The sequence below is a fragment of the Triticum aestivum genome, chromosome 7B (assembly GCF_018294505.1).
Source record: "Triticum aestivum cultivar Chinese Spring chromosome 7B, IWGSC CS RefSeq v2.1, whole genome shotgun sequence".
Taxonomy (NCBI): Eukaryota; Viridiplantae; Streptophyta; class Magnoliopsida; order Poales; family Poaceae; genus Triticum; species Triticum aestivum.
The window spans coordinates 591,520,739-591,592,827 of NC_057813.1; the positions used below are offsets into that span (position 1 = coordinate 591,520,739).

At 43.6% G+C, this 72,089-nt stretch overlaps 2 long non-coding RNA genes across 2 annotated transcripts; one reads left to right on the plus strand and one right to left on the minus strand.

The window, feature by feature from the left end:
- Nucleotides 1–27,176: 27,176 nt before the first annotated feature.
- LOC123155724 (uncharacterized) lies at nucleotides 27,177–28,873 on the plus strand. Its single transcript, XR_006477584.1, has 3 exons — nucleotides 27,177–27,385; nucleotides 27,533–27,582; nucleotides 28,742–28,873. It is a non-coding gene; the product is annotated as an uncharacterized lncRNA (long non-coding RNA).
- A 25,909-nt stretch (nucleotides 28,874–54,782) lies between these two features.
- On the minus strand, nucleotides 54,783–58,370 carry LOC123157351 (uncharacterized). The gene is made up of 5 exons (XR_006478959.1): nucleotides 58,029–58,370; nucleotides 57,869–57,948; nucleotides 57,694–57,747; nucleotides 55,436–55,528; nucleotides 54,783–55,145 (listed from the first exon to the last, which is right to left on the minus strand). It is a non-coding gene; the product is annotated as an uncharacterized lncRNA (long non-coding RNA).
- Between the last annotated feature and the right edge of the window lie 13,719 nt (nucleotides 58,371–72,089).

Below are 72,089 nucleotides of genomic sequence, written 5' to 3' on the forward strand. Positions count from 1 at the left end.
GGTTTTTGGTGGCTACAGAGGCTTGCAGCGGCGGAACTCTCGATCTATCTTGATATTTAATGTTTTTAGGGAACATAGGCATATATAGGTGAAAGAAATCGGTCGGGGGGTGCTCGAGGGGTCCACGAGACAGGGGGCCGTGCCTTGTAGGGGGGCACGCCCCCTATCTCCTGGGCTCCTCGAGGGTCTTCTGACTTGATCTCCAAGCCTCCAGGATGATAATCTTCCAAAAAATCACGATGCCGAAGGTTTCATTCCGTTTGGACTCTGTTTGATATTCCTTTTCTTCGAAATACTGAAACAGACAATAAAACAACAATATGGGCTGGGCCTCCGGTTAGTAGGTTAGTCCCAAAAATGATATAATTGTGTAAAATAAAGCCCATAAACATCAAAAAGGGGTAATATAATAGCATGGAACAATCAAAAATTATAGATACGTTGGAGACGTATCAAGCATCCCCAAGCTTAATTCCTGCTCGTCCTCGAGTAGGTAAATGATAAAAACAGAATTTTTGATGTGGAATGCTACCTAGCATAATTCTCAATGTAATTTTCTTTATTGTGGCATGAATGTTCAGATCCAAATGATTCAAAATAAAATTTCATATTGACATAAGAAATAGTTATACTTCAAGCATACTAATCAAAGTAATCATGTCTTCTCAAAATAACATGGCTAAAGAAAGTTATCCCTACAAAATCATATAGTCTGGCTGTTGCTCTATCTTCATCACACAAAGTATTTAATCATGCACAACCCCGATGACAAGCCAAGCAATTGTTTCATACTTTAATAATCTCAAACTTTTTCAACTGTCACGCAATACATGAGCGTGAGCGATGGACATAACACTATATGTGGAATAGAATGGTGGTTGTGGAGAAGACAGAAAGGAGAAGATAGTCTCACATCAACTAGGCGTATCAACGGGCTATGGAGATGCCCATTAATAGATATCAATGTGAGTGAGTAGGGATTGCCATGCAACGGATGCACTAGAGCTATAAATATATGAAAGCTCAACAAAATAAACTAAGTGGGTGTGCATCCAACTTGCTTGCTCACGAAGACCTAGGGCATTTTGAGGAAGCCCGTCATTGGAATATACAAGCCAAGTTCTATAATGACAAATTCCCATTTAGTATTTGAAAGTGACAACATAGGAGACTCTCTATCATGAAGATCATGGTGCTACTTTGAAGCACAAGTGTGGAAAAAGAGATAGTAGCATTGTCCCTTCTCTCTTTTTCTCTCATTTTATTTTTTCCTTTTCTTTTTCTTTCTTTCTTTCTTTTTCTTTTTTTCTTTGGCCTTTCTTTTTTTTTCTTTTTGGCCTTTCTCTTTTTTATTTTTCTCATTTTTTTCTTTTTGTAAAGCCTGAAGTCTCATCCCGACTTGTGGGGGAATCATAGCCTTCATCATCCTGGGGCAATGCTCTAATAATGAAGATCATCACACTTTTATGGATTTACAACTCAAGAATTACAACTCAAAGCTAGAACAAGCTATGACTCTATATGAATGCCTCCGGCGGTGTACCGGGATGTGCAATGAATCAAGAGCGACATGTATGAAAATTATGAAGGTGGCCTTGCCACAAATACGATGTCAACTACATGATCATGCAAAGAGAAATATGAAAAAAGTAATGCGTGTCATATGAACGGAACGGTGGAAAGTTGCATGGCAATATATCTCGGAATGGCTATGGAAATGCCATAATAGGTAGGTATGGTGGCTGTTTTGAGGAAGGTAAATGGTGGGTGTATGGTACCGGCGAAAGTTGCGCGGCACAAGAGAGGCTAGAAATAATGGAAGGGTGAGGTGCGTATAATCCATGGACTCAACATTAGTCAAAAGAACTCATGTACTTGTTGCAAAAATCTAGAAGTCATCAAAAACCAAAGCACTATGCGCATGCTCCTAGGGGGATAGATTGGTAGGAAAAGACCATCGCTCGTCCCGGACCGCCACTCATAAGGAAGACAATCAATAAATAAAATTGTGCTCCAACTTCATCACAAAGCGGTTCACCATACGTGCATGCTACGGGAATCACAACCTTCAACACAAGTACTTTTCATAATCACCTCAACTAGCATGACTCTAATATCACTACCTCCATATCTCAAAACAATTATCAAGCATCAAATTGATCATAGCATCCAATTCACTCTTTATGATAGTTTTTATTATACCCAACTTGGATGCTCATCATTCTAGGACCAACTTTGTAATCATAGAAAATACCATGCTGTTCTAAAAGACTCTCAAAATAATATAAGTGAAGCATGAGAGACTAGCAATTTCTACAAAATATAACCACCGCCGTGCTCTAAAAGATATAAGTGACGCACTAGAGCAAATGACAAACTACTTCGAAAGATATAAGTGAATATCAATGAGTAGTCGAATAATTGTGCAACTATGTGAAGACTCTGTAACATTAAGGAATTTAAGGTCTTGGTATTCTAATCAAACAGCAAGCAAAGCAAAACAAAATGACATTGCAAGGATAGCACAATTCATGTGAAGAAGAAAAAACTTAGGCTCAACCGATACTAACTGATAGTGGTTGAAGAAGAAAGGTGGGATGCCTACCGGGGCATCCCCAAACTTAGACGCTTGAGACTTCTTGAAATATTATCTTGGGGTGCCTTGGGCATCCCCAAGCTTGAGCTTTTGTGTCTCCTTAATTCCTCTCATACCATGGTTTCTCTTTTTATCAAAAGCTTCATCCACACCAAACTCAACAAGAACTCGTGAGATAGGTTAGTATAAACCAATGCAAATCCTTATCATTTTCTACTGTAAAAAATCACTAAAATTATTATTCGACATTGCATACTAAATGCCTCAGCATATTTAATACTCCTATCCTCAAATAGAATCATTAAACAAACAAACATATGCAAACAATGCAACCACAACAGCAATCTGTCAAAACAGTATAGTCTGTAAACAATGCAAGATTCATCATACTTCCCTAACTCCAAAAATTATGAAAGAAAATTCTCACTGTATTAAATTTATCATAGCTCATTATGCAAAAAGTTTCAACATTATATCATGCTCTGACTTTTCTAGGGAATTTTTGCAACAGCGGTAAACTTTCTGTTTTCAAACAGCAACGTGTATACTAGCAAAATAAGCATGGCAAAGGCTATCCTTGACTTTTTTATTGAAACTAAAGATGCAAAACATTAATCTAAATAACATCAAGCAAATACTAACAAAATAAAATGACGCTCCAAGCAAAACACATATCATGTGGTGAATAAAAATATAGCTGCAAGTAAAGTTACCGATGAACGAAGACGAAAGAGGGGATGCCTTCCGGGGCATCCCCAAGCTTAGGCTCTTGGTTGTTTTTGAATATTACCTTGGGGTGACTTGGGAATCCCCAAGCTTAGGCTCTTACCACTCCTTATTCCATAGTCCATCGAATCTTTACCCAACACTTGAAAACTTCACAACACAAAACTCAACAGAAAACTCGTAAGCTTCGTTAGTATAAGAAAATAAAACCACCACTTAGGTACTGTAATGAACTCATTCTAAATTCATATTGGTGTAATATCTAATGTACTCCAACTTATTTATGGTTCATACCCTCCGATACTACTCATAGATTCATCAAAATAAGCAAACAACACATAGAAAACAGAATCTGTCAAAAACAGAACAGTCTGTACTAATCTGTATCAAACGTATACTTCTGGAACTCCAAAAATCCTACAAAATTAGGAAGTCCTAAAAAATTCGTGTAAAAATCTATATCGAAAAGAATAAGATCATAAGCACGTCTCTGTGAATTAACAAAACTAATTTACTGGGTGCAAAAGTTTCTGATTTTCAGCAGGATCAACACAACTATCACCGTAAGCTATCCTAAAGGTCTTACTTGGCACTTTATTGAAAAAAAGCTATAAAACATGATTACTACAGTAGCATAATCATGTGGACACATAAAAACAGTAAGGGTAAATATTGGGTTGTCTCCCAACAAGCGCTTTTCTTTAATGCCTTTCTAGCTAGGAATGATGATGACAATGATGCTCATATAAAAGATAAGAATTAAAACATAACGGGAGCATCATGAAGAATATGACTAGAACATTTAAGTCTAACCCACTTCCTATGCATAGAGATTTTGTGAGCAAACAACTTATGGGAACAATGATCAACTAGCATAGGAAGGTAAAACAAGCATAAGTTCAAAAATTGAAGCACATAGAGAGGAAACTTGACATTATTGCAACTCCTACAAGCATATGTTCCTCCCTCATAATAAATTTCAGTAGCATCATGAATGAATTCAACAATATAACCAGCACCTAAAGCATTCTTTTCATGATCTACAAGCATAGAATTTTTACTACTCTCCACATAAGCAAAATCCTTCTCATTCGGAATAGTGGGAGTATCAGGAAAGACTTGAACACTAAAAATTGTTTCCACATTAAAAGAGTAATGTTCAGAAAAAGGGTAGTCATAATCATGACAAGATTTGTAAATATAATCATCACTACTTTTTATAGCATAAGTTTCATCACAATAATCATCATAAGTAGCAACTTCGTTCTCACCATAATCGATTGAAACCTCTCCCAAGATAGTGAAATCACTAAATAAAGTTGACACTCTTCCAAATCCACTATCGTATTCATCACAATAAAATTCAACATCCTCCAAAATAGTGGGATCGCTAATTCCTAAAGTTGACACTCTTTCGAACCCACTTTCATCAATATAATCATCATAGGTAGGAGGCATGCTATCATCATAACAAATTTGCTCATCAAAACTTGGGGGACTAAACATATCATATTCATCAAACATAGCTTCCCCAAGCTTGTGGCCTTGCATATCATTAGCATCATGGATATTCAAGGAATTCATACTAACAACATTGCAGTCATGCTCATCATACAAAGATCTAGTACCAAACATTTTAATGCATTCTTCTTCTAGCAATTGAGCACAATTTTCCTTTCCATCACTCTCACGAAAGATATTAAAAAGACGAAGCGTATGAGACAAACTCAAATCCATTTTTTTGTGGTTTTCTTTTATAAACTAGACTAGTGATAAAACAAGAAACAAAAAGATTCAATTGCAAGATCTAAAGATATGCCTTCAAGCACTCACCTCCCCGGCAACGGCGCCAGAAAAGAGCTTAATTGACCGGGTGTGAGTGAGTGCCCTTTACCTAGCCTCCCCGGCAACGGCGCCAGAAAAGAGCTTGATGTCTACTACACAACCTTCTTCTTGTAGACGTTGTTGGGCCTGCAAGTGCACAGGTTTGTAGGACAGTAGCAAATTTCCCTCAAGTGGATGACCTAAGGTTTATCAATCCGTGGGCGGCGTAGGATGAAGATGGTCTCTCTCAAGCAACCCTGCAACCAAATAACAGAAAGTCTCTTGTGTCCCCAACACACCCAATACAATGGTAAGTTGTATAGGTGTACTAGTTCGGCGAAGAGATGGTGATACAAGTGCAATATAGATAGTAGATAAAGGTATTTGTAATCTGAAATTATAAAAACAGCAAGGTAACTAATGATAAAAGTGAGCGTAAACGGTATTGCAATGCTAGGAAACAAGGCCTAGGGTTCATACTTTCACTAGTGCAAGTTCTCTCAACAATAATAACATAGATAGATCATATAACAAGCCCTCAACATGCAACAAAGAGTCACTCCAAATCCACTAATAGCGGAGAACAAACGTAGAGATTATGGTAGGGTACGAAACCACCTCAAAGTTATTCTTTCGGATCAATCTATTAAAGAGTTCGTACTAGAATAACACCTTAAGACACAAATCAACCAAAACCCTAATGTCACCTAGATACTCCATTGTCACCTCAAGTATCCGTGGGCATGATTATATGATATCCATCACAATCTCAAATTCATCCAACCAACACAAAGTACTTCAAAGAGTGCCCCAAAGTTTCTACCGGAGAGTCAAGAACGTGTGCCAACCCCTATCCATAGGTTCATGGGCGGAACCCGCATGTTGGTCACCAAAACATACAGCAAGTGGCACCTGATATCCCATTGTCACCACAGATAAGCATGACAAGACATACATCAAGTGTTCTCATAAAGGACTCAATCTGATAAGATAACTTCAAAGGGGAAACTCAATTCATCACAAGAGAGTAGAGGGGGAGAAACATCATAAGATCCAACTACAATAGCAAAGCTCGGGATACATCAAGATCGTGCCATAGAGGGAACACGAGAGAGAACACGAGAGAGAGAGATCAAACACATAGCTACTGGTACATACCCTCAGCCCCCAGGGTGAACTACTCCCTCCTCGTCATCACTACTAGGGAAAAGGCTAGCAGCAGTGTGGGTTTTCAGGCTAGCAGCAGCGCGGGTGGCTGCGCTACTAATAAGGCGCTACAGCTAACTCATAGTAGTAGCGCGGCCCCAACCCACGCTACTACTGTTGACGATATCAGCAGCGCTTTTTGTGAACGCGCTACTATTAACTAGCTGTAGCGGCTTCGTCATCCCTCGCTACTGCTATATCTTTCATCATTTTCCCTCTGCCCCATTCCCTTTCAGTTCTCCTTTCACTTTCAGTTCTCCTTTAAGATACTAGATCCTAGGTACTGCTAGTAGATATCAAATTCATAAACCATTACTAGGTACGGTAGTACTCCCTTCGTTCCAAATTACTCGTCGTGGTTTTAGTTCAAACCACGACGAGTAATTTGGAACGAAGGGAGTACTAGATAACAATTTCATGCATAGCCAACATGCATCCTCAAGCAGTACAAGGTCATATCAACGGCCATCATCATATTTAGTTCTAGATGATATCGACGACGATCATCATATGTAGTTCTAGATGATATAGCCACACACACATATGTAGTTCTAGATGATATAGCCACACACACATATGTAGTTCTAGATGATATAGCCACACACACATATGTAGTTCTAGATGATATCGAAGACAATCATCATCCTCAAGCCTGGGCGGTTGGTGTTCCTGATAGTAATTAGGATGGCCTGTCCAACACGAAGATTTTTGCCATCGAGGAATTTCTTCCACCCAACCGAGCTTAAGTGTGTGCGACCGTCCGTGTCCACGCGGTAAGTATAGGTTGTGACGGAGCCCCTTGCAGTAAGGCGTAGTCCAGCTAAGCCTTCTTCATCAGGCTCGATACCATAACTCACAAATATGCTCTTTGCCAATTTCTGAATAAGAAAAACATATCAATTAATAAGCATGTGATCGAACTCTACACTAAAACATATATATCATCGACTAGATTCCACACAACATACCATATCATTGGACTGTACACTAAGTAATTCACACTATTAATTTGCATTTGTAAGTATAACATACCATATCATGTCGATCAACCATGGTATTTGTCAAGCGGGTCACGAATGGCACCCCGACAAAGTCAGCACGTGGCGGAATTATGTCCCACAGGTTGGACACCTCCTCCTCACTCAGCCTTGTTCTTTGAGCTACGATGGCTTCATGAAGTGGGTCCTCATCATCTTCATCGAGTGCGTCCTCATTATCTTCATCATCATCATCATCTTCGTCAACTTCATCATCTTCCACCAGGTTGAGATAAATGACAGCTAGCTTGGGTCTTTCTGCTCGGAAGTTGAAGCTGATCAACTCACCACCAGTAAGATGCATGCGAGCGACGAAACGGGCCCATCCATCTCCTCCAATCTGCGACATATTGCGTCCTTTCTCGACCTCCATAGTGTACGGCCCCCCAGGAGCCTCAAATGTCACAGTGTCTCCTGTCAGCTTGTTGAATTTCAACCTCACATTGCATGGGACGATCTGTGTAAAATAAGAAAAATGACACAATGCAGTAATGCCAACACTAAAAATAAAATAGTTATTACATTTCATCTAATTTCTTACCGCCGCATGACGAAAACTCGGCTGGAAGTAGATGCAGAACAGCTTGCCAGTTGCAAGGCTGCTGGTGCATCTTGACTTGCACAGTTGACATAGTGGTGGTGGTGGTGGCGCCATTCTTCCTAAAGCAATATGAGCAAAGGATTACTAAATCAACTAAATCAAAATGTTCCTAAGTCAACTAAATCAACTAGCCTACTAAATCAACTAAATCAAAATGTTCTAAGTCAACTAAATCAACTAGCCTACTAAGTCAACTAAATCAAAATGTTCTAAGTCAACTAAATCAACTAGCCTACTAAATCAACTAAATCAAAATGTTCTAAGTCAACTAAATTAACTAAATGAATTAGCCTACTAAATCAACTAAATCAAAATGTTCTAAATCAAATAAATCAACTAGCCTACTAAATCAACTAAATCAAAATGTTCTAAGTCAACTAAATCAACTAGCCTACTAAGTCAACTAAATCAAAATGTTCTAAGTCAACTAAATCAACTAGCCTACTAAATCAACTAAATCAAAATGTTCTAAGTCAACTAAATTAACTAAATGAATTAGCCTACTAAATCAACTAAATCAAAATGTTCTAAGTCAACTAAATCAACTAGCCTACTAAATCAACTAAATCAAAATGTTCTAAGTCAACTAAATCAAGTAGCCTACTAAGTCAACTAAATTATATCAACTAAATCAAAATGTTGCATATGAGCAGGAGGGAGAAGGAGGGCGACTCGAGGAGGGAGAAGAGAGTAGGATGGAGGAGGAAGGCGGAGCGAGGAGGGGCCGGCCGACGCGGCCAGTTGAGGGAGGACGGAGGAGGAAGGCGGAGCAAGGAGGGGTCGGCCGGCGCGGCCAGTTGAGGGAGGACGGAGGAGGAAGGCGGAGCGAGGAGGGGCCGGCTAGCAGCGAGTGGAGAGGGAGGACGGAGGAGGAGGCCGGTACCGAGTCCAGCAAGGAGGAGGAGGTGACGGCGCGCGGCGCAGACGGAGGAGGGGCGACGGGGGCGCGCGGCGCAGACGGATCGGAGAGGATTTTGAGTGGCTGTGTGTGAGTGGATCCGAAGGGAGGAGATGAGGGAGATGGATGGCTTAGCAGTAGCGCTCTTCAGGAGAACATGCTACTGCTAAGCTATCTAGCAGCAGCGCTTTTCACAGTAAAGCGCTACTGCTATGTGTCAGCATGCAAAAATAGACTTTGTTCAATATATCAAAAACACATTGATCATCAACGATCTTTTTGTGTACAATCTGATTTGACAATATGAGTCCTCACCGGTTTAGGAACAGGTGAAGACTCATATTGCAGCCACAAATTCTACACATAGAGTTCAATGAAGATCAAGTGCTTGTCAAAGTGTGAGAAGTAACATATTTAAGGTGGTAGAAACTCTCTTCACGGAGCGAGGTGGGACTAAATTTTTGTAGGAAACTTAGCAGTAGCGCTTATCCGAGAAATGCGCTGCTACTATGCCACATAGCAGTAGCGCGCATCACGCTAACGCATTGCTGCTATAACTAGCCTCGCGGCGGCCTCGTAGGAATTATAGCAGCAGCGCGTCTTTCGGGTGACGCGCTACTGCTATATTTGTCTCAGCAACGAGTTTCGTCCGTATGCGCTACAGCTAATTAGCAGCAGTGAGTTATTTTGGAGCGCGCTGCTGATAAGATTCTGTGCATAGGCTTTTCCCTAGTAGTGCATGGATAATGCCGGGATGATGTAGATGGCCACCGGTGCTGGGTTTGCCCTCCGGCAGGGTGCCGGAACGGGCTCCCGAGAGGTTTTTGGTGGCTACAGAGGCTTGCGGCGGCGGAACTCCCGATCTATCTTGATATTTGATGTTTTTAGGGTACGTAGGCATACATAGGCGAAAGAAGTCGGTCGGGAGGTGCTCGAAGGGGTCCACGAGACAGGGGGGCCGCTCCCTTTATGGGGGCGCCCCTATCTCCTGGGCTCCTCAAGGGTCTTCTGACTTGATCTCCAAGCCTCCAGGATGATAATCTTCCAAAAAAATCATGATGCCGAAGGTTTCATTCCGTTTGGACTCCGTTTGATATTCCTTTTCTTCGAAATACTGAAACAGGCAATAAAACAACAATATGGGCTGGGCCTCCGGTTAGTAGGTTAGTCCCAAAAATGATATAAATGTGTAAAATAAAGCCCATAAACATCCAAAAGGGGTAATATAATAGCATGGAACAATCAAAAATTATAGATACGTTGGAGACGTATCACACCCCAGAAGGAAGAGGGATCAAGTATGTATCCCGACATGTGCCGAAGAGGACTCAAGTGAATTCCTTATCAGGAGTTGTACAGGAGGAAGTACTAGTGGTGAAGGATTTCCCTAATGTATTTCCAGAAGATTTGCCAGGCATGCCACCGGATAGAGAGATTGAGTTTTTGATTGAGCTTTTGCCAGGCGCAGGGCCAATATCTAAGAGACCGTATAGGATGCCCGCAAAGGATTTGGAGGAAATTAAGAAGCAGATTAAGGAGTTACTGGATAAAGGCTATATTCGCCCAAGTTCGTCACCTTGGGGATCACCAGTGCTTCTAGTGGAGAAGAAGGATGGATCGTTGAGGATGGTTGTTGATTATCGTGGATTGAATGATGTAACAATCAAGAACAAGTACCCACTGCCAATGATCAATGATCTGTTTGACCAGTTGCAAGGAGCTAAAGTATTTTCCAAGATCGATCTGCGATCAGGATACCACCAGCTGAAGATTTGAGAGCAGGATATACCTAAGACAGCTTTTACCACAAGGTATGGGCTATATGTGTATACCATTATGTCATTTGGTCTGACTAACCCACCTGCCTATTTCATGAACATGATGAACAAGGTGTTTATGGAGTTTCTGGATAAGTTCATTGTGGTGTTCGTTGATGATATTATAGTCTACTCGAAGAATGAAGAGGAACATAAGGAGCATTTACGTTTGGTACTTGGGAAGCTCAGAGAACATTAGTTATATGCCAATTTCAGCAAGTGTGAATTTTGGTTAAAGGAAGTTGGATTTCTCGGACATGTTATATCTAGAGAAGGAATAGCAGTAGACCCCACCAAAGTTGTCACTGTGACAAATTGGGAATCACCCACGTCAGTTGGAGAGATCTGGAGTTTTCTTGGACTCACAGGATACTACCGGAGGTTCATCGAGAATTTCTCGAAGATTGCAAAGCCCATGACGGAGTTGTTGAAGAAGGACACCAGGTTCAACTGGACTGAGGAATGTGAGGCTAGTTTCCAGGAGTTGAAGAAACGTTTGGTTACATCACCGGTGTTGATTCTGCCGGATCAGCGCAAGGATTATGAGGTGTATTGCGACTCTTCTCGTCGAGAACTTGGGGCAGTGCTTATGCAGGAGGGAAGAGTTGTTTCATATGCCTCACGGCAGCTTAAACCCCATGATTTGAATTATGCTACACATGATTTGGAGTTAGCAGCCGTAGTACATGCGTTGAACACATGGAGAAATTTTCTCATCGGAAACCATAGTGAGGTGTACACGGATCACAAGAGTTTATATCTTCACGCAGAAGGAGTTGAATCTCAGGCAAAGGAGATGGTTGGAACTCATCAAGGATTATGATATGAGGTTGCATTATCATCCAAGAAAGGCTAACGTAGTAGATGATGCATTGAGCCGAAAGAGCCATGTCGACACTCTCTTGACCGGAGAGTAACCCAAGGAGTTAGCCGAGGATCTTCATGAGCTATGTTTGGAGATAGTTCCGAGAGGCTATGTAGCAGCATTGGACATTCAGTATACTTTGATGGATAGGATCAGAGAAGCTCAGAAGACGGACAAGGAGATTTCCGAGATGAAGGAAAGGATGAGCAAAGGAAAAGCTAAGGTATTTCATGAGGATGAGCACGATACCTTATGGTTTGAGGATCGCGTATATGTGCCAAATGATCAGGAGACCAGGAAATTGATTCTGTAGGAGGCCCATGATTCACCGTATTCGATTCACCCAGGAAATACCAAGATGTATCTGGATTTGAAGGATAGTTTCTGGTGGACCGGAATGAAGAAGGATATTGCGGAGTATGTAGCCGTTTTTGATGTATGTCAGAGAGTGAAGGCAGAGCATCAGAAGCCAGCAGGTTTGCTACAACCATTGCCGATACCCGAATGGAAGTGGGATAAGCTAGGCATGGATTTTATCATGGGATTGCCCAGGACTCGTTCAGGCTATGACTCTATATGGGTTGTAGTCGATCGTTTGACGAAGGTAGCTCATTTCATCCAAGTGAAGAACACTTATACGAGTGCTAAGTTGGTGAAGATATACATGACTAGGATCGTATGTCTGCACGGAGTTCCGAGGACCATTGTATTAGATAGAGGAACCCAGTTTACCTCCAAGTTCTGGAATTAGTTGCACGAAACTTTGGGTACCAGGTTAGAGTTCAGTACATCCTTTCATCCACAGACAGATGGACAGACTGAGAGAGTCAATCAGATTCTGGAGGACATGTTGAGAGCTTGTGCGCTAGACTATGGATCTAGTTGGGACGACAATTTGCCATATGCAGAGTTCTCTTACAACAACAGTTATCAATCCAGTTTGAAGATGGCCCCTTTCGAAGCTTTGTACGGAAGGAGGTGCAGGACACCATTGTTGTGGGATGAAGTTGGGGACCATCAGTTTGGACCAGATTTGATCAAAGAGTCTGAAGAGAAGGTTAAGCTGATTCGCGATAGACCCAAGGTAGCCCAATCCAGGCAGAAGAGCTATGTGGATTCTAAACGCAAGGAGATAGTGTATGAAGTCGGAGACAGAGTTTATCTTCGTGTGTCCCCAATTCGAGGAGTGAAGCGCTTTGGAGTTAAGGGAAAGTTAGCACCGTGTTTTTTGGGACCATATAAAGTTTTGGAGCGTATGGGAGAAGTTGCATACAAATTGGAGTTGCCCGAAGGATTGTCAGGAGTTCACGATGTGTTCCACGTTTCCCAGTTGAAGAAGTGCCACGCAGAGATGGCCGATATTCCTCTGAGAGATACAGTACCACTGGAAGCGATTCAGTTGGATAGCGATTTGACCTATGAGGAGAAACCAGTCAAGATTCTCGAGTTTGCCAGCCGAGTCACACGTAGCAAGGTTATCAAGTTCTGCAAAGTTCAGTGGAGCCACCATACCGAGGATGAAGTCATACCTGGGAGCGAGAGGAAGGCCTACGGAAGGATCACCCTCACCTATTTTCTAGCCAACCCGAATCTCGAGGGCAAGATTCATCTTAAGGGGCGTAGGTTTGTGAAGGAAATATGCCCTAGAGGCAATAATAAAGTTATCATTTATTTCCTCATATCATGATAAATTTTTATTATTCATACTAGAATTGTATTAACCGGAAACATGATACATGTGTGAATACATAGACAAAACTATAGTCACTAGTATGCCTCTACTTAACTAGCTCATTAATCAAAGATGGTTATGTTTCCTAACCATAGACATGTGTTGTCATTTGATTAGTGAGATCACATCATTAGGAGAATGATGTGATTGACATGACCCATTCCGTTAGCCTAGCACTTGATCGTTTAGTATACTGCTATTGCTTTCTTCATGACTTATACAAAGTTCCTGCAACTATGAGATTATGCAACTCCCGTTTACCGGAGGAACACTTTGTGTGCTACCAAACGGCACAACGTAACTGGGCGATTATAAAGGTGCTCTACAGGTGTCTCCGAAGGTACATGTTGGGTTGGCGTAATTCGAGATTAGGTTTTGTCACTCCGATTGTCGGAGAGGTATCTCTGGGCCCTCTCGGTAATACTCATCACCTAAGCCTTGCAAGCATTGTAACTAATGAGTTAGTTATAAGATGATGTATTACGGAACGAGTAAAGAGACTTGCCGGTGACGAGATTGAACTAGGTATTGGATACCGACGATCAAATCTCGGGCAAGTAACATACCGATGACAAAGGGAACAACGTATGTTGTTATGCGGTTTGAACGATAAAGATATTCGTAGAATATGTAGGAACCAATATGGGCATCCAGGTCCCGCTATTGGTTATTGACCGAGAATGGTTCTAGGTCATGTCTACATAGTTCTCGAACCCGTAGGGTCCGCACGCTTAACGTTTCGATGACAGTTTTATTATGAGTTTACAAGTTTTGATGTATCAAAGTTTGTTCGGAGTCCCGGATGTGATCACGGACATGACGAGGAGTCTCGAAATGGTCGAGACATAAAGATTGATATATTGGAAGCCTATGTTTGGACATCGGAATGGTTCCGGGTGAAATCGGTATTTTACCGGAGTACCGGGAGGTTACCGGAACCCCCCGGGGGGTTATTGGGCCTACATGGGCCTCGAGGGAGAAGAGGGAAGGAGGCAGGAAGGGGCCACGCGCCCCTCCCCTTCCTAGTCCGAATAGGACAAGGGAAGGGGGGCGGCGCCCCCCCTTTCGTTCCCCTCTTCCTCCTCTTTCCCCCTTCTCCTACTCCTACTTGGAAAGAGGGAGTCCTACTCCCGATGGGAGTAGGACTCCCCCCTTGACGCGCCCACCTTGGCCGGCCGCCTCCTCCCCCTGGCTCCTTTATATACGGGGGCAGTGGGGCACCCCATAGACACACAAGTTGATCTACGGATCATTCCTTAGCCGTGTGCGGTGCCCCCCTCCACCATATTCCACCTCGGTCATATCGTCGCGGAGTTTAGGCGAAGCCCTGCGCCGGTAGAACATCATCATCGTCACCATGCCATTGTGCTGACGGAACTCATCTCCGAAGCTCGGCTGGATCGAAGGCCGGAGATCGTCATCGAGCTGAACGTGTGCTAAACACGGAGGCCCCGTACGTTCGGTGCTTGGATCGGTCGGATCGTGAAGACGTACGACTACATCAACCGCGTTGTGCTAACGCTTCCGCTTACGGTCTACGAGGGTACGTGGACAAACACTCTCCTCTCTCGTTGCTATGCCATCACCATGATCTTGCGTGTGCGTAGGAAATTTTTTGAAATTACTACGTTCTCCAACAGTGGCATCCGAGCCTAGGTTTTATGAGTTGATGTTATATGCATGAGTAGAACACAAGTGAGTTGTGGGCGATACAAGTCATACTGCTTACCAGCATGTCATACTTTGGTTCGGCGGTATTGTGAGATGAAGCGGCCCGGACCGACATTACGTGTACGCTTACGCGAGACTGGTTTCACCGTTACGAGCACTCGTGCTTAAAGGTGGCTGGCGGGTGTCTGTCTCTCTCACTTTAGCTGAATCGAGTGTGGCTATGCCCGGTCCTTGCGAAGGTTAAAACAGCACCAACTTGACGAACTATCGTTGTGGTTTTGATGCGTAGGTAAGAACGGTTCTTGCTAAGCCCGTAGCAGCCACGTAAAATTTGCAACAACAAATTAGAGGACGTCTAACTTGTTTTTGCAGGGCATGTTGTGATGTGATATGGTCAAGACGTGATGCTATATTTTATTGTATGAGATGATCATGTTTTGTAACCGAAGTTATCGGCAACTGGCAGGAGCCATATGGTTGTCGCTTTATTGTATGAAATGCAAACGCCCTGTAATTGCTTTACTTTATCACTAAGCGGTAGCGATAGTCGTAGAAGCAATAGATGGCGTAACGGCAACGATGCTATGATGGAGATCAAGGTGTCGCGCCGGTGACGATGGTGATCACGACGGTGCTTCGGAGATGGAGATCACAAGCACAAGATGATGATGGCCATATCATATCACTTTTATTGATTGCATGTGATGTTTATCCTTTATGCATCTTATCTTGCTTTGATTGACAGTAGCATTTTAAGATGATCTCTCACTAAAATTATCAAGAAGTGTTCTCCCTGAGGATGCACCGTTGCCAAAGTTCGTCGTGCCCAGACACCACGTGATGATCGGGTGTGATAAGCTCTACGTCCATCTACAACAGGTGCAAGCCAGTTTTGCACACGCAGAATACTCAGGTTAAACTTGACGAGCCTAGCATATGCAGATATGGCCTCGGAACACGGAGACCGGAAGCTCGAGCGTGAATCATATAGTAGATATGATCAACATAGTGATGTTCACCATTGAAAACTACTCCATCTCACGTGATGATCGGTTATGGTTTAGTTGATTTGGATCACGTGATCACTTAGATGACTAGAGAGATGTCTGTCTAAGTGTGAGTTCTTAAGTAATATGATTAATTGAACTTGAATTTATCATGAACTTAGTACCTGATAGTATTTTGCTTGTCTATGTTTATTTGTAGATAGATGGATCATGTTGTTGTTCCGTTGAATTTTAATGCGTTCCTTGAGAAAGCAAAGTTGAAAGATGATGGTAGCAATTACACGGACTGGGTCCGTAACCTGAGGATTATCCTCATTGCTGCACAGAAAAGTTACATCCTGGAAGCACCGCTGGGTGCCAGGCCTGCTGCTGATGCAACTGACGACGTTAAGAATGTCTGGCAGAGCAAAGCTGATGACTCTATAGTTCAGTGTGCCATGCTTTACGGCTTAGAACCGGGTCTTCAACGACGTTTTGAACATCATGGAGCATATGAGATGTTCCAGGAGTTGAAGTTAATATTTCAAGCAAATGCCCGGATCGAGAGATACGAAGTCTCCAATAAGTTCTATAGCTGCAAGATGGAGGAGAATAGTTCTGTCAGTGAACACATACTCAGAATGTCTGGGTATAATAATCACTTGATTCAACTGGGAGTTAATCTTCCCGATGATAGTGTCATTGACAGAATTCTCCAATCACTGCCACCAAGCTACAAGAGCTTTGTGATGAACTATAATATGCAAGGGATGAACAACACTATTCCCGAGCTCTTCGCAATGCTAAAAGCTGCAGAGGTAGAAATCAAGAAGGAGCATCAAGTGTTGATGGTCAACAAGAGCACTAGTTTCAAGAAAAAGGGCAAAGGGAAGAAGAAGGGGAACTTCAAAAAGAACGGCAAGCAAGTTGCTACTCAAGAGAAGAAACCCAAGTCTGGACCTAAGCCTGAAACTGAGTGCTTCTACTGCAAGCAGACTGGTCACTGGAAGCGGAACTGCCCCAAGTATTTGGCGAATAATAAGGATGGCAAAGTGAACAAAGGTATATGTGATATACATGTTATTGATGTGTACCTAACTAGAGCTCGTAGTAGCACCTAGGTATTTGATACTGGTTCTGTTGCTAATATTTGCAACTCGAAACAGAGACTACGAAATAAGCGAGCACTGGCCAAGGACGAGGTGACGATGCGCGTGGGAAACGGTTCCAAAGTCGATGTGATCGCGGTCGGCACGCTACCTCTACATCTACCTTCGAGATTAGTTTTAGACCTGAATAATTGTTATTTGGTGCCAGCGTTGAGCATGAACATTATATCTGGATCTTGTTTATTGCGAGACGGTTATTCATTTAAATCAGAGAATAATGGTTGTTCTATTTATATGAGTAATATCTTTTATGGTCATGCACCTTTGAAGAGTGGTCTATTTTTATTAAATCTCGGTAGTAGTGATACACATATTCATAATGTTGAAGCCAAAAGATGCAGAGTTGATAATGATAGTGCAACTTATTTGTGGCACTGCCGTTTAGGTCATATCGGTGTAAAGCGCATGAAGAAACTCCATACTGATGGACTTCTGGAATCACTTGATTATGAATCACTTGGTACTTGCGAACCGTGCCTCATGGGCAAGATGACTAAAACACCGTTCTCCGGTACTATGGAGAGAGCAACAGATTTGTTGGAAATCATACATACAGATGTATGTGGTCCGATGAATGTTGAGGCTCGTGGCGGATATCGTTATTTTCTCACCTTCACAGATGATTTGAGCAGATATGGGTATATCTACTTAATGAAGCACAAGTCTGAAACATTTGAAAAGTTCAAAGAATTTCAGAGTGAAGTGGAAAATCATCGTAACAAGAAAATAAAGTTTCTATGATCTGATCGTGGAGGAGAATATTTGAGTTACGAGTTTGGTTTACATTTGAAACAATGCGGAATAGTTTCGCAACTCACGCCACCTGGAACACCACAACGAAATGGTGTGTCCGAACGTCGTAATCGTACTTTACTTGATATGGTGCGATCTATGATGTCTCTTACTGATTTACCGCTATCATTTTGGGGTTATGCTTTAGAGACGGCCGCATTCACGTTAAATAGGGCACCATCAAAATCCGTTGAGACGACGCCTTATGAACTGTGGTTTGGCAAGAAACCAAAGTTGTCGTTTCTTAAAGTTTGGGGCTGCGATGCTTATGTAAAGAAACTTCAACCAGATAAGCTCGAACCCAAATCGGAGAAATGTGTCTTCATAGGATACCCAAAAGAGACTGTTGGGTACACCTTCTATCACAGATCCGAAGGCAAGACATTCGTTGCTAAGAATGGATCCTTTCTAGAGAAGGAGTTTCTCTCGAAAGAAGTGAGTGGGAGGAAAGTAGAACTTGATGAGATAACTGTATCTACTCCCTTGTTGGAAAGTAGTTCATCACGAGAACCGGTTCCTGTGACAACTACACCAATTAGTGAGGAAGCTAATGATATTGATCATGAAACTTCAAATCAGGTTTCTACTGAACCTCGTAGGTCTACGAGAGTAAGATCCGCACCAGAGTGGTACGGTAATCCTATTTTGGAAGTCATGTTACTTGACCATGATGAACCTACGAACTATGAGGAAGCGATGATGAGCCCAGATTCCGCAAAATGGCTAGAGGCCATGAAATCTGAGATGGGATCCATGTATGAAAACAAATTATGGACTTTGGTTGACTTGCCCGATGATCGGCAGGCCATTGAGAATAAATGGATCTTTAAGAAGAAGACTGACGCTGATGGTAATGCAACTGTCTATAAAGCTCGACTTGTTGCAAAAGGTTTTCGACAAGTTCAAGGGGTTGACTACGATGAGACTTTCTCACCCGTAGCGATGCTTAAGTCTGTCCGAATCATGTTAGCTATTGCTGCATTTCATGATTATGAAATTTGGCAAATGGATGTCAAGACTGCATTCTTGAATGGATTTCTAGAAGAAGAGTTGTATATGATGCAACCGGAAGGTTTTGTTGATCCAAAAGGTGCTGACAAAGTGTGCAAGCTCCAGCGCTCCATTTATGGACTGGTGCAAGCATCTTGGAGTTGGAATAAACGCTTTGATAGTGTGATCAAAGCATATGGTTTTATACAGACTTTTGGAGAAGCCTGTATTTACAAGAAAGTGAGTGGGAGCTCTGTAGCATTTCTAGTTTTATATGTAGATGACATATTATTAATTGGAAATGATATATAATTTCTGGATAGCATAAAGGGATACTTGAATAAAAGTTTTTCAATGAAAGACCTCGGTGAAGCTGCTTACATATTGGGCTTCAAGATCTATAGAGATAGATCAAGACGCTTAATAGGACTTTCACAAAGCACATACCTTGACAAAATTTTGAAAAAGTTCAAAATGGATCAGGCAAAGAAAGGATTCTTGCCTGTGCTACAAGGTGTGAAGTTGAGTCAAACTCAATGCCCGACCACAGCAGAAGATAGAGAGAAAATGAAAAATGCTCCCTATGCTTCAGCCATAGGCTCTATCATGTATGCAATGCTGTGTACCAGACCTGACGTATGCTTAGCAATAAGCTTGGCAGGAAGGTACCAAAGTAATCCAGGAGTGGATCACTGGACAGCGGTCAAGAACATCCTGAAATACCTGAAAAGGACTAAGGATATGTTTCTCGTATATGGAGGTGACAAAGAGCTAGTCGTAAATGGTTACGTCGATGCAAGCTTTGACACTGATCCGGACGATTCTAAATCGCAAACCGGATACGTGTTTTTATTAAACGGTGGAGCTGTAAGTTGGTGCAGTTCTAAACAAAGCGTCGTGGCGGGATCTACATGTGAAGCGGAGTACATAGCTGCTTCTGAAGCAGCAAATGAAGGAGTCTGGATGAAGGAGTTCATTTCCGATCTAGGTGTCATACCTAGTGCATCGGGACCAATGAAAATCTTCTGTGACAATACTGGTGCAATTGCCTTGGCAAAGGAATCCAGATTTCACAAGAGGACCAAGCACATCAAGAGACGCTTCAATTCCATTCGGGGCCAAGTCCAAGTGGGAGACATAGAAATTTGCAAGATACATATGGATCTGAATGTTGCAGACCCGTTGACTAAGCCTCTCTCACGAGCAAAACATGATCAGCACCAAGACTCCATGGGTGTTAGAATCATTACTATGTAATCTAGATTATTGACTCTAGTGCAAGTGGGAGACTGAAGGAAATATGCCCTAGAGGCAATAATAAAGTTATCATTTATTTCCTCATATCATGATAAATGTTTATTATTCATACTAGAATTGTATTAACCGGAAACATGATACATGTGTGAATACATAGACAAAACTATAGTCACTAGTATGCCTCTACTTAACTAGCTCATTAATCAAAGATGGTTATGTTTCCTAACCATAGACATGTGTTGTCATTTGATTAGTGAGATCACATCATTAGGAGAATGATGTGATTGACATGACCCATTCCGTTAGCCTAGCACTTGATCGTTTAGTATACTGCTATTGCTTTCTTCATGACTTATACAAAGTTCCTGCAACTATGAGATTATGCAACTCCCGTTTACCGGAGGAACACTTTGTGTGCTACCAAACGTCACAACGTAACTGGGTGATTATAAAGGTGCTCTACAGGTGTCTCCGAAGGTACATGTTGGGTTGGCGTAATTCGAGATTAGGTTTTGTCACTCCGATTGTCAGAGAGGTATCTCTGGGCCCTCTTGGTAATACTCATCACCTAAGCCTTGCAAGCATTGTAACTAATGAGTTAGTTATAAGATGATGTATTACGGAACGAGTAAAGAGACTTGCCGGTAATGAGATTGAACTAGGTATTGGATACCGACGATCAAATCTCGGGCAAGTTACATACCGATGACAAAGGGAACAACGTATGTTGTTATGCGGTTTGACCGATAAAGATCTTCGTAGAATATGTAGGAACCAATATGGGCATCCAGGTCCCGCTATTGGTTATTGACCGAGAATGGTTCTAGGTCATGTCTACATAGTTCTCGAACCCGTAGGGTCCGCACGCTTAACGTTTCGATGACAGTTTTATTATGAGTTTACAAGTTTTGATGTACCGAAGTTTGTTCGGAGTCCCGGATGTGATCACGGACATGACGAGGAGTCTCGAAATGGTTGAACATAAAGATTGATATATTGGAAGCCTATGTTTGGACATCGGAATAGTTCCGGGTGAAATCGGCATTTTACCGGAGTACCGGGAGGTTACCGGAACCCCCCGGGGTGTTATTGGGCCTACATGGGCCTCGAGGGAGAAGAGGGAAGGAGGCAGGAAGGGGCCGCGCGCCCCTCCCCATCCTAGTCCGAATAGGACAAGGGAAGGGGGGCGGCGCCCCCCCTTTCCTTCCCCTCTTCCTCCTCTTTCCCCCCTTCTCCTACTCCTACTTGAAAAGAGGGAGTCCTACTCCCGGTGGGAGTAGGACTCCCCCCTTGGCGCGCCCTCCTTGGCCGGCTGCCTCCTCCCCCCTGGCTCCTTTATATACGGGGGCAGGGGGCACCCCATAGACACACAAGTTGATCTATGGATCGTTCCTTAGCCGTGTGCGGTGCCCCCCTCCACCATATTCCACCTCGGTCATATCGTCGCGGAGTTTAGGCGAAGCCCTGCGCCGGTAGAACATCATCATCGTCACCACGCCGTCGTGCTGACGGAACTCATCTCCGGAGCTCGGCTGGATTGGAGGCCGGAGATCGTCATCGAGCTGAACGTGTGCTGAACTCGGAGGCCCCGTACGTTCGGTGCTTGGATCGGTCGGATCGTGAAGACGTACGACTACATCAACCGCGTTGTGCTAATGCTTCCGCTTATGGTCTACGTGGGTACGTGGACAAACACTCTCCTCTCTCGTTGCTATGCCATCACCATGATCTTGCGTGTGCATAGGAATTTTTTTGAAATTACTACGTTCCCCAACAGTTTGTAACATCCCAAATTTTCAATTTGGAATGTTATACATTAGATCATCATTGCATATCATATTTTATTGCATTTTGGCTTGATCCTAGAAATTCTACGTATCTCAAGGACCCATGGAGAGAGTTGGGGATTTCGTTATTTTCATATTTGAGTTTTCTCAAATTTTGAAAAGAGGATCAATTGGTTTTGATAATTTTTCTGTCACGTTGGTCGGCATAATTTTCATAAACAATAAATGAACCAATAGCTATGAAAAGATAATATATACCACATCCGAATCATAGACAGGACGAGGGCCGACGGGGGCGGATACCAAACCATCGCACTATATAAGATGCAATAATAAAAGTAAGAAAATAATACAAGTATCTATCTAAACATACAAGTAAGAATATTTTTCCTTTCAGAAAGAAGATAAGAACAAGAGGCTCACCATGGTGGTGCTGGCGATGAGATTGGCGCGGGCGATCGACGGCGGTGAAGACGGGGACGGGACGTGACGGACCGCTAAACCTAGACAAATATTGAGGAAAATGGAGCTTGGAGAGGAGAAAGCTTAAGTAGTGTGGCTCGGGCAATCCATCGAACACCTCGTGTGCATAGGAGGTGAGCTAGAGCACCACAAAGCTCTCCCCTCGCCGGCCAGGAAGAACAGAGCAGTGGGAGTGCTCTGCTCGCGGGCGAGGGGTATATATAGGCAATTCATTGGTCCCGGTTCGTGGCATGAACCGGGACTAAAGGGCAGCCTTTGGTCCCGGTTCAAGCCACCAACCGGGACCAATGGTGGTGGGCCAGGAGCGAGGCCCATTGGTCCCTGTTCGTCCCACCAACCGGGACCAAAAGGTCCAGAAAAACCGGGACCAATGGCACACGTGGCCCGGCCCGCCCCCGGGGCTCACGAACCGGGTCCAATGCCCCCATGGGTCCCGGTTCTGGACTGAACCGGGACTAATGGGCTGGCCCGGCCTGGACCATTGCCCCCTTTTCTACTAGTGACTGCGTCTGTGATCGGTTCACCGCTCACGAACTGACTTTGCTCAGTCTAGCCAAGTTTGCCATGGCTACACATGTATGCGGCAATGGGTTGCACACAGACACTCACTGTGCATATTGGTATATTGTCATATTTGTGCGCGCACACACAAACACATAAACACACACAAATATATATATTTACACTTTATATAATTTCCCATGTTCATCATTATGATGTGAAGAATGAAATTTTGCAGGTTATCGTGTTCCGGAAATAAAGCTACCACCCCCACCCGCGGCAAGTACCTAGGCCTTAAGTGTAAGACCATTTTCATAATGGAGAAATAATTAAATAAAGCGAAGAATGATGTTAGATGAATGGCATTTGCTGTGTATTTGATCTTTTTTGTGTGTATTAATAAAAATTGGGCATAGCCTCGTCACTTGTTGTTTGCATTGGTATGATAACTGGTTCTCATTGATTCATAGGATTTTAACAGACATAGAAATAGAAAAAAAAATATGCTTCCAATATGCGAAGGAATGTCCTCGTTGATCTTACATGATCAAGAAATAAAGAAATCCGTCTAGAAAACAAAGAAATCGGGACAAAAAATGGGTACACCAGATCTCGACTCTACAGAAATGAACATACGTATAGAAATTACATAAAGAGGTTAATCACTATTACTGTCTAGAAACATTTACTAGATATTCACGGCTATGTGAGCACATAAGGGGAAATAAGGTGACACCGAACGCCCAAAGAAAGAAGCAAAAAAAAAACGACTTAAACAAAAACACGCGAGACATTAAGATTACATACAAGCAACATCACATTTTACTACTACTCACAACAATATGCACACATGTTTAAGCACACAAATCTCGCTAGAATCCCGGCACTACGATCTACATGCTGTGGCGGTGTGCACGAAAGTGGAGCAATGTGTGGCGAGGTTGGTGTAAATGGAGCTACACCAAAGTTGGCTTAGCACCGGTTGCATCTAGACGGGCTCGGAGGTGAGGACGGACTCGGTGATCATGTAGCTGCACACGGATGTCACGGCCACGTCATCATTAAGCGAACGGAAGCAAACCGTGCTCGTCCAGGGAATGAGTGACATGGTAGGATAGCGGTGAAAAAAAGGCTTGTTGGCATTGCCCTTTTCTGATAACGAAGATCAGTAAGGGTTGTCAAAGTGGAGAGGTGGATGGCACAATTCCAGAATAGGAACATGTCTATCACCAAAACGATAAACATTGGCGAGGGCATCTACGTTCGTACGCATGCCTCCACGGAAAGGAGCGCGGCAGCGGATTGATTAACACGACCGGTCATACATGTGCCCGCCGTGCTACTCTGGGCGGCTTGGCCTGCGACGCCGTTAACCCGGGTCCATAGAAATTCTCTACGGCCGGACGACCATCTGCGGGCACGTGGCATCGTCTATCCGGAAATGGTACGTCGACCGTGACCACCCGGCGATGCCATGAGCGGCAGGGCACACGCGCACAACAAGACATGCATCATCTTTTCGTTCCGGACAGCGACCTTGTTATTCCCCGGTGCCTATCTGCCTCCCCCTCTCAAATTATAAGCTGAAATGCTATTTGATCTTCTGCGCCGTAAGTGTGTGTCACACTCTGAAAAAATATTTTAAATCCAAGGATGCACGTACGCCGTTCATATGTGCATCCACGTCGAGAAGTCCAGCGAGACATGTAACCATCCAGGTACAGCACGGTACGTGGTGCTACCATGAGGCAGCAATAGCATTCAATGACCATGGATGCACTAAGGTACGGGCGTAAACAGTAGAGCTATGGCCTGATCGCCCACGACCTCCACAGCGCCACACGCTCTCGTGCACGACGATCAGCATCTGATTCGACGGTGCAGTACCTACACAGTCAGAATTATGTGACCGCTTCCCGCACTCTCGCGCCGGCTATAAAAACGCCAGCCCGCTCGTCCATTCGCAAGCCACGCCCGTCTGTTCCGTCCATAGCTCAGTCAAGCTCAAGCTCTGCGTGTGGCTTCAAGAGCTAGCCGTGGCTAAGAACTTCGTACCTCAAGATGTCCAACGGTTTCTATAATTCCTCTTTTACCAACCAGTAAAAATGCCTGTGCGCTGCAATGGAAAAAAAATGTCCTTAGCCTAAAAATACATAAAGGATGTGGCTAGATCTCAGTCGATTGAGACTTAACCAAGTCTCAGTCACATGATGTATAACATCCAAAAAGAAAAAAAAGAAAAATTAAAAAGAAAATTTTGCATGAATCACCACATAAGATCTTATGAATATAGCATCGACTGAGATTTGGTTAAGTTTTAGTCGACTGGGGTTTAGTAATCCAAATACATAAACAGAAATTAAGTATCTAGTTAGTTTTTATTTTTACGAAAATATCAGATTTATTATAAAGATTCATCAGAAATACAAAGCACCCGAACATAAAAAAAATTACATCGAGGTCCATGGACAACCAAATGACCATTGCCGCTGGCTGAACAAGCCGCCTCGCATCGCTGTCACCGCTCCCATACTGGATCCGACTTGACCTTGTCGATGACAGCCGGGAGGTCTTCGTGCACGTGTCCCTAAGGACTGGCATTCGGGAGCCTCAGTCGTTGCCATTGAATCCGTGAATCGATCTCAAGAAAATCACAGCAAATGTCGTTGTTGTGTACGCATATTGAGAAACCCTAACCTTGCCGCTCCGAGGAGCTGGCAGGAATCTACATCGGAGCTCTGTCTAATCTGTTCAGAAGGACGAACATGAGGAGGATCGGAGCCCGGAACTAAAACCCTACCTATCTAAGACGAGGCACCAGGAGTACCCGGCCCGCCACCGGCCACCAGAGCAGCAGATGGTGGGGAGGCGAATCCACGGGCTCACCGGTGGAGATCAAAGGGAAGCAAGTATCTAGTTAGTTTGAAAGATAAGAAAAAGAAACAAAAGTGTGGGAAGAAAAACGTAATGCCATGTAGTCATTTAATAATCGGAAATGTTAACGCCCACACGTGTGGGCGTTTGCACATCGCCCACACGCCTCCATCACCACTCATTTTGCCACGTATGAATAGATGACATCAGCAGAATTTTTTTTGGTTTTCGGCTTAAAAATGTTGTATCTCCTAAATAAAAAAGCGAACTAAAAATCCGTTTTCACCATTAAATCCGTCTCGACGAGATCTTCAAAACTAGACCCCATGTTGATATGTTTCAACGAATTTTTTTTTTGCCACGATGTTTACACTGCAGTTGCCATAGGGCTTAAACTAAAGTTGCCATGTGGCAATTTTAGTTTGTAGATCATGGCAATTTTAGTATTTTGATGATGGCAACTCCAGTACTTTGACCATGAAAATTATTTTTTGCATGAACCATGGCAATTTTACGTGCATGTATCATGGCAATTTTAGTTTATGGTTCATGGCAAGTCTAGTTTCTTAATTCCCCGTTTTATAAATGTCAAAATTTACTTTTAAATGTAGAAGAAAATAGCTGAAACATATCATGGCAACTTCAGTGTAAACATCATGGCAATTCATATGCAATAGACATGGCAACTTTTAATCAAAAAAAATTCATCAAAACATATCAACATGGGATCTAGTTTCGAAGATCTCATCGCGAGGGATTTAATGGTGAAAACGGATTTTCAATCGGATTTTTTGTTTAAGAGATAAAACATTTTAAAAACTGAAAATCCAAAAAGATTCCTGCATGCATGCATGCGATGACGTGGCAATCTGTTTACATTAGAGACGTGTGGTGCGTCTCCCTTCCTGCCACACGTGTGGCAGTTAGTGCGACCCTTAATAATTTAATCAATCACTTTTTTTCCTAGATGTCTTCCTAATACCATTCCTCTACCGCAACTGCTATAGTCAAGTAGATTCAAAGGATCAAATCAGGGTAAGATACATAGTGGGAGGAACCCAGCCTCCTTGAAGTTTAGCGCTTCCCGGCCGTCGGATCTGGCCCTTGATGCGTTGCCGTCCATCCGATCATGCCCCAGAAGGATCCCGTCCGTCGGATCGAACTGTAAAACTGTAGATCGAAACAGTATCCACCGCGTGTAGTTTTGATTGCCCCCCGAGGGCATTCTTGGAATTTTCGCTCTGAGGTAAAAGCCCTGCCGTCTCCTTCTCCTGTCGCAAACCTAGCCGCCGCATCGTTCCCCTCCAGCTCTCTCTCCCTCTCTCGACGCTGCCCATCGTAGCACGCCGCCTACAGCCGCCGCCGCCACCGCCGTGCTCCTATCCACTTCTCCCCTTTCATCTCCTGTCGCCGAGATCGTTGCCGCCGCGCTGCTCTCCCGTCGATCTCGCCCCTCGCCGTTGCTGGGAGGAGACGGTTGACCGTCTGATTGTATCGACGCCGACGAGTTCGGTGGGCACCGGGTCCTTCTACACCGTCACCGGCGCCGCCTCCTCGTGAGATCCCCACCATGGTGAGCTCCCCCACCCTCCCCTTCCCACCCCGCCCCTCCCCCCTACTCGCCCCTTTGCTTCGCACGGTTTCGGCCCCTCTGACCTCGGATATCCGATCTAAGCTACTGTTACCGCACGCGTGACGATGGTACTCCGTGGTGATGTAGGATCTGTGGTGATGTAGAAGGGCAGCAGGGCAGCAGCCTCAACGCCACAGGTCTTCCTCCTCTCCCCTTCTCTGCTTCATGTTCTATTACGTCAAACTTGAGCATGTAGGTACTATTTAGATGTGTAACTCTAGATTTATGTGGTAGAAATATGTTCTGAGAAGCTGCTCAGAGAATTTGCTTCATATACATACTAACCCTCTCCTAAATGATAAGTAGATGAGGCAGGTGACTTATCTCTGTTATTTTCCAGACCAATAGTATTTTAGTCAGCTTCAGGGTATGTTGAATATGAGAGTTAATGAAGATGATCGTTCTTTCTGTTGAGAGTACACAATCTGACTCATTTTAAAATAGCACCTTATCTTTATGAAAACACTATTTATAGTATGCTCACCTAATGAATCTATTAAACGATATAAATACCACTGGTTCATAGATTAGCTTGTGCCACCGTTGTTTTTTCACTTATCATGCCATTCTTATTTATGAGTCTGGCCTGGCACATTCTTCTTCCAAATATAGTATACCTATCTATAATACGAATACTGCATGTGCAGAACACATATATGTTGACTTCTCATGTATGTGATTACTTCTTTGGACACATCTGTATGCGTGGAGCCTCATTTCTGCAGTTCCTTGGCACAATGTGATACTCTGAATTGTTAAGTATACTTAAATTTGATTCTGTAGATAGGGTTGCTACTTTATATTCTGGTAAAGAAAAGGATGGTGTTTTGGTCCTGAGAAAATTCAAACCACCATCAATCTTTTGTCTAAATGAATTTCACAAAGAGAAGAGCAAGGGCGAACCAGGATTTATTGGCAGCATGATATTGTAATTGATGCGGTTCCAATATTTCTAGGATTCCATGAACCATTATGTGATTATTTCCAGTTTTGCAGTGGAGTGAGAACTAGAATCTTTAGCGTGTTCCAATATTTAATGCATATGTATCTTGTGATTGTGGAAATAAAAACTTGATAACCTTTGACCGCAACTACCAAAGGTCAATGACAAATTGATAACATATCTTTTGTTGGGTGGATGTGGTCTCCTTAATTTCACTAATATAACTGAGCTTCAGAGATTGCCGTTTTATGCCATTTGTTTTCCATCCTAGGCTCATTTCCAGGCCTGCTATTATTCTTTTTTGTTCTTCCTAAACTGTATCCTTTCTTTACCGTTCTCCTTTTCTTATGCAGGTAACCGCTGAGGATGTTTAAAAAGGACACCACCAATAGCAGAGCACTCTATTGCTGCAATTATATGCAGGTACAAAATCAATGCTAACTTTGGGGTCTCCCTTTATGGCCTTTCCTGTGATCATAAGAGCTACAAAGAGACGTGTTTGGTTTTAGGTCTGTATGATTTGATGTATGTATATTTATCCAATGAAAAAGCACTTTGCTTGCTTTAGTAGATAAGAAAACTCTCTATTTATATTATGATATATGTACATATATTATTTAAATGATGCACTAAGAACTGCTTGGGATAGCAATCGTCGAGGGGGTATTTACTTCTATATTGTCTGGATCGTGTTTACACTATTTTCTTGGTTGTAAAAGATCTACTGTTTTATATCGACCATGCATACAATGTTTACTTAGGGAATTCCAAGTCCGGAAGAAATTATTGATAAAATGTGTGTACATTCAGATCCTCGTGTGTATGTACACTGTAGTAAGTGTCCGGTTGTAATAAAATGTGAAATATTAATTGTTCCTTTATTCAATTACGGTCTTATTCATTGTTCCTTTATTCAATGACAGTTTTATCGTGTTCCTGGTTATGCTGCCCATGCAGTATATGATTATATGTACCATATTTTATACTCTGCTGCCTATTGTTATGCTATTCTCTAATGTATGCTTATGTGTTTCTTGCTTCTTATTTGTCCAGCGTGTGTGCATGATGTTGTTGGGTTGTTGACATGGCCCGTGGTCCAGTTGCGGCTCATGCTCAAGGCACGGTCGAGGCTGGTGTTGGGTTGGTAGGTGGTCGTGGCCGTGGCCGTGGGCGTTCTGCTGGTCATCGTGGACGAGCCACTGGCCGTGGGGGTTCTAATATAGGGCGTGCCCCTATTTCTGATAATGTCGCTGCTTGCCGGGTGCCTGACGCTGGAGCTGAGCCTCTTGACAGGCGTAGGGGTGTGAGTCGGCGGGTGCCTGCTGCTGGAGCTGAGCCTATCGCCAGGCGTGGGCGTGGCGCTCGGCAGGTGCCTGCCGCTGGGCGTGGCGCCATGCCTCGGCCAAGTGGTAGGGGTGTTCGTGGCCATGTCCCTGGTCGTGGTGCTGATTCTGGGAATGCAGCCGCTGCTGTTGTCCCTGGTGGGGCTGCTGGTCCTAGGTTCACCGCCGCTCGTAGGCGTGCGGCGGTCCCTGGGATTGCTAGACGTTACGTGCCATGTCAGCCTGTTGGGTGTCCTCCTCGAAGCCGTACAAGTAATTGTGTATCCATTGTTCTTTTTTTATATTTTGTCTCCTAGGGATTGATGATAATTATTTCGTTACTGTGTTGTTTGCGACGTGGTTAGGTGATGGCTGGTTCCCTTTTCTGAGCTCGACCGTGGCTGCGGTAAATCGCAGAAAACGGAAAATGTGTGTTGAGTTTCGGCGCGCTCAATATGAAGGTGCATGAAAGTTCTTCGTTTGTTGTTAGTTATTGTTGTTGGCCGCGTGGTGGCTTACTTGGTTCTGCATGTCCTGTTAAGTGCGCGAGCTGCCGGTAGCGCGGCGGCACGCAACGGAGAAACTTGAGCACCGCCTTGTGCTCGGTGATGCCGTCGCCGAGGGCCTCGAGGTCGTTGAGGATGCCGGTGAGGCGGACAGCGAACTCCTCCATCCTCTCGCCATCCATGAACCGGAGATTCTCAAACTCCGAGCGACGCGTCTGCGCCCGGGCTTCGTGGACGCGCTCGGACCCCATCCTCAAGGTCTTGAGGGCGTCCCAAGCCTCCTTTGCCGAATCCTTCGCAGCCAAAGAGCGCAACATCTCCGGCGGCACAGCCTGGAGGATGATGCCCAAAGCTTCACGATCATCGCGGTAGTCGATGACGGCACCATGCTTGACCACCTCCCATAGGCCTTGCGCCTGCAGTCGCACTCGCATGACGAGCGCCCACTCGGTGTAGTTCGTGCGAGTCAGCGGGGGGAGCTGCACCATCGATGAGGTCTGCCGGACCACGCGCTCGACGACGCGAAGCTCGCCGCTGCCGCTGCCGTCGGTGAGCCGGGCCTTCGATGCCGTCGCCGGCTCCACCGGCTTCCCCTTGGCCAGCTCCGCCGCCTTGGACGCATCATCTCCCTCGGTGCCGGCCATCACAAGAATGGATCAAACCGTGGCTCTGTATACCAAATGTTGGCGCATCTCGAGGAGGAAGAAGACTCACACAAGTCTGGAGGTTGAAGAATAAACGACAACAAGGTTAAGGGGGTGATTGATAGAGTAAACCTTGTTGTCTAGGTATTCATCATGTTTATTTTGTCGCATTAGTTTTGTTCTTGCATGTAGTTGAAGCTATGGTGGTGTGCGCACGTCAGAGTTGTGTTTCACGTGTGCACACAATTGCAAAGCTAATTTGTTTTAATTAGTAGTTAGTTGCATGCCTAGTTAGTGGGAGGAGTGGTTCACACGCATGCATGGATAGAGTTTGTTAGACGGCTTAGTTGTGAACCTGATAATCACCAGCGTTGTGTCTCCATCAGCGAGGAGATCGGCCGAAACCGAGTGGCCAGAGAGGTGGTTAGTTTGTTGCCGTTTCTACCGGCTAGTGGAGCTAGTCGTGGCTCAAGCCGTTGTGTGGCTGGGTGTATGCGTGCACTACTAATAGGCTGTGTAACCAAGTTCATTTGTGAGAAGAAATAGAGAAAAGGCAAAGTTGTGTGTGCCAAGAGTCTCTGCGTATCTTCTTCAACCTCCATACTTGTGTGAGTCTTCTTCCTCCTCGAGCTGCGCCAACATTTGGCATCAGAGCCTTAACGATCCGAGGCGGTAGTGGTGGCGCGGCGGACTCCATGTGACGTGGGTGTCGGCGGCGCAAGGTGTGGACGCTGTTAGCGGCGCGATGCTGCTAGCGGCCGGTGCGTGTCTTCATCATTGTCGAGCTGCGTCACGAGCGATGGAGAGAGGTGGGCTGCCCGGTAAGTTGGGGCACCGGCGGCAAGGTGGTGATGGCCATGGAGTGGAGGCCATTGCCCCGAGGAGTTCCATGTCCGAGTCGTCGACAAGGTACGGTGCGTCATCGCCGACAACATGGAGGCGAGTCACCGGCGAGTTGCATCACCGGCAACGAACATGGAGGCGAGTCACCGGCGAGTTGCGGCACTGGTGGCGAATATGGAGGCGAGTCACTGGCGAGTTGCGGCACCGGTGATGACCATGGAGGTGAGTCACCGGCGAGTTGCGGCACTGGTGGCAAACATGCGGCAGGGAGCATGCCACGGCAGCACGCTCGTGGTGAAGGCGCGGGAGGTGTGGCTCTCATTGAAACTAGCAGCGTTAGCGACAATAGGTGTGACAAGATGGCATTGGTGGTCGTCTCCGTGTTGCACCGACGACATCGACGACCATGGGCTTCAAGAGAGGAATAAGAGACAACAAGGTTAAGGGGGTGATTGATAGAGTTAACCTTGTTGTATATATGGTTATTTTGAAGAAGATACAAACAACCAGATTATCAACTCTAGCCATGGTTAGGTTTCCAGCAATTGTTTGTGGGGATAATCACATGTCATGGAAAGTCAATGCACCACAGAAGATGCAAAGACTTGCTATCCTTTAACAGTTCACATACAATGATATTCTTTGAAAAATGTCTTACCATTTTACTGATAACTTTTACCAAGACCATGATTTTTGTTTGAGAACTTTTTGAAGCATATGCAGTATATTATTATATTATGCTTACTTCACAGTTCTTCTATTCATAAATACTTGCCTCCCACTACCAATTTTTCCTGAGTTTTGCTGATGTTGCACCACCTGATGACGTCGTTCCCTATTTTTCCCCGTATTTCTTTCCAAAAGATATTATTAACGCATCACGCTCCTTCCTAGCTTCACCGATTCTTCGGTCTTCCCAGTGACCCGACACGACGTCTCCCTTTCTTCCCCATCACGACGCCTCTGCTCCCTTTCTTCCCCACCGCACCTCTGCTCCCCTCACATGCAATTGTATCATAGCAGCCCCTCTCCCTCTCGACCTTCTCGAATCCCAACCGATCCCACTATTGTCTTGCAAGAGAAATAGATGGATTAATGCCGAAAGATGGAATGGATGGATTTACTGCTCTCTACTCATGCGCGGGTAACCGAAGCAATACCTCTCTCCTTTTTAAGTCGTGGACCTGATTCATTCCTGTCGTCTCGTGGCCACATATCTGTTGTAGAGTCGCCATGTTTTGCGCTCTGATAATGGTTGATGTTGATGGGCTGAGTTTGAAGCTGCCGATAATCATGTACCGGTGTCGCGCGTGCTCACCAGGACACACATGCAACCCTCGTCGTCGTCTTCCCTCTCCGTGCACGGTTCTCTCTACAGCCTCTTCCTCCCGGCGTCCTTGATTTTGCCCCCGCCCATCCGGTTTTTACATATCCCGTTCTTATTCCATAGATTTGAGAGTTGTTGCTCCCTAGAATAGCACAAGTTAACTATGCTGAAAATTCATCTGTTGGTTGGCACAAACCTCAAATTGTAGAATTCTGTCTGGGATGCTTAAACTTGATACGTAATTGCTACTTTGCTGCTCACGGCTGCAAACTAAACAAATGGTGTGGATCCACTTACTTCTCATACAAATATTAAAGAATTTCTGCCCATCTTTAGGTTACAGGCAGAACTTTACTACCATTCAGCATACGTAAGTGGTCAATAAAGTTTGTTTTAGTCATACACTCAATTACTAAGCTGCCGAATTAGAATTGTATGCATGCCATCTTTTCATACTGTTTGCTCTTGCAATTATTACTTAGAGGTATAAAACATCCTAGGCCGGGACTCATACACGCCATCGATGTTGCCCGCGACCCATCATAATCCCCTTGACCATTGACAAGTTCCCATCGATAATTCTTGGTTCTATTAACTGTTTTGGATCTCTGCCTTTTGTTGTATTGTTTCACGGCAATGGACAAGATCTTGCTTCTGTTTACCACTTTGGATCTTTGTCTTTTATTTGCTTGCGAGAATGCAGTGATGTGGTGCAAGATGCTTGAAATTTCGGCACAATTCTAAATGTTTAAGGTCATTAGAAAATTCTTCTTTGATATGTCGATGTTACTCTGGAAATTAATATTTAGCAACAACGCCGTCGAGGCATCATCTAGTTCATTACAATTAGGGCTGGACATAAAGCTGGAAGCTCGGTGAGCTTAATGAGCGCTCGGTAACTCGACTCATTTGAGCTCGACTCGTTTTCTTAATGAACTGAGCTGAGCATCAATTTTAGCTCATTAACACTAATGAGTTAAACAATCGAACTAACGAGTTTCACGAGCTACTCGTCAAGCTCACTAGCAACGTGCCAGTAGGCTATAAATCGTGGCAGCAGGCTACAAATATGCATCTTTTATGTACTTTTGCACATGGTAGGTCTTTGACAAATGCATGTCAGCATATTTTTGTAAGTATATCTATGTCCAAAATTTGTTGCTCTTGATACTTACATGATAGCTTGCTTCATTAGCTGAATACCCTGATACATCTTCTTAATGAGTTTTAACGAGCTGCTCGCGAGCACTCGCGAACATATAACGAACCGAGCCAGTCCTTAAACCTAGCTCGTTATCCTTAAAACGATTCGAGCCTTAACGATCACGAATCATAACGAGCCGAGCCTTAACGATCCGAGCAGCTCGTTAGTCCAGCCCTAATTACAATGCAATCCGTTCTTCCACTCTCGCTCCCTTGCAAGAGTACTCTATGACCATAGACCCATAGCAAGTTCAAGGGGATCTTACCACCATGTTCTTGTTTGGGAACGCGGTAATTTCAAAAAAAATTCTACGACCACGCAAGATCTATCTAGGTGATGCATAGCAACGAGAGGGGAGAGTGTGTCCACGTACCCTCGTAGACCGAAAGCGGAAGAATTAAGTAACGCGGTTGATGTAGTCGAATGTCTTCGCGATCCAACCTCTCAAGTACCGAACGCACGGCACCTCCGTGATCTGCACACGTTCAGCTCGGTGACATCCCTTGAACTCTAGATCCAGCTGAGGCCGATGGAGAGTTCCGCCAGCACGACGGTGTGGTGACGATGATGATGAAGTTACCGGCGCAAGGCTTCGCCTAAGCACTACGACGATATGACCGAGGTGGAAAACTGTGGAGGGGGGCACCGCACACGGCTAAAGATCAACTTGTTTGTCTTTGGGGTGACCCCCTCCCCCGTATATAAAGGAGGGAGGGAGGAGGAGGCCGGCCAGGGGAGGAGGCGCGCCATGGGGGGGGGTGATATGTCTCCAACGTATCTATAATTTTTCATTGTTCCATGCTATTATATTACCCCTTTTGGATGTTTATCGGCTTTATTTTACACATTTATATCATTTTGGGACTAACCTACTAACCGGAGGCCCAGCCCATATTGTTGTTTTATTGCCTGTTTCAGTATTTCGAAGAAAAGGAATATCAAACGGAGTCCAAACGGAATGAAACCTTTGGCATCATCATTTTTTGAAAGAATATCATCCTGGAGGCTTGGAGATCAAGTCAGAAGACCCTCGAGGAGCCCAGGAGATAGGGGGCGCCGCCCCCCCTACAGGGCGCACCCCCTATCTCGTGGGCCCCTCGAGCACCTCCCGACCGACTACTTTCACCTATATATGCCTACGTACCCTAAAACCATCAAAAATCAAGATAGATCGGGAGTTCCACCGCCGCAAGCCTCTGTAGCCACCAAAAACCTCTCGGGAGCCCGTTCCGGCACCCTGCCGGAGGGGGAATCTATCACCGGTGGCCATCTTCATCATCCCGGCGCTCTCCATGACGAGGAGGGAGTAGTTCACCCTTGGGGCTGAGGGTATGTACCAGTAGCTATGTGTTTGATCTCTCTCTCTCTCTCTCTCTCTCTCGTGTTCTCTCTATGACACGATCTTGATGTATCGCGAGCTTTGCTATTGTAGTTGGATCTTATGATGTTTCTCCCCCTCTACTCTCTTGTGATGAATTGAGTTTCCCCTTTGAAGTTATCTTATCGGATTGAGTCTTTTATGAGAACACTTGATGTATGTCTTGCCGTGCTTATCTGTAGTGACAATGGGATATCATGTGCCACTTGATGTATGTTTTGGTGACCAACTTGAAGGTTCCGGCCATGAACCTTTGCATAGGGGTTGGCACACGTTCTTGACTCTCCGGTAGAAACTTTGGGGCACTCTTTGAAGTACTTTTATGTTGGTTGGATGAATCTGAGATTGTGTGATGCATATTGTATAATCATGCCCACGGATACTTGAAGTGATAATGGAGTATCTAGGTGACATTAGGGTTTTGGTTGATTTGTGTCTTAAGGTGTTATTCTAGTACGAACTCTTTTTATAGATTGATCCGAAAGAATAGCTTTGAGGTGGTTTCGTACCCTACCATAATCTCTACATTTGTTCTCCGCTATTAGTGGCTTTGAAGTGACTCTTTGTTGCATGTTGAGGGCTTGTTATATGATCTATCTATGTTATTATTGTTGAGAGAACTTGCACTAGTGAAAGTATGAACCCTAGGCCTTGTTTCCTATCATTGCAATACCGTTTACACTCACTTTTATCATTAGTTACCTTGCTATTTTTTCAGATTACAAAAACCTTTATCTACCATCCATATTGCACTTGTATCACCATCTCTTCGCCGAACTAGTGCACCTATACAATTTGCCATTGTATTGGGTGTGTTGGGAACACAAGAGATTCTTTGTTATTTGGTTGCAGGGTTGCTTGAGAGAGACCATCTTCATCCTACGCCTCCTACGGATTAATAAACCTTAGGTCATCCACTTGAGGGAAATTTGCTACTGTCCTACAAACCTGTGCACTTGCAGGCCCAACAACGTCTACAAGAAGAAGGTTGTGTAGTAGACATCAAGCTCTTTTCTGGCGCCGTTGCCGGGGAGGTGAGTGCTTGAAGGTATATCTTTAGATCTTGCAATCGAATCTTTTTGTTTCTTGTTTTATCACTAGTTTAGTTTATAAAAGAAAACTACAAAAAAAATGGAGTTAAGTTTGTCTCATACGCTTTGTCTTTTTCATATCTTTCGTGAGTATGATGAAAAGGAAAATTGTGCTCAAGTGCTAGAAGAAGAATGATTGCAATGTTGTTAGTATGAATTCCTTAAATATCCATGATGCTAATGGTATGCAAAGCCACAAGCTTGGGGAAGCTATGTTTGATGAATATGATATTTTTTGTCCCCCAAGTTTTGATGAGCAAATTTATTATGATGAAAGCATGCCTCCTATTTATGATGATTATATTGATGAAAGTGGGTTTGGAAGAGTGTCAACTTTAGGAAGTAGTGATCCCACTATTTTGGAGGATGTTGAATCTTATTGTGATGAACATGAAAGTGGATTTGGAAGAGTGTCAACTTTATTTAGTGATGATTCCACTATTTCGGAAGAGGTCCCAATTGATTATGCGAACAAAGTTGCTATCTATGATGATTATTGTGATGACTTGTAAGCTATTAAGAATAATGATAACCATGAAACTTGTCATCATAATTTTAGTTTTCAATTGGATTATGCCTCACATGATAATTATTTTGTTGAGTTTGCTCCCACCACTATTCCGAATAAGAAGAATTTTGCTTATGTGGAGAGTAGTAAATTTTCTATGCTTGTAGATCATGAAAAGAATGCTTTAGGTGCTGGTTATATTGTTCAATTCATTCATGATGCTACTGAAAATTATTATGAGGGAGGAATATATGCTTGTAGGAATTCCAATAATATCAAGTTTCCTCTCTATGTGTTGAAAATTTTGAAGCTATGCTTGTTTTACCTTCCTATGCTTGTTGATTATTGTTCCCATAAGTTGTTTGCTCACAAAATCCCTATGCATAGTAAGTGGGTTAGACTTAAATGTGCTAGTCATATGCTTCATGATGCTCCCGTTATGTTTCAATTCTTATCTTTTATGTGAGCATCATTGTCATCATCATGCCTAGCTAGAAAGGCATTAAAGAAAAGCGCTTGTTGGGAGACAACCCAATATTTACCCTTACTGTTTTTGTGTGTCCACATGATTATGCTACTGTAATAATAATGTTTTATAGCTTTTGTTTCAATAAAGTGCCAAGTAAGACCTTTAGGATAACCTACGGTGATAGTTGTGTTGATCCTGCTGAAAATCAGAAACTTTTGCACCCAGTAAATTAGTTTTGTTAATTCACAGGAACGTGCTTCTGATCTGATTCGTCCTAATTTGGTAGAATTTTTGTAGTTCCAGAAGTATACATTTGATACAGATTACTACAGACTGTTCTATTTTTGACAGATTCTGTTTTCTATGTGTTGTTTGCTTATTTTGATGAATCTATAAGTAGTATCGGAGGGTATGAACCATAGATAAGTTAGAATATAGTAGAAATTACACCAATATGAATTTAGAATGAGTTCATTACAGTACCTAAGTGGTGGTTTTGTTTTCTTATACTAACGGAGCTTACGAGTTTTCTGTTGAGTTTTGTGTTGTGGAGTTTTCAAGTTTTGGGTAAAGATTCGATGGACTATGGAATAAGGAGTGGTAAGAGCCTAAGCTTGGGGATGCCCAAGGCACCCCAAGGTAATATTCAAGGACAACCAAGAGCCTAAGCTTGGGGGTGCCCCGGATGGCATCCCCTCTTTCGTCTTCGTTCATCGGTAACTTTACTTGGAGCTATATTTTTATTCACCACATGATATGTGTTTTGCTTGGGGCGTCATTTTCTTTTATTTTGTTTTGCTTGCTGTTTGAATACAATACCAAGATCTGAAATTCCTTAATGTTAGAGAGTCTTCGCATAGTTGCACAATTATTCGACTACTCGTTGATCTTTACTTATATCTTTCGGAGTAGTTTGTCTTTTGCTCTAGTGCATCACTTATATCTTTTAGAGCACGGCGGTGGTTATATTTTGTAGAACTTTCTAGTATCTCATGCTTCACTTATATATTTTTGAGAGTCTTTTAGAACAGCATGGTATTTGCTATGGTTACAAAGTTGGTCCTAGAATGATGAGCATCCAAGTTGGGTATAATAAAAACTATCATAGAAGTGAATTGGATGCTATGATCAATTTGATACTTGATAATTGTTTTGAGATATGGAGGTAGTGATATTAAAGTTATGCTAGCTGGGTGATTATGAATTTAAAGAATGCTTGTGTTGAGGTTTGTGATTCCCGTAGCATGCACGTATGGTGAACCGCTTTGTGATGAAGTTGGAGCACAATTTTATTTATTGATTGTCTTCCTTATGAGTGGCGGTCGGGGACGAGCGATGGTATTTTCCTACAAATCTATCCCCCTAGGAGCATGCGCGTAGTGCTTTTGTTTTTGATGACTTCTAGATTTTTCCAACACGTATATGAGTTCTTCTGACTAATGTTGAGTCCATGGATTATACGCACCCTCACCCTTCCACCATTGCTAGCCTCTCTTGTGCCGCGCAATTTCCGCCGGTACCATACACCCACCATATACCTTCCTCAAAACAGCCACCATACCTACCTATTATGGCATTTCCATAGCCATTCCGAGATATATTGCCATGCAACTTTCCATCGTTCCGTTCATATGACACGCATTACTTTTGTCATATTGCTCTTTGCATGATCATGTAGTTGACATCGTATTTGTGGCAAGGCCACCTTCATAATTTTCATACATGTCGCTCTTGATTCATTGCATATCCCGGTACACCGCCGGAGGCATTCATATAGAGTCATATCTTGTTCTAGCTTTGAGTTGTAAATCCATAAAAGTGTGATGATCTTCATTATTAGAGCATTGTCCCGGTGAGGAAAGGATGATTTAGACTATGATTCCCCCACAAGTCGGGATGAGACTTCAGACTTTACAAAAAGAAAAAAAAGAGAAAAAAAAGAGGCCAAAGAAAAAAAAGAGAAAAAAAAGAAAAAAAATAAAAAAATTAGAGAAAAAGAGAGAAGGGACAATGCTACTATCTCTTTTTCACACTCGTGCTTCAAAATAGCACCATGATCTTCATGTTAGAGAGTCTCATATGTTGTCACTTTCATATACTAGTGGGAATTTTTCATTATAGAACTTGGATTGTATATTCCAATAATGGGCTTCCTCAAAAGTGCCCTAGGTCTTTGTGAGCAAGCAAGTTGGATGCACCCCACTTAGTTTCTTTTGTTGAGCTTTCATATATTTATAGCTCTAGTGCACCCATTGCAATGCAATCCCTACTCACTCACATTGATATCTATTAATGGGCATCTCCATAGCCCGTTGATACACCTAGTTGATGTGAGACTATCTTCTCCTTTTTGTCTTCTCCACAACCATCATTCTATTCCACATATAGTGCTATGTCCATGGCTCACGCTCATGTATTGCGTGAAAGTTGAAAAAGTTTGAGATTATTAAAGTATGAAACAATTGCTTGGCTTGTCATCGGGGTTGTGCATGATTAAATACTTTGTGTGATGAAGATGGAGCAACAACCAGACTATATGATTTTATAGGGATAACTTTCTTTAGCCATGTTATTTTGAGAAGACATGATTACTTTGATTAGTATGCTTGAAGTATTACTATTTCTTATGTCAATATGAACTTTTATTTTGTATCATTTGGATCTGAACATTCATGCCACAATAAAGAAAATTACATTATAAATTATGCTAGGTAGCATTCCACATCAAAAATTCTGTTTTTATCATTTACCTACTCGAGGACGAGCAGGAATTAAGCTTGGGGATGCTTGATACATCTCCAACGTATCTATAATTTTTGATTGTTCCATGATATTATATGACCCCTTTTGGATGTTTATGGGCTTTATTTTACACATTTATATCAATTTTGGGACTAACCTACTAACCGGAGGCCCAGTCCATATTGCTGTTTTAGTGCCTCTTTCAGTATTTCGAAGAAAAGGAATATCAAACGGAGTCCAAACGGAATGAAACCTTCGGCATCATCATTTTTTGGAAGAATATCATCCTGGAGGCTTGGAGATCAAGTCAGAAGACCCTCGAGGAGCCCAGGAGATAGCCCCCCCCCCCCTACAGGGCGCGGCCCCCTGTCTCGTGGACCCCTCGAGCACCTCCCGACCGACTACTTTCGCCTATATATGCCTACGTACCCTAAAACCATCAAAAATCAAGATAGATCGGGAGTTCTGCCACCGCAAGCCTCTGTAGCCACCAAAAACCTCTCGGGAGCCCGTTCCGGCACCCTGCCGGAGGGGGAATCCATCACCGGTGGCCATCTTCATCACCCCGGCGCTCTCCATGACGTGGAGGGAGTAGTTCACCCTCGGGGCTGAGGGTATGTACCAGTAGCTATGTGTTTGATCTCTCTCTCTCTCGTGTTCTCTCTATGGCACGATCTTGATGTATCGCGAGGTTTGCTATTGTAGTTGGATCTTATGATGTTTCTCCCCCTCTACTCTCTTGTGATGAATTGAGTTTCCCCTTTGAAGTTATCTTATCGGATTGAGTCTTTTATGAGAACACTTGATGTATATCTTGCCGTGCTTATCTGTGGTGACAATGGGATATCATGTGCCACTTGATGTATGTTTTGGTGACCAACTTGCGGTTTCCGCTCATGAACCTTTGCATAGGGGTTGGCACACGTTCTTGACTCTCCGGTAGAAACTTTGGGGCACTCTTTGAAGTACTTTTATGTTGGTTGGATGAATCTGAGATTGTGTGATGCATATCGTATAATCATGCCCACGGATACTTGAAGTGACAATGGAGTATCTAGGTGACATTACGGTTTTGGTTGATTTGTGTCTTAAGGTGTTATTCTAGTACGAACTCTTTTTATAGATTGATCCGAAAGAATAGCTTTGAGGTGGTTTCATACCCTACCTAATCTCTACATTTGTTCTCCGCTATTAGTGACTTTGGAGTGACTCTTTGTTGCATGTTGAGGGCTTGTTATATGATCTATCTATGTTATTATTGTTGAGAGAACTTGCACTAGTGAAAGTACGAACCCTAGGCCTTGTTTCCTATCATTGCAATACCGTTCACACTCACTTTTATCATTAGTTACCTTGCTGTTTTTTCAGATTACAAAAACCTTTATCTACCATCCATATTGCACTTGTATCACCATCTCTTCGCCGAACTAGTGCACCTATACAATTTGCCATTGTATTGGGTGTGTTGGGGACACAAGAGACTCTTTGTTATTTGGTTGCAGGGTTGCTTGAGGGAGACCATATTCATCCTACGCCTCCTATGGATTGATAAACCTTAGGTTATCCACTTGAGGGAAATTTGCTACTGTCCTACAAACCTGCGCACTTGCAGGCCCAACAACGTCTACAAGAAGAAGGTTGTGTAGTAGACATCAAGCTCTTTTCTGGCGCCGTTGCCGGGGAGGTGAGTGCTTGAAGGTATATCTTTAGATCTTGCAATCGAATCTTTTTGTTTCTTGTTTTATCACTAGTTTAGTTTATAAAAGAAAACTACAAAAAAATGGAGTTAAGTTTGTCTCATATGCTTCGTCTTTTTAATATCTTTCGTGAGTATGATGAAAAGGAAAATTGTGCTCAAGTGCTAGAAGAAGAATGCATTAAAATTTTGGTATTACATCTTTGAATGATCAGCATGATTGCAATGTTGTTAGTATGAATTCCTTAAATATCCATGATGCTAATGATATGCAAAGCCACAAGCTTGGGGAAACTATGTTTGATGAATATGATGTTTTTTGTCCCCCAAGTTTTGATGAGCAAATTTATTATGATGAAAGCATGTCTCCTATTTATGATGATTATATTGATGAAAGTGGGTTTGGAAGAGTGTCAACTTTAGGAAGTAGTGATCCCACTATTTTGGAGGATGTTGAATCTTATTGTGATGAATATGAAAGTGGATTTGGAAGAGTGTCAACTTTATTTAGTGATGATTCCACTATTTTGGAAGAGGTTCCAATTGATTATGAGAATAAAGTTGGTATCTATGATGATTATTGTGATGACTTGTATTCTATTAAGAATAATGATAACCATGAAACTTGTCATCATGATTTTAGTTTTCAATTGGATTATGCCTCACATGATAATTATTTTGTTGAGTTTGTTCCCACCACTATTCCGAATGAGAAGAATTTTGCTTATGTGGAGAGTAGTAAATTTTCTATGCTTGTAGATCATGAAAAGAATGCTTTAGGTGCTGGTTATATTGTTCAATTCATTCATGATGCTACTGAAAATTATTATGAGGGAGGAATATATGCTTGTAGGAATTCCAATAATATCAAGTTTCCTCTCTATGTGTTGAAAATTTTGAAGCTATGCTTGTTTTACCTTCCTATGCTTGTTGATTATTGTTCCCATAAGTTGTTTGCTCACAAAATCCCTATGCATAGTAAGTGGGTTAGACTTAAATGTGCTAGTCATATGCTTCATGATGCTCCCGTTATGTTTCAATTCTTATCTTTTATGTGAGCATCATTGTCATCATCATGCCTAGCTAGAAAGGCATTAAAGAAAAGCGCTTGTTGGGAGACAACCCAATATTTACCCTTACTGTTTTTGTGTGTCCACATGATTATGCTACTGTAATAATAATGTTTTATAGCTTTTGTTTCAATAAAGTGCCAAGTAAGACCTTTAGGATAACCTACGGTGATAGTTGTGTTGATCCTGCTGAAAATCAGAAACTTTTGCACCCAGTAAATTAGTTTTGTTAATTCACAGGAACGTGCTTCTGATCTGATTCGTCCTAATTTGGTAGAATTTTTGTAGTTCCAGAAGTATACATTTGATACAGATTACTACAGACTGTTCTATTTTTGACAGATTCTGTTTTCTATGTGTTGTTTGCTTATTTTGATGAATCTATAAGTAGTATCGGAGGGTATGAACCATAGATAAGTTAGAATATAGTAGAAATTACACCAATATGAATTTAGAATGAGTTCATTACAGTACCTAAGTGGTGGTTTTGTTTTCTTATACTAACGGAGCTTACGAGTTTTCTGTTGAGTTTTGTGTTGTGGAGTTTTCAAGTTTTGGGTAAAGATTCGATGGACTATGGAATAAGGAGTGGTAAGAGCCTAAGCTTGGGGATGCCCAAGGCACCCCAAGGTAATATTCAAGGACAACCAAGAGCCTAAGCTTGGGGGTGCCCCGGATGGCATCCCCTCTTTCGTCTTCGTTCATCGGTAACTTTACTTGGAGCTATATTTTTATTCACCACATGATATGTGTTTTGCTTGGGGCGTCATTTTCTTTTATTTTGTTTTGCTTGCTGTTTGAATACAATACCAAGATCTGAAATTCCTTAATGTTAGAGAGTCTTCGCATAGTTGCACAATTATTCGACTACTCGTTGATCTTTACTTATATCTTTCGGAGTAGTTTGTCTTTTGCTCTAGTGCATCACTTATATCTTTTAGAGCACGGCGGTGGTTATATTTTGTAGAACTTTCTAGTATCTCATGCTTCACTTATATATTTTTGAGAGTCTTTTAGAACAGCATGGTATTTGCTATGGTTACAAAGTTGGTCCTAGAATGATGAGCATCCAAGTTGGGTATAATAAAAACTATCATAGAAGTGAATTGGATGCTATGATCAATTTGATACTTGATAATTGTTTTGAGATATGGAGGTAGTGATATTAAAGTTATGCTAGCTGGGTGATTATGAATTTAAAGAATGCTTGTGTTGAGGTTTGTGATTCCCGTAGCATGCACGTATGGTGAACCGCTTTGTGATGAAGTTGGAGCACAATTTTATTTATTGATTGTCTTCCTTATGAGTGGCGGTCGGGGACGAGCGATGGTATTTTCCTACAAATCTATCCCCCTAGGAGCATGCGCGTAGTGCTTTTGTTTTTGATGACTTCTAGATTTTTCCAACACGTATATGAGTTCTTCTGACTAATGTTGAGTCCATGGATTATACGCACCCTCACCCTTCCACCATTGCTAGCCTCTCTTGTGCCGCGCAATTTCCGCCGGTACCATACACCCACCATATACCTTCCTCAAAACAGCCACCATACCTACCTATTATGGCATTTCCATAGCCATTCCGAGATATATTGCCATGCAACTTTCCATCGTTCCGTTCATATGACACGCATTACTTTTGTCATATTGCTCTTTGCATGATCATGTAGTTGACATCGTATTTGTGGCAAGGCCACCTTCATAATTTTCATACATGTCGCTCTTGATTCATTGCATATCCCGGTACACCGTCGGAGGCATTCATATAGAGTCATATCTTGTTCTAGCTTTGAGTTGTAAATCCATAAAAGTGTGATGATCTTCATTATTAGAGCATTGTCCCAGTGAGGAAAGGATGATTTAGACTATGATTCCCCCACAAGTCGGGATGAGACTTCAGACTTTACAAAAAGAAAAAAAAAAGAAAAAAAAAGAGGCCAAAGAAAAAAAAGAGAAAAAAAAGAAAAAAAAATAAAAAAATTAGAGAAAAAGAGAGAAGGGACAATGCTACTATCTCTTTTTCACACTCTTGCTTCAAAATAGCACCATGATCTTCATGTTAGAGAGTCTCATATGTTGTCACTTTCATATACTAGTGGGAATTTTTCATTATAGAACTTGGATTGTATATTCCAATAATGGGCTTCCTCAAAAGTGCCCTAGGTCTTTGTGAGCAAGCAAGTTGGATGCACCCCACTTAGTTTCTTTTGTTGAGCTTTCATATATTTATAGCTCTAGTGCATCCATTGCAATGCAATCCCTACTCACTCACATTGATATCTATTAATGGGCATCTCCATAGCCCGTTGATACACCTAGTTGATGTGAGACTATCTTCTCCTTTTTGTCTTCTCCACAACCACCTTTCTATTCCACATATAGTGCTATGTCCATGGCTCACGCTCATGTATTGCGTGAAAGTTGAAAAAGTTTGAGATTATTAAAGTATGAAACAATTGCTTCGCTTGTCATCGGGGTTGTGCATGATTAAATACTTTGTGTGATGAAGATGGAGCAACAGCCAGACTATATGATTTTATAGGGATAACTTTCTTTAGCCATGTTATTTTGAGAAGACATGATTACTTTGATTAGTATGCTTGAAGTATTAGTATTTCTTATGTCAATATGAACTTCTATTTTGTATCATTTGGATCTGAACATTCATGCCACAATAAAGAAAATTACATTATAAATTATGCTAGGTAGCATTCCACATCAAAAATTCTGTTTTTATCATTTACCTACTCGAGGACGAGCAGGAATTAAGCTTGGGGATGCTTGATACATCTCCAACGTATATATAATTGTTTATTGTTCCATGCTATTATATTACCCCTTTTGGATTTTTATGGGCTTTATTTTACACATTTATATCATTTTTGGGACTAACCTACTAACCGGAGGCCCAGTCCATATTGCTGTTTTATTGCCTATTTCAGTATTTAGAAGAAAAGGAATATCAAACGGAGTCCAAACGGAATGAAACCTTCGGAATCATCAGTTTTTGGAAGAATATCATCCTGGAGGCTTGGAGATCAAGTCAGAAGACCCTCGAGGAGCCCAGGAGATATGGGGTGCCCCCCCTACAGGGCGCGGCCTCCTGTATCGTGGACCCCTCGAGCACCTCCCGACCGACTACTTTCACCTATATATGCCTACGTACCCTAAAACCATCAAAAATCAAGATAGATCGGGAGTTTCGCCGCCGCAAGCCTCTGTAGCCACCAAAAACCTCTCGGGAGCCCGTTCCGGCACCCTGCCGGAGGGGGAATCCATCACCGGTGGCCATCTTCATCATCCCGACGCTCTCCATGACGAGGAGGGAGTAGTTCACCCTCGGGGCTGAGGGTATGTACCAGTAGCTATGTGTTTCATCTCTCTCTCTCTCTCTCTCTCTCTCTCTCTCTCTCTCGTGTTCTCTCTATGGCACGATCTTGATGTATCGTGAGCTTTGCTATTGTAGTTGGATCTTATGATGTTTCTCCCCCTCTACTCTCTTGTGATGAATTGAGTTTCCCCTTTGAAGTTATCTTATCGGATTGAGTCTTTTATGAGAACACTTGATGTATGTCTTGCCGTGCTTATCTGTGGTGACAATGGGATATCATGTGCCACTTGATGTATGTTTTGGTGACCAACTTGTGGGTTCCGCCCATGAACCTTTGCATAGGGGTTGGCACACATTCTTGACTCTCCGGTAGAAACTTTGGGGCACTCTTTGAAGTACTTTTATGTTGGTTGGATGAATCTGAGATTGTGTGGCACATATCGTATAATCATGCCCACGGATACTTGAAGTGACAATGGAGTATCTAGGTGACATTAGGGTTTTGGTTGATTTGTGTCTTAAGGTGTTATTCTAGTACAAACTCTTTTTATAGATTGATCTGAAAGAATAGCTTTGAGGTGGTTTCGTACCCTACCATAATCTCTACATTTGTTCTCCGCTATTAGTGGCTTTGAAGTGACTCTTTGTTGCATGTTGAGGGCTTGTTATATGATCTATCTATGTTATTATTGTTGAGAGAACTTGCACTAGTGAAAGTATGAGCCATAGGCCTTGTTTCCTATCATTGCAATACCGTTTACACTCACTTTTATCATTAGTTACCTTGCTATTTTTTCAGATTACAAAAACCTTTATCTACCATCCATATTGCACTTGTATCACCATCTCTTCGCCGAACTAGTGCACCTATACAATTTGCCATTGTATTGGGTGTGTTGGGGACACAAGAGACTCTTTGTTATTTGGTTGCAGGGTTGCTTGAGAGAGACCATCTTCATCCTACGCCTCCTACAGATTGATAAACCTTAGGTCATCCACTTGAGGGAAATTTGCTACTGTCCTACAAACCTGTGCACTTGCAGGCCCAACAACATCTACAAGAAGAAGGTTGTGTAGTAGACATCAGGGGGCAATCCTACTCCAAGTAGGATTCGGGCTCCCTTTCCTATTCCAACAAGGAGAAGGGGGAAGGAGGGGGAGGGGAGAAGGAAAGGAGGGCCGGCCCCCCTAGTCCAATTCGTTTTGAGCCGGGGGGGGCGCCACACCTTGGCCTGCCTTCCCTCTTCCACCACTTGGCCCATGAGGCCCATTAACCCCCCCGGGGGGTTCCGGTAACCCCCCGGTACTCCGAAAAATACCCGATACACCTCGGAACTATTACGGTGTCCGAATATAGTCTTCCAATATATCAATCTTTATGTATTGACCATTTCGAGACTCCTCGTCATGTCTGTGATCTCATACGGGACTCCGAACAACCTTCTGTACATCAAATCAAATAAACTCATAATACCAATCGTCATCGAATGTTAAGCGTCCGGACCCTACGGGTTCGAGAACTATGTAGACATGACTGAGACACATCTCCGGTCAATAACCAATAGTAGAACCTGGATGCTCATATTGGTTCCTACATATTCTACAAAGATCTTTATCGGTCAAACCGCATAACAACATACATTGTTTCCTTTGTCATCGGTATGTTACTTGCCCGAGATTCGATCGTTGGTATCATCATACCTAGTCCACTCTCGTTACTGGCAAGTCTCTTTACCCGTTCTATAATGCTTCATCTCGTAACTAACTCATTAGTCACAATGCTTGCAAGGCTTATAATGATGAGTATTACCGAGAGGGCCCAGAGATACCTCTCCGAAACACGGAGTGACAAATCCTAAGCTCGATCTATGCCAACCCAACAAATGTTGGGGAACGTAGTAATTTCAAAAAAATTCCTACGCACACACAAGATCATGGTGATGCATAGCAACAAGAGGGGAGAGTGTGTCCACAAACCCTCAGAGACCGAAAGCGAAAGCGTTAGCACAACGCAGTTGATGTAGTCGTATGTCTTCACGATCCAACCGATCAAGTACCGAATGCACTGCACCTCTGAGTTCTGCACACGTTCAACTCGATGACGTCCCTCGAACTCCGTTCCAGCCGAGCTTTGAGGGAGAGTTCCGTCAGCACGACGGCATGGTGATGATGATGATGTTCTACCGACGCAGGGCTTCGCCTAAGCACCGCTACGATATTATCGAGGTGGATTATCGTGGAGGGGGCCACCGCACACGGCTAAGAGATCCAAGGGATCAATTGTTGTGTATAGAGGTGCCCCCCTGCCCTCGTATATAAAGGAGCAAGGGGGAAGGCCGGCCAGCCTTGGGGCGCACCAAGGAGGGGAGGAGTCCTCCTCCTAGTAGGAGTAGGACTCCCCTCTTTCCTAGTCAAACTACGAAAAGGAAGGGGGAAGGAAGGAGAGGGAAAGGAGAAGGAAAGGGGGGGCGCCCCCCTCCCTAGTCCAATTAGGACCCCCTATAGGGAGGGGGCGCAGCTGCCCCTTGTGGGCTGCCTTCCCTCTTCACTATGGCCCATGTAGGCCCAATAGTCCCCCGGGGTTTCCGATAACCCCCGGCACTCCGATAAATACCCGAATCACTCGGAACCTTTCAGATGTCCGAATATAGTCGTCCAATATATCGATCTTTACGTCTCAACCATTTCGAGACTCCTCATCATGTCCCCGATCTCATCCGGGACTCCGAACTACCTTCGGTACATGAAAACACATAAACTCATAATATAACCGTCATCGAACTTTAAGCGTGCGGACCCTACGGGTTCGAGAACTATGTAGACATGACCGAGACACGTGTACGGTCAATAACCACTAGCAGAACATGGATGCTCATATTGGCTCCCACATATTCTACGAAGATCTTTATCGGTCAAACCACATAACAACATACGTTGTTCCCTTTGTCATCGGTATGTTACTTGCCCGAGATTCGATCATCGGTATCTCAATACCTAGTTCAATCTCGTTACTGGCAAGTCTCTTTACTCATTCCGTAATACATCATCCTGTAACTAACTCATTAGTTACAATGCTGGCAAGGCTTATAGTGATGTGCATTACCGAGTGGGCCCAGAGATACCTCTCCGACAATCGGAGTGACAAATCCTAATCTCGAAATACGCCAACCCAACAAGTACCTTCGGAGACACCTGTAGAGCACCTTTATAATCACCCAGTTACGTTGTGACATTTGGTAGCACACAAAGTGTTCCTCCGGTAAAAGGAAGTTGCATAATCTCATAGTTATAGGAACATGTATAAGTCATGAAGAAAGCAATAGCAGCATACTAAACGATCAAGTGCTAAGCTAACGGAATGGGTCAAGTCAATCACATCATTCTCCTAATGACGTGATCCCGTTAATCAAATGATAACTCATGTATATGGTTAGGAAACTTAACCATCTTTGATTAACGAGCTAGTCAAGTAGAGGCATACTAGTGACACTATGTTTGTCTATGTATTCACACATGTATTATGTTTCCGGTTAATACAATTCTAGCATGAATAATAAACATTTATCATGAAATGAGGAAATAAATAATAACTTTATTATTGCCTCTAGGGCATATTTTCTTCAACAAACACCTTCGGAAACACCTGTAGAGCATCTTTATAATCACCCATTTATGTTTTGACATTTGATAGCACACAAAATGTTCCTCCGGTATTCGGGAGTTGCATAATCTCATAGTCTGAGGAACTTGTATAAGTCATGAAGAAAGCAGTAGCAATGAAACTGTAACGATCATAATGCTAAGCTAACGGATGGGTAATGTCCATCACATCATTCTCCTAATGATGTGATCTCGTTCATCAAATGACAACACATGTCTACGGTTAGAAAACATAACCATCTTTGATCAACGAGCTAGTCAAGTAGAGGCATACTAGGGACAATATGTTTTGTCTATGTATTCACACATGTACTAAGTTTCTGGTTAATACAATTCTAGCATGAACAATAAACATTTATCATGAAATAAGGAAATGAATAATAACTTTATTATTGCCTCTAGGGCATATTTCCTTCAGTTCTTCCTCACATGTGATAGCGGTCGGCCGCATTATGTGTTCTTTCTCCCCCGATAAGTGTGATGTATCAAATTTCTGGTTGATTTTCTTTGTAGGGCATACTATGATTTATTTGCCTTTTTTCTTTGCTTCTGGGAGGCGCAAGACCTCTTTTGCATTTTAGTTTTCTTTGAGTCATTTTGTGTTGATCTGCTCCTTGAGGGCGGATGAATAAGCGAGGGGTATAATGTCATGGGAGGTAGAAAATGATACAATAAGCGTTTTGTTTTGATCCATCGACTTCGCTAGTTCTCTGGCATTGCAACAGAGTTGTAGTTTACCACATTGCAAGTGGGCTTATTATCATAATGAAGATCATAGATACTGGAGGACTATATGAGTTTTGCCTAATGGTATTTCAGTAGATTGTAGGAGTTTAAGAAAATTATTTAATATGAAGTCGAAAATCATTTATCTATCTAAATTTGAGACCCAATATTTTGTGAAATGCCTTGCAAGTGTACTCAAAGTTCAATTGTTTTCATTGTGTGCCCTAAACACTATGGAACTAGATATTCGAATCAAATACACCTAAACTAGTAAATATTCAAATAATTATTTGGCTCAATAATAGTTCTTTTTGTTCCTCATCCATTCACAACAACTAGGCACTAAGCCTACCATCCATTGCATATGAGGTTGATGTTATTACACTGAAATAATGGTACTTACACTTTTTTTTAAATTAAATCAGGTTTATATTAGATAACAGATTATCAGATAGAATCAGACCCATGTAAACCGACCCTAAACATATAGTAGATTAGAGCATCTCTAGCAGATCCGTGCAAAATTCCAGCCGTCTTATCGGATGAAGCATTTTGTTTTTTGCCCGAACAGGTCCGCTAAACTTAGCTGGGGCCAGCGCTATATCTACGACTTCGCTCCCTTTTACTGGATGCAGACATTATCCCCTCCGATGCACCCCCCCCCCCCCCCCCCCCCCCCCCCCCCCCCCGAGCCGCTGCTACCACGCCCCAACTTCAAATCTTGCCTCTTCTCTGGCTTCTTTTCTTCTCCTTAATGGGAGGTGCTGCTGACGGCCGTGGCGGGTTGCTGACGTGCAAGCTCGGACGCCAGGACATGGAGGCCAGCATATCCATTGATCCGGCCCATTGTCAAGCTATGGCACTCCAAACAAGCTTGCGACCGCGACCAGCTCCCCTGCGACGGCAGGCGAGCTCTTTGGGCTGGTTTCAACGAGCTCCATAACACCCTTTTCCCGCACATCCAGAGGCACAGCAAGGCGGGAGCGTGGGGTGGCGGCCCAACAAGAAGGCATCGTCGGCTGTCTCGCCGCCGCAAAGGACAAGCACACCCTCGTCAAGTCCATGGAGAAATTCTACCTATGTACGAACTATGGTGGTGTGATGAACTATTTGTAGCATGAACTGGTTTTTAAATTTGTAGTACGAATTTAACTGGATCTGTTCTGCCGAAACCTTTGCGCTCCCTCTAAAACAACTTTGCAGTACCGGATTTTACTGGGTCTGCTAGAGATGACCTTATAACTAGGACTATAAACCTACAACTTCCTCCCAAAACCACAATTGAACTTGTAACTGTTGAACCATCACATATGTATGGACAACATCGATAAATCTGGCCATTGAAGTATCTACATAGTTCAATAGAGGGGAAACCTCATTGAATCGTCGCAATATTATAGTGGATACAATAGGGACCGACTATCGAGACGAGCATATCGTGGCAAACTACAACGCCAACCTTGCTCGAAGTGGCTCGGAAGAAGAGGGTGTTGAAGAGAATGATATTGCCATGAGTGATTCACGGTTTCACATAGAGCCGGCAAAAATCCCCAAAACCAAAACCAAATTCTAGAATGGCATAAGCAGAGTGGGCAAAATCTAGAGTGCTCTACAATTTGACATTTTACTTTTGCCACTCTTAGATTTTAGAGTGGCAATTATGATATATTGTCAAAAGTTAAGAGTGAAAAAAGTGAAAAAAATTTGTTTGTTTTTGCCACGAAATTACATTTGTGATACATTGTCAAAAGCTAAGAGTGACAAGACTGAAATGTGGCATAAGCAAAGTTGGCAAAAATTTGAAGTGGCTAAAACATAGTTTTTTCCCTATAAAAATCCAGGCTCCCGATAAGGCGGTAACGCTAAGAGCATCTCCAACAGCCGCGCTCTAAACGCGCCACGCGGAAAAAGTAGGGGTTTTAGCGCGCGCGCTACCGTTCCCGGCGCTCCAGCGGATGCACAAAAACCGCGCGCGCGGCATATGTAATTCAGCGCGCGGGCGGAAACGCCATCGCGCTCCGCTTATTTGCTGCACCCGCTCCCGCTCGCTGGACTCTCGAGCACTCGCGCATAACTCCACCTACCCATCCGCGCCACCCCATTTTTCCGGCGACCGTTCCGGTGCTTCCCCGGTCTCTTTCCGCGCGGCCGCGGCTTCCTTCCTCTCTCTCTAATCAGCGCCCCCCGTCGCGCGCGGTAATCTCCGACGAACAGCGCCCGGCCGCCCACCGCCGCTTTGGCGCCCGCAAGGTGTTCGACAAAAGGCCCGCAAGGTATGTATTGCTTCCAACTTCCACATTTTTGCATGAAATTTGGTGCATGTTGTTTATAGCCTAGTTTTGAACATTTTAGATGAGTTCGTCATATGACTCTTCCGAAGAAGAATTTGATATGGAAGAGGAGGAGGATCTTGCAATGATCCTAGATATGCACATCAATAAAAAACCGAAGCACGGTGGTTCGGTTATGGGTCGGCAAAAAAATTGGAGGGATAGGATTGATGCCCACAACGGATTGAGAGGCACTATTTTGTGGAGAATCCCACATACCCGAGTCGTACTTTCATCGCCGGTTTAGGATGAGCACCGAGTTGTTCAGGCGTATTGCGTAGAAACTAGCAAGCCATGACCGGTTTTTTCAGCAGAGGAGGAATGCCGCCGGAGAGCTCGGGCATAACACCTTTTAGAAGGTGACAACCGTTTTGCGTATGTTGGCATACGATATCCCCGTTGATCTAGTTGATGATCATTCTTGGCCATGGGTGAGAGCCAAGCCATCATGTGTGTCAAGCGCTTCGCAGTCGGAATTGTGCAAGTGTTTGGCCCGGAGTACTTGAGAACTCCCAATGCTGAAGATGTCGCAAGGCTATTGGAGATGGACAAAGCTCACGGGTTCCCAGGTATGCTTGGCTCAATAGATTGCATGCATTGGAGTTGGAAGAATTGTCTAAAAGCATGGCATGGACAATTCCACGGACAAAAAAAGAGTTCCACTATAATCCTTGAAGCGATGGCCGATCAAGAGACTTGGATTTGGCATGCTTTTTTTGGAATGCCTGAATCTTTGAATGACATCAACGTTGTCAACCTATCACCACTGATGAGTAAGATTGCAAATGGTGAACTGCCACCGGTGCAGTTTGTAGCTAATGGTCGTACATACAACCATGGCTACTATCTTGCGGATGGCATCTACCCAAAGTGGCAAACATTTGTGAAGCCGTTAAAAAAATCGGAAGGTAATAAATATCTTGATTTCCACAATGCTCATGTGGCGGTTAGAAAAGATGTGAAGAGAGCTTTTGGGATCTTGCAAGCCCAAATTGCTACTGTGAGAGGACCGGCTAGAATTTGGGATAATGCATGTTTGTGTGATCATGCACAACATGATCATCAAGAATAAGCGTGGCCAAGATGTAGACTACTCTCACAATGAGCTCTCGGGACATCCCGTGCGAGTGCGGCGGAGGGCTGAAAGGGTGACCCGTTTTGTTGCCTCCTATCATGCCATTCGACGTCCGGCGGCGCATAATGAATTCAAGAAGGATCTCATTGAGGAGCGGTGGACTTGGAATGGCCGCCGAAGAGCATCATGATTTGTGCGTTTGATGTTGTATTGTTGAACTAATTATGTATTTCTCAAAATACTATTTGTTTGATGAGTTGTAATAAATTGAACTATTCATTTAAACTTGGTTGAATGATGTTTGTGATTTAAAAATTATATGCCATGTCTTTGTTTTGTGAATGTGCTGTAAAATGCAACAAATGTGGATGGCGGCTGCTCGCGCGCGCTGCATTTTAGTGCAGCTGCTGAAGCCAGTGCTGCGCGCCGCGTCAAACCTGACGATGAATGCGTCGCAAACCAGATTTTAACGTGCCGCCCGTTGGACGCCTGTTGGAGAAGCTCTAAGGCCCTGTACAACGGCAGGTGCTTAGACAGGTGCCAGAGAAAAAAACCCGGTTTTTTTTTCAAGATTGGACTGCACGGGTGCTTAGAAAGGGGGGGAGAAGCAAACATTTGCTTCCGGTGCCAGCCGGTGCTTCGAAGAAATAACCGCTCCCGAAAAGTCACGGGTGCTTCACCCGGTGCCTCCATCGGCAAAAGAAAGAAAAAAAGTGCCTCCATGTGAGCAGCAGAGATTCTTCACGTGAGCAGCTGACCAGCTCTGTCATCAACAGGGACATCACTTGACTATTCATCTAGATCCCTGTACATAGCTTCCCACTGCGGTCACAGAGCTGACAACATAAACAAAAGTCAGTCTGCTACCCTGATTATATAGCAGAAGACAGGAAGTGCATGTGCATGTATCAAAAATAAATTCATCTCATGGTTGCCAAAAGAAGATTGTTAATTAGTCAAATTCAGTAACGAATCTCTCCGTCCAGAAGGGTTCATTCATGCAGTTTTCTTTGGAGGTGGTTGTGGCTTTAGTAAAAAAGAATTTTGATATAAATCCTATAGGGACTAGCGAATGAGAAACTGAGCTAACAAAATGGTTTGCATGTCAAGAACTAAAAATAGTTACCTGTTGACCGATTGATGCATCCCATACGCTCAGGAGTGGCATAGACCATTGCATGTGGTGGCTGCCCTGAGAAGTGAATCAATATTGACCAAGCTGCAAGGGAAAGGACCTTTTCAAGTTAATACTGGCCACATGACTTGTGATATGCAGCACTGAAGCGGTCAAATATTTTTACATGCAACTTGCGAAGAAGTTGTGTTGGTTCAGACTCTTTATATATAGGCTACTTCTCATAGTTTTTTGTGCAGTCACTCTCTTTGCAGAAGATCATGGATTCTCAGATCCCCTTCATGGATTTGATGAATGATGGGTCAACTGCATATGAGGCTGGCTATGGTGGGAATTACAATAGTTTAGGTGTTGGAGGGGATGGAGATGAACGGGAGGACAACAACGACGAAGAAAAGGGTAGCAAGAGGCTACCATGGACCGAAGAGGATAACATTCGATTGGTAACTAGTTCCCTTATGTTATCTACTATTTTTATTTTAACTTGTCCATTACAATTGTTTATAATGTAGTGCATTGAACATGTAGATTAGTGCTTGGTTAAACAAGCTCGGTTTGCCATTCTACGTTATGCAGCCAATTATTGGCATCGCTCTACCCTTGCCAACATCATGTATGCATGTATTATACTGCATAACATGATAGTAGAGGATGAAAGAGGTAACTATAGTGGTGCCCATGACTATAATTATGACCAAGGACGACATCCTGTAGCACCGGTACGGCACGAGCATGGTCCTATTGATGGTTTCGCCAATTTACTAGAGAGGAATAATTCTGTTCGTGATAGAGCCACTCACCGACGTCTCAAGCGTGATCTAATTCAGCATATTTGGGATAAATCTCAAGAGAACCGGCACAACAATTAGGTATATGATGCAATAGTGTTTAATTTATAGTTTAGTTATGTCATATTTGTGTAATGTGTTACCTTTTCAAGCTTTGATTTTTGTCGAGTCACTGAAATAAGTTATTTCAAGAAATAAAATAAGTATATTTTTCTTTGTTTCAATATATCGTGTAGAATGCTATTATCTCTCATGGGTGAAATGGTCTATAGAACTGCCTGCATGCTTTGACCAAGGGGATAACTCCATGCACATGCAAGATAACAGCCATGCAATATCTTGCTATACGGCCAAGGACCAATTCAATAGCCTGACTAGATCACCTAGGGAATAAGTCCATGCACCTGCAACATAACAACCGTGGTGATTGAGATACTAGATGTCAACCCTCTATAAATAGCATGGCATTTAACCAGTATAAGCACAACCCACTTTCATGCAAGAAAATGGATCCTGAAGGTGCAATTGCCAACGGAAGCATACACTTGCAATGGACTGAAGAAGAAGACCTGCAACTGGTAAGACATTGTTTTCACTATCTTCAATGGTTGCTTTCTATTATTATTGCTAATTACTATAGTATGTTCAACATGCAGATCTTTGCGTGGTTAAACAACTCAATTCAGGCTATCGATGAAAATTTAGAGGATTTGTGGAACCAAATCGCCAACGATTTCAATGAAAATAGTCTTCATGAACGACGGAGGCAGTCAATCCAATGCAAGCGACACTGGTATAAGCTGAATAATAGAATTGTCCTATTTCATAGTATGTGGCGTAGGGTGAGAGATTTGTACATTACTTGCAGATCTAGTGATGAATTAGTGTCTAGAGCACTTGATATGTACAGGTCAGAAACAAACAAGTCCTTCAAAGATCTGAACTCATGGAGTGTGCTAAGGAATGAGCCCCATTGGAACTTGATCAACTTCCAGTGAGAAGACAATGATGAATTATTTGATATCATTCTAGGCGATTGTAGGTTCAAATAAGGTTGAATCAGTAGTTGAGTTAATGGTACCATTTTTTTAATCAGTAGTTTTTTTTGTGAGAACATCGATGTTTTATTTTTGCCAACTGATATGTGAGATAAGCAAAATCACCCTATTCTTGTATCTACACGTCCCAATAAATTAGATCAGCTGTATGAATCAGATCATATCAATGAGACATGTCACTTCACAAATCCTAGTCTGTACTAAAAGCTGTAGTAGCTTCTGATGAGATGAACATGAACAGATGATCTCAATTATGCAGCATATGACATGAGAAATAAGTACAGGCAGGCACAAACAACTATATAATATAAGAATGATCAAATAATCAACTCTATGGTCAAGCAATCCAGTTTTTACCACCATACTGAAATATATAGCAGATTAGGAGGGTCAAGTACTCAACCTGCAGCACTGTGCCAACGCCTCCTCCCTTCCTCCAGCAACCCAATACCCGGACCTGAAAGCAAACATGATGGAATAAAAAAATGATGTTTAGGCCGAACAATCATCAAGAATCGGAACAGCAGCAAGGGAAGCCTCTCCATGTGGCAGGCGCAGATGCACAATCGAGCTAGTACCTGAAAACGCAACACCAAATCAACCTCGCTCCGGCAGAGCTCCGGCAGCGACCTCGCTCTCCACACCCTTCTCGTTTTTCCTACCCACACCGGCAGCAGCCAGCAGTCAGATCCTTGCACGAAGAACGGTCGAGCGAATCAACGAACCTCAGTTACTCACCTCTGCTAGAAGACGGATCCTGCTCCCCTATGCACACGGCTCGTCGAGAACCACCTGGGCCAGGTCCTTTACCCCCGGCGTGACCCCGCGCGACTCCTCCCCGACACCGGCTGCATCATCGAGAAAGGCCTGGACCCCCGCACGAAGGACTCCCGCGGCTGCGCCACCGGCGAAGCAGCGCCGGGCGGCTTGAGGAAGAAGCCGCGCCATGGGAGCACCGGAGGAAGGGGCGGCGCTGTGCTTTGGAATCGGAGCTGTCGCCGGCGTGATTTGGGGATTACTGTGTGGTCAGGATACAGAGGAGATGAGAGGATAACGCGAGGAGGAGGGAGCTGAGCGTGTGAGCGTTATTTTAGTGGACGGAGCTGAGCATGCGAGCGTTATTTTAGTCGCGTAGCATCCCGCATTGGAGAGAACGGGTGCCAGGCCAGGTGCTACGCCTACGTCAAACCAACTGAGGCACCTCTGATTACCACCTCCCCATTGCGAGACCACCTTTATTAGCGACGCAATGCTAGTCTTTTTTCCTTAAGCACCTGGCATAAGCACCTGCCGTTGTACAGGGCCTAAGCGTCATCAAGACATAAATGGAACTGGAGGAGTTTTGTTCGAGATGCCATCGTCGGAGCGACACCAAAAACTACTGCACACAGGATTTTGCCAGAAAAGAGACCACCCTTCCACCGGTCCCATGGCGCCGTAGCGACCACCAACCCCTCGTCCGCGCCCCGCCGCGCCGGCGAAGCCAGCACCACAGCAGGCCCACTCCCGCCCGCGTCTCGTCCGCCTGACCGCCTCCCTTCACGACGGCAGAGACAGAGCAACCCCCAGCACGGAATGGAGCCCGCGCCGCGCCGCCGTGGCGCACTTCGCCGATCTCCCTGAGCGGCGAGCCCCGTCGATTTCCATTCGCGTCACACCGCGCCATTACCCCCATCTAATTTCCCCCTCGTTTGATTTTACAGCTTCCAGCACCGGAGATCAAGAAGGTCGCTCGACTCCGGCAGATACTGCCGCTCCCGCGTCCAGCGTGCTCAGGTAAGTTTCTGTGCAGCCTCTTCGCTCACTAGTATAACGTGGACCTCTCCCATTCCTTGCCGACCCTGTTGCCACTTTCGTGCAATCTAGCTTGTCATCACCAATCATTGCAATCAAGGATGAAACTACCAGATTGGTGGTGCCTATTTGGATATGGATCTAGACAATGCAAGTACGATTATACATACATCTATAGTTTTATTATATACTAGTACGTACACCATTCAATCCATTACAACTTTATTATATGGAATACAACTTTATTCAAACTACCAGATTGTTGCTGCATCTCCAATCATAGGCACACTACATTTGTGTAAGTACATATCTGTCTTGTAACATCTGGACATGAAATCCATCCAGTTACCCTTAAACAAAAGGATTAGGACCGAGCTGAGTGCGAGCTTCCAGCCATAGCTTCGAGCAGTCTTGGTAACGGGGGCATCCCGATCTCAACTAGCCCTTCGATGATCTGAACTACATGTCCCATTGTTGGTCGATCAAGCTCATTGTCTTGGATGCACCAACATGCAACCTTGCATGCCAGTTCGGCCTCATCCAGATTGACATCACCATGTAGCATTTGATCTACCAAACTCCCGACGTCTCCTTCAAGAAGCTTATGTGCGGCATGCACAGGAAAATAAACATCAAGGTTGCCACCACTAGAACATGGTGCACATGAGTTCCTCTTTCCAGATATTATTTCCAGCAACATCATCCCATAGCTATAGACATCAACTTTTGGTGTAATTGCAACTCCAGTAATCCATTCAGGTGCAAGGTACCCTACAGTTCCTCTTATCGTAGTCAGTACTCGGCTATAATCCCTTCTGAAAAGCTTTGCCATCCCAAAGTCTGCAATTTTGGGAACGAATAAAGTATCGAGAAGTATGTTTTCTGGCTTAATATCACAGTGTATGATGCAGTCCCGACAACTCTCATGCAAGTAGGCTAACCCTCTGGCAACTCCCAGGGCCATCTGATACCTAACTGTCCAATTCAATATCATAGACTTGTTTCCAAATAGATGGACATCCAGTGAGCGATTTGGCATGTGTTCATAAACAAGCAACCTCTTAGAACCCTCACAACAGAAACCAATAAGCTTAACTAGATTGATGTGCTGGATAGCTCCAATCGAGCTCACTTCAGCTCTAAATTGCTTCTCTCCTTGATAAGCACCGTCAAGCCTGTTCACGGCTATGCCAGTTGAGTCATTTAAAACCCCCTTGAAAACAGAACCAAAACTGCCTGCCCCTAACTTATCTGTGAATTTTGTCGTGGCACGTTGTAAATCAGTGTATCTAAATGCAATGATTCTGTTACAGCCTTGAACACCATCCAGTATACGGTTAGAGCTCTTACTCTTGTTTCTCCAAATCTTTACCAGGATAAGAAGTGCACATAAACCCAGAGCAGAAACACCTGCACCAGTTGCAACTCCAATAACAATCTCCTTTCTGTTGTTTTTCACTATGTGGAAATCTTTAGCAGAAACACGAAGGTGAAGAGTTTCTCCAGTTGAACTTGAAGTGCCACTACATTCTAGCGCTCTTATATTGAGCAATTCATTATGCCAGATAGAGCATCTTTCATTGTTGAAGGAATATGCGGTGCAAGAGCAATTACTGAGGCAAACTTGTGCACACTCACTCGTGCTTGCAGCAGCTTCTAGTTTTGAGGCATTGTTGGGCAACTCAACACATTGCACAGAGTAGAACTTGTCTGTTGTATGAGTTGTGCTTTTGTTGCTAATGCAGTCTAACGGAGTATTTCTTGAGCACCCACCAGTTCGATCTTCTAGCTCCCAATCCTTGGGGGATGTCATGGTGAAGCCCTCCATGCAATTGCAATGTGGAAGCGCGTTATCATTGCAAATTGTGAAAGGTCCACAGATTGCATAGACATCACACTGAAGTTTCGGTTGGGCATAGATCATTGTCCAGTCCTGTGAGCCCTCCGACCAAATGAACGTTTTTCTTTGACCTGAGACGTCAATTACACCACGAGTAACCATAGATTTATCGACTATGTTATCAATAAAATACTTCTCTTGGTCATTGGTGACAAATGTACTGGTGAAAACTGGGTTGTTGTTTGACATCTCTGGTATTGAGGCAAAGTATTTGCCATTCCATACACCGGCGACCAATATGGTATGGAGGAGTTCAATGGTGTAAGCAAGAACTGATTGAGACCACTCGGGTCTAACCCATCACAGTACATACCAGTAGTTGGGTCGTTCAAGTTCTTCCAAGAAACTAGACGGCGGTTTAGACCAGTGAGCTTGTCCCATCCAAGCTTTGCACCAGGGAAAACTGTATCTGTGGGGTGATCAAAGCTCTGCCACAGAACCTCTGATGAGTTTGAAGAGTCTGTTAGGATCAGATTTCCACTACTCAAGAGCATAGCAGTGGTGCTATTTCTTGTGATGTTTGCTTGTGTACTCCAGATTATGGACCTGGTAAACCGGTTTAAGATGACAAGGTTGCCATCGTGGGAGATTGTGAGCTCTGGTGAGGTGGTGTTCTTGATTGGTGTATCCCTATTTGCGACCCATGCAGAAGTAAATTTGGGGACTGTATTGAACCATATGCCAAGGTACCAGTTGGTGGTGTCTTGGGAGGATTTTCTGCTGCTTGTGTTGAAGAAGCCAAGCGCGTACCTGCCATTCTTGGAGACGAGCTTGTCGTTGATACCAAGTGCTTGGCCGGCCAAGATGGTGTCTGTCGTGGCAGATTTTGCTTGGGTGCACAGGAAGAGCAAGGTGAAATCTATGAGGAGATGCATGATGAACTGAAGAGGATGGCAAACTTGAAGATGCAGATACTGCTGATATAAATGCTCAAGCCTCGGTGGTCTGGTCATAGCAGTAAAAGGCACGGTGGAGTCAAAAGTCAAGAGTTCACAATAACCATACAAACCGGTGGAAAACCGTGTAGCATCAACAGTCTTATTCTGGACTCCTTTTTGCTTTGACAGCAGTGAAAAACTTGCTTTGGACTGGGTCTGCGTGGTGGAAACTGGAGAGTGGAGAGGAAAGAGACATGCGTGGCTGTCACTTCAGACGCTAGCTTGATCTTAAGGTGCCATATTTTGAAGGAAAAATAAACGGCAGTTAATACAAATCATGTTAAGTTTTTGTTGGTATTATACACTGCTGTAAAGTGTTCTTTTGATCAGACTATTGGTATTCTTTTATGTATTTATAAGAGGGCAACAACCATGGGACGGAGGGAGTACTTCTCATGAGGCTACAACTCTGTAGCTGATCTGATTGCTTTTACTTCTGTATATGCACTTCACTATGTAATCTCACGAAGTTCTGTTATTTCCTTCCCTGTATTGACTACAGCTCGATCCTTGATGATCTAAAAAGAAAGCCTTGTACCTATTGTCAGTCTTGTCTCTCTGTCCAAAGAAATCTATTATTTTTTTTATATGAATGAACTTTTTTTTTGTTTTGCTGTCTATAGAATTATTTTCATACGGATCAATTTGCACAGTTGTTTACACTATTGCTTTGTGCATTGAGTGCAACCTCTTCAGAATATTCCTTTACTTTTTATTTGAGTAATGAAATATCTTTTCAATACTGTTGAATTTTAAAGGGATTTAAATTAAAGGGACATAATACTAGAAATATATGTTTTTTTTTTCTTTCCGTGTTTTGACTGAGTGCATCCCTGTAGGCATAGAAGACTATCGTGTGGCCTCACTCAGCGTGTGGTGCTACCGTTGTGGCCTCACTCTGTGAAAATCTGTTTCTTTAGACATAGTCGTGATTTTTGTCGTGTCACAGGAATTCAGATGCCATTTAAAACGCTAGCTTGATAGAGAAGAAGTTACAAAACATAGTATGGATAGTAGTTAATTAAAACTAGGTTGTGGATAAAACTATCGCAACTGAATTTGCTGTTTTGTTTCATGAGCTGCGCTTTGAATCTGGACCTAAAACTTCACAAGATGATAAACCCTTGTGAGAACAAGAGAAGAACAAGACAGGATGTGTCACCTACTCACCTTGTGTCACTTGAGTCATGCCGCTCATAAAGGCGGGAAAATAACAGATACAGGTCGTCGGAGTCGATAATATATAAGACACAGAGAAGATTAGTGTATTTGTGTAGTGCGGAAGCTTCTTGATGCGGACATTGTGAAAATCAATGTTGATGCTAGTTTTCAACAAGTTGCCTATGAGGATACTACAGGGTGTCTGATGACGTTTGGAAATGGAAGACTCCAGGCTGCTGCCAATGTCTTAGCGATGTGGTGTTCAGATAGAGGTTGATGTAAAAATGACCAAGGTAATGCTAGAGAGTGATGCCCATGTGGCTACAGGACTCGCGGCAATGGGCACCAGCCGTTTTCACCGGAAGACAACACACGCGTACGTGTACAGGTAGAGCAGCTGGATCGATTCACAAAAAGGTTAGCTAGCTACTTAGTATTGAAAAACGCACACAAGCAACACACGAAGGGACCTGCCGGCGTAGCAGAGGCCGTCGTTGATGGTGGGGTTGTCGTGCTCGCAGCCACCGTCATCCGGCGCACCCTGACTCTCGCCCGGAGAGGAGCCACTGCCTCAGCTGCGTATGCCCGGAACTCGGGAAGCACCTGATTGATTTGCTGTGCATGGTGTCCATGTCCTTGAGCACGTCATCTGTGTGGAACGCAGAGATGGACTGCCGGAGTCGAGCCCGGACGTGGATTCGTTCAGCAGCACTACGGTAGGGTCATGCACGAGGTCACCGATGGACATCCTCCGCTCGCCCCCGGGCACATCAATGACCCTCGAGTTCGCGACATGCCGCATCCCATGTGCTGTACATCAGCTACTCCTCCCAGCGCGGTGGGGTGTAACCGAGAGCAGTGGTGCTGGCCTGTTGGACGACGACTAGGCAGCGAAGAGTACGGCCGGTCTTGTACGCGGCGAGGAAGGAGGCCACGGACTGCCACGGTGAGGGTAGGGAGCAGCGCTTGGAAGAGGAGGGTTGAGGGCAGGAGCGGCTGGAATGGAGGTCTACCGTCTACGCCATGCTCGGCTTCTCCTTCTTGGTCAGCTGCGCAAAGCTGCTCATCGGAGGCACGACGAGGCGAGGGGAGGTGCTGGGCATGGCCTGGGCGTCGATGAAAGGCACGCCATGTACCTGATGTGCGGCCCACCACCCGTCCGAAAATGTGCCAGGACGCACGACAAGTGTTCGATAAAATGCCAGCCAAAACCATGCCACGTCATCAACAAAACCACTTGAAGCGGTGCGAGGGACTAAAAGTAGGCGAGCACTAGGCGCCGGTCGCACCTGCAACGTACGATCGCTTGAGATCGAGCGCCCCGGATCTCTTCTCAGACTGGGTCGTCTTCTGATCGTACCCCTGTCTGTCGCATCAGCTAATAGTTCCCTTGCACGCCATTATATTGAGCGCGCTCCTCCGGCCAAGCAGCCCGACGCCCTACTCCGGCCACCGCCCCGCCGTCGGTAGCCGCCCGCCTCCCTCGTCGCCGGTCGCGGTCGCCGTCAATTAAGCGCACTCGCTGTGACCTGTAGCAAGCCGGCTCCGGCAAAATCCGATCATGGTCGTAGCATCTCCACATACTGGTTCTAGCATATCCAAGCCATGGTTGCAGCTTTCCTCGCTCCAGAAAAAATCCGGCCATGGTTTGTAGCATCCCTGCAGGCAGTTCAAGAAGCCATAGTTGTAGGCTGTAGCATCCTCAGGCTGGTTAAAACTTTTTTCATAGCCGCTTGCAGCTCTCGTCAACACTCGTTCCAGCTTTTGCCGCCGTCCCATATTTTCCCGGCGTCTCTAGTTGAAGCTTTTCCGCAGCTGGTTGTAGCTTTCTCTGCACCAGTTTGAAGCTTTTTTGCTTGGATGTCCTCGCCCCCAACTTCCTGAAGGAAATATGCCCTAGAGGTAATAATAAAGTTATTATTTATTTCTTCATATCATGATAAATGTTTATTATTCATGCTAGAATTGTATTAACCGGAAACATGATACATGTGTGAATACATAGACAAACTTAATGTCACTAGTATGCCTCTACTTGACTAACTCATTAATCAAAGATGGTTATGTTTCCTAACCATAGACATGTGTTGTCATTTGATTAACGGGATCACATCATTAGGAGAATGATGTGATTGACTTGACCCATTCCGTTAGCCTAGCACTTGATCGTTTAGTATGTTGCTATTGCTTTCTTCATGACTTATACAAAGTTCCTACGACTATGAGATTATGCAACTCCCGTTTATCGGAGGAACACTTTGTGTGCTACCAAACGTCACAACGTAACTGGGTGATTATAAAGGTGCTCTACAGGTGTCTCCGAAGGTACATGTTGGGTTGGCGTATTTCGAGATTAGGTTTTGTCACTTCGATTGTCGGAGAGGTATCTCTGGGCCCTCTCGGTAATACACATCACTTAAGCCTTGCAAGAATTACAACTAATGAGTTAGTTACGAGATGATGTATTACAAAACGAGTAAAGAGACTTACCGGTAACGAGATTGAACTAGGTATTGGATACCGACTATCGAATCTCGGGCAAGTAACATACCGATGACAAAGGGAACAACGTATGTTGTTATGCGGTTTGACCGATAAAGATCTTTGTAGAATATGTAGGAACCAATATGAGCATCCAGGTTCCGCTATTGGTTATTGACCAGAAACAGTTCTAGGTCATGTCTACATAGTTCTCGAACCCGTAGGGTCCGCATGCTTAACGTTACAATGACAGTTTTATTATTAGTTTATAAGTTTTGATGTACCTAAGGTTGTTCGGAGTCCCGGATATGATCACGGACATGACGATGAGTCTCGAAGTGGTCGAGACATAAAGATTGATATATTGGACGACTATATTCGGACATCGGAAGTGTTCCGGATGACTTCGGAGAAAACCGGAGTGCCGGAGGGTTACCGGAACCCCCCGGAAGAAATAATGGGCCTTATGGGCTTTAGTGGAGAGAGAGAGGGGCAGCCAGGATGGGCCGCGTGCCCCCTCCCCATCTGGTCCGAATTGGACAAGGAGAGGGGGGCGGCGCCCCCCTCTTTCCCTCTCCCTCTCCCCCTTCCTTTCCCCCTCCTAGTAGGAGTAGGAAAGAGGGAGTCCTACTCCTACTAGGAGGAGGACTCCTCCTCCTTGGCGCGCCCCCAAGGGCCGGCCGGCCTCGCCCCTTGCTCCTTTATATACGGGGGCAGGGGGCACCCTAGAACACACAAGTTGATCTTCGTGATCGTTCCTTAGCCGTGTGCGGTGCCCCCCTCCACCATATTCCACCTCGGTCATATCATTGCGGTGCTTAGGCGAAGCCCTGCGTCGGTAGAACATCATCACTGTCACCACGCCGTCGTGCTGACAGAACTCATCCCCGACACCCTGCTGGATCGGAGTCTGGGGATCGTCATCGAGCTGAACGTGTGCTGAACTCGAAGGTGCCGTACGTTCGGTGCTTGGATCGGTCGGATCGTGAAGACGTACGACTACATCAACCGCGTTGTCATAACGCTTCCGCTTACGGTCTACGAGGGTACGTGGACAACACTCTCCCCTCTCGTTGCTACACATCACCATGATCTTGCGTGTGCGTAGGAATTTTTTTGAAATTACTACGTTCCCCAAGAGTGGCATCCGAGCCTGGTTTTATGCGTTGATGTTATATGCACGAGTAGAACACAAGTGAGTTGTGGGCGATACAAGTCATTCTGCTTACCAGCATGTCATACTTTGGTTCGGCGGTATTGTTGGATGAAGCGGCCCGGACCGACATTACGCGTATGCTTACGCGAGACTGGTTCTACCGACGTGCTTTGCACACAGGTGGCTGGCGGGTGTCAGTTTCTCCAACTTTAGTTGAACCGAGTGTGGCTACGCCCGGTCCTTGTGAAGGTTAAAACAGCACTAACTTGACGAACTATCGTTGTGGTTTTGATGCGTAGGTAAGAACGGTTCTTGCTCAGCCCGTAGCAGCCACGTAAAACTTGCAACAACAAAGTAGAGGACGTCTAACTTGTTTTTGCAGGGCATGTTGTGATGTGATATGGTCAAGACGTGATGCTATATTTTATTGTATGAGATGATCATGTTTTGTAACCGAGTTATCGGCAACTGGCAGGAGCCATATGGTTGTCGCTTTATTGTATGAAATGCAAACGCCCTGTAATTGCTTTACTTTATCACTAAGCGGTAGCGATAGTCGTAGAAGCAATAGTTGGCGAGACGACAACGATGCTACGATGGAGATCAAGATGGCGCGCCGGTGACAATGGTGATCATGACGGTGCTTTGGAGATGGAGATCACAAGCACAAGATGATGATGGCCATATCATATCACTTATATTGATTGCATGTGATGTTTATCCTTTATGCATCTTATCTTGCTTTGATTGACGGTAGCATTTTAAGATGATCTCTCACTAATTATCAAGAAGTGTTCTTCCTGAGTATCCGCCGTTGCCAAAGTTCGTCGTGCCCAGACACCACGTGATGATCGGGTGTGATAAGCTCTATGTCCATCTACAACGGGTGCAAGCCAGTTTTGCACACACGGAATACTCAGGTTAAACTTGACGACCTAGCATATGCAGATATGGCCTCGGAACACGGAGACCGAAAGGTCGAGCGTGGATCATGTAGTAGATATGATCAACATAGTGATATTCACCATTGAAAACTACTCCATCTCACGTGATGATCGGTTATGGTTTAGTTGATTTGGATCACGTGATCACTTAGATGACTAGAGAGATGTCTGTCTAAGTGGGAGTTCTTAAGTAATATGATTAATTGAACTTAAATTTATCATGAACTTAGTACCTGATAGTATTTTGCTTGTCTATGTTTGTTGTAGATAGATGACTTGTGCTGTTGTTCCGTTGAATTTTAATGCGTTCCTTGAGAAAGCAAAGTTGAAAGATGATGGTAGCAATTACACGGACTGGGTCCGTAACCTGAGGATTATCCTCTTTGCTGCACAGAAGAATTACGTCCTGAAAGCACCGCTGGGTGCCAGGCTTGCTGCTGATGCAACTGACGACGTTAAGAACATCTAGCAGAGCAAAGCTGATGACTACTCGATAGTTCAGTGTGCCATGGTTTACGGCTTAGAACCGGGTCTTTAACGACGTTTTGAACGTCATGGAGCATATGAGATGTTCCAAGAGTTGAAGTTAATATTTCAAGCAAATGCCTGGATTGAGAGATATGAAGTCTCCAATAAGTTCTATAGCTGCAAGATGGAGGAGAATAGTTCTGTCAGTGAACACGTACTCAAAATATCTGGGTATAATAATCACTTGATTCAACTGGGAGTTAATCTTCCTGATGATAGTGTCATTGACAGAATTCTTCAATCACTGCCACCAAGCTACAAGAGTTTCGTGATGAACTATAATATGCAAGGGATGGAAAAGACAATTCCCGAGCTCTTCGCAATGCTAAAAGCTGTGGAGGTAGAAATCAAGAAGGAGCATCAAGTGTTGATGGTCAACAAGACCACTAGTTTCAAGAAAAAGGGCAAAGGGAAGAAGAAGGGGAACTTCAAGAAGAACAACAAGCAAGTTGCTGCTCAAGAGAAGAAAACCCAAATCTGGACCTAAGCCTGAAACTGAGTGCTTCTACTCCAAGCAAACTGGTTACTGGAAGCAGAACTGCCCCAAGTATTTGGCGGATAAGAAGGATGGCAAGGTGAACAAAGGTATATGTGATATACATGTTATTGATGTGTACCTTACTAGAGCTCGCAGTAGCACCTGGGTATTTGATACTGGTTCTTTTGCTAATATTTGCAACTCGAAACAGGGACTACGGAATAAGCGAACACTGGCCAAGGACGAGGTGACGATGTGCGTGGGAAATGGTTCCAAAGTCGATGTGATCGCGGTTGGCACGCTACCTCTACATCTACCTTCGGGATTAGTTTTAGACCTGAATAATTGTTATTTGGTGCCAGCGTTGAGCATGAACATTATATCTGGATCTTGTTTGATGCGAGACGGTTATTCATTTAAATCATAGAATAATGGTTGTTCTATTTATATGAGTAATATCTTTTATGGTCATGCACCCTTAAAGAGTGGTCTATTTTTGACGAATCTCGATAGTAGTGATACACATATTCATAATGTTGAAGCCAAAAGATGCAGAGTTGATAATGATAGTGCAACTTATTTGTGGCACTGCCGTTTAGGTCATATCGGTGTAGAACGCATGAAGAAACTCCATACTGATGGACTTTTGGAACCACTTGATTATGAATCACTTGGTACTTGCGAACCGTGCCTCATGGGCAAGATGACTAAAACGCCGTTCTCCGGTACTATGGAGAGAGCAACAGATTTATTAGAAATCATACATACAGATGTATGTGGTCCAATGAATGTTGAAGCTCGTGGCGGATATCGTTATTTTCTCACCTTCACAGATGATTTAAGCAGATATGGGTATATCTACTTAATGAAGCATAAATCTGAAACATTTGAAAAGTTCAAAGAATTTCAGAGTGAAGTTGAAAATCATCGTAACAAGAAAATAAAGTTTCTACGATCTGATCGTGGAGGAGAATATTTGAGTTACGAGTTTGGTCTACATTTGAAACAATGCAGAATAGTTTCGCAACTCACGCCACCTGGAACACCACAGCGTAATGGTGTGTCTGAACGTCGTAATCGTACTTTACTAGATATGGTGCGATCTATGATGTCTCTTACCGATTTACCGCTATCGTTTTGGGGTTATGCTTTAGAGACGGCCGCATTCACGTTAAATAGAGCACCATCAAAATCCGTTGAGACAACTCCTTATGAACTATGGTTTGGCAAGAAACCAAAGTTGTCGTTTCTGAAAGTTTGGGGCTGCGATGCTTATGTGAAACAACTTCAACCTGATAAGCTCGAACCCAAATCGGAAAAATGTGTCTTCATAGGATACCCAAAGGAGACAGTTGGGTACACCTTCTATCACAGATTCGAAGGCAAGACATTCGTTGCTAAGAATGGATCCTTTCTAGAGAAGGAGTTTCTCTCGAAAGAAGTGAGTGGGAGGAAAGTAGAACTTGATGAGGTAACAGTACCAGCTCCCTTATTGGAAAGTAGTTCACCACAGAAGTCGGTTCCTGTGACACCTACACCAATTAGTGAGGAAGTTAATGATGATGATCATGAAACTTCAGATCAAGTTGTTACTGAACTTCGTAGATCAACCAGAGTAAGATCCGCACCAGAGTGGTACGGTAATCATATTCTGGAAGTCATGTTACTAGATCATGGTGAACCTACGAACTATGAAGAAGCGATGGTGAGCCCAGATTCCGCAAAATGGCTTAAAGCCATGAAATCTGAGATGGGATCCATGTATGAGAACAAAGTGTGGACTTTGGTTGACTTGCCCGTTGATCGGCAAGCAATAGAGAATAAATGGATCTTCAAGAAGAAGACTGACGCTGACGGTAATGTTACTGTTTACAAAGCTCGACTTGTTGCAAAAGGTTTTCGACAAGTTCAAGGGGTTGATTACGATGAGACCTTCTCACCCGTAGCGATGCTTAAGTCTGTCCGAATCATGTTAGCAACTGCCGCATTTTATGATTATGAAATATGGCAGATGGATGTCAAAACTGCATTCCTGAATGGATTTCTGGAAGAAGAGTTGTATATGATGCAACTGGAAGGTTTTGTCGATCCTAATGGAGCTAACAAAGTGTGCAAGCTCCAGCGATCCATTTATGGTCTGGTGCAAGCTTCTCGGAGTTGGAATAAACGCTTTGATAGTGTGATCAAAGCATATGGTTTTATACAGACTTTTGGAGAAGCCTGTATTTACAAGAAAGTGAGTGGGAGCTCTGTAGCATTTCTGATATTATATGTGGACGACATATTGTTGATTGGAAATGGTATAGAATTTCTGAATAGCAAAAAAGGATACTTGAATAAAAGTTTTTCAATGAAAAACCTCGGTGAAGCTGCTTACATATTGGGCATGAAGATCTATAGAGATAGATCAAGACGCTTGATTGGACTTTCACAAAGCACATACCTTGATAAAGTTTTGAAAAAGTTCAAAATGGATCAGGCAAAGAAAGGATTCTTGCATGTATTACAAGGTGTGAAGTTGAGCCAGACTCAATGCCCGACCACTTTAGAATATAGAGAGAAAATGAAAGGAGTTCCCTATGCTTCAGCCATAGGCTCTATCATGTAGGCAATGCTGTGTACCAGACCTGATGTGTGCCTTGCTATTAGTTTAGCAGGGAGGTACCAAAGTAATCCAGGAGTGGATCACTGGACAGCAGTCAAGAACATCCTGAAATACCTGAAAAGGACTAAGGATATGTTTCTCGTTTATGGAGGTGACAAAGAGCTTGTCGTAAATGGTTATGCAAGCTTTGACACTGATCCGGACGATTCTAAATCGCAAACCAGATACGTGTTTATATTAAAACGGTGGAGCTGTCAGTTGGTACAGTTCTAAACAAAGCGTCGTAGCAGGATCTACATGCGAAGCGGAGTACATAGTTGCTTCGGAAGCAGCAAATGAAGGAGTCTGGATGAAGGAGTTCATTTCCGATCTAGGTGTCATACCTAGTGCATCGGGACCAATGAAGATCTTCTGTGACAATACTGGTGCAATTGCCTTGGCAAAGGAATCCAGATTTCACAAGAGGACCAAGCACATCAAGAGACGCTTCAATTCCATCTGGGACCAAGTCCAGGTGGGAGACATAAAGATTTGCAAGATACATACGGATCTGAATATTGCAGACCCGTTGACTAAGCCTCTTCCACAAGCAAAACATGATCAGCACCAAGACTCCATGGGTGTTAGAATCATTACTGTGTAATCTAGATTATTGACTCTAGTGCAAGTGGGAGACTGAAGGAAATATGCCCTAGAGGCAATAATAAAGTTATTATTTATTTCCTCATATCATGATAAATGTTTATTATTCATGCTAAAATTGTATTAACCGGAAACATGATACATGTGTGAATACATAGACAAACTTAATGTC